A 72,089-nucleotide genomic window follows, 5' to 3' on the forward strand; every position below is an offset into this window, starting at 1 on the left:
AATTTTTTGGATTTTTTGTAGACCCAAAAAATATTGTTTTAATAGATCAAACATCTTATTAAAATGATCAAATTACGAGGTGACCCGATCATACCTCTTCAAAAGGATTGGTGGCGACTCATATTTTCATTTTTGTTTTCAAAAATAAAAGTTGACCCCTTTTACAAAAAAATAGTTTCGACATCCGACTCAGCCTGATACAGTTAATAGGGTTCCAATTCGCTTTTCAAGTACAACCAATATTCATTTCAATTCAAAAAAAATCATTATATTAAATATATATATAGATATCAATTCAATCCATTCAATCCACTTATATTCAATATAATGGCAAAATGTTAAATACTCACCTCAACAATCACCATATGCATTAAATAAAAAATACAACAATTAATAACTAAGTTCGGATTATAGAAATACAAATCGAAAATTCGAGCTATTTCTCGTTGACTTTATCTTTTCTCTTTTAGTCGAGGGTTCTAGTATGACTTTAGCTACGGAATTAAAACAATTAAAATTCATCAATACAACACAACACAATTCAATCTCATATTTAATATTTCAATTTTTACTCAATATTTGTCTAAATTCTAATTTAGTCCCTAAACCGAGACTAACTTTATTTCTTTACATTTAGTTCTTTATTTTTATACAAATTCCACTTTAGACTAAATTTAACTCCTTATTTCACTTAAATCCCTAAATTTTGAATTTTTCACAATTTAGTCCCTATTACTCAAAATTTACAATTTATTCTACAATTCAATCCTTTTTCATTTCTAACTTAAAAATCTATCAATTTAATCCCTAATACTAAAATTATTCAACATAGAAAATACTTAAAAACTCAATAATTTCTAAAATTTCGACATAAGTCGGGTAGTATTTAATACCGAAATTTTAAAAACACAAAAATTACAAGAAAAGGAACTAAATTGACTAACCAATTGAACTTGAAATTTTGAAACCCTAACCATGCTTTCTCCTTCTTTCCTTCCCTTTTTCTTTTATTTCATTTCTGTTGTTTCTTTTTCGTTTGTTCTTTCTATTTCTATTTCTTTGTTTATTTGTTATTATTATTATTATAATATAATATATATACTTAATACTTAAGTAAAATATATTATAATATATTTTAAATTTAATTTATTATTAATATATATAATTTTTACTCTTATGACACCTCTTTTAAGGATAATGACATAATTTCTTTTTTAGTCCTTTTAATTTTTCTTTAATCTATAATTTAACTTTCACCCTATATGCGATTTAGTTTTTTTTACCTAATTACTCTTAATTCAAGCAAATTCTCTTAACCAAGACCTAATTAACTACACAACTAGCTTCGTAAATATTTATTATATATTTACGTGTCTGATTTACGGGAATGGAGTCTCAGGAATACATTTTCCGACACCCCTGACTATCGTGTCATTACAAGAAGAAAGAAGAAAGAAACATAGTTTGAAGCTGGCCCTGAAAGAGCAATGACTAAAAGGATTTCTGAAATTATTTTTGAAGTGTAGAACTATGATTGTGTAATGTGATTTAGAAAAAAAAATATGTGAAATAAAATATAAAATTTTGAAATAAAAGTAGATTGAACCAAAAGGATAAAAACTCTAGCCTTCTCGTTTAGTTTTTAAATTGGGCACAAATTATAGATGTCTTTTCATTCGATGATCGACCATCTAAAGTGATTGAGGAACAAATCAAACCACTAATTCTTCCATAGTGGTAAATTAATTAGAAGAACATCCCCACAGTTAATTTTGTATAAAATTTATAAAAAAAATATTTTTTAAAAATAGAGAATTCTAAAAAATGTATAAAAATTAAAAAAATTATAAAATTATCAAATAAAGAAAATACTAAAAAGTAAACAATAAATAACTGTAAAAGAGAATTTTTTGGTACCTTATTTTAACTCTCACAAGGATTCTATTTATAAGCCCTTGTTATTGAATGCAATATACAAATAAATGAAGCTTACTTAAGTGCTTATTTAATACATACATTAAGCAACTTTTATATTCACTTTTATAAATGAATAGGGGGTTTATCTCATCAATGAATTGATTAGAATATGAACATCCACATTTATATATTTGTAATACTTTCCCTTGGATGTCCATTAGAGAAAAATGTCTCATTAAAAAATTTGTTAGGAAAAATCTTGTGAGATAAAAACCTAATTAAGGAAAAATAGTACACAATCTTCTATTGTAAGTGGCCTCGTTAAAAACCTTTACAAGAAAAATCCAATGGAACAAAACTTTGATTAAAGGAAAAGAGTACATATCTTGAATCCCCAGATAACACTGCCACTTAACATCTTTGAGTTAATACATTCCAATTTTGTATACCAGCTTTTCAAATGTTGCAGTTGGTAATGCATTGGTAAAAAAATATGCTAAATTTTCACTAGAACGAATGTGTTGAACTTCAATATCACATTTCTTCTCAAGATCATGAGTGAATAATAATTTTGGTAAAATATTTTTCATTCTATCTCCTTTTATGTATCCCCCTTGTAATTAAGTTATACATGATGCATTATCTGTTAGGAAATGTGCCCATATTGCAGTAAACATATAATTGTTTTGTATGTATTTGAACGATAAATAAATAAATTTCACATTTCACTATTATGTCTTTTGTATTTCTATCTTTCATATTTTGTATACATAGCAAAATTGTGACAAGAAAATATTAGCTCATTGATTGTCTAAGTTCAAATTGATGATATGTGGCATTGTAAGAACGTTTACATTGCAAGAAAGACAACTTATTTCAATAGATAATCTAAACGACTCCGCAATCCTGTAAAAGAATCAAAGTAAACATTTGATTCAAATACTGAGAAGGATTATTATGTCGTCTACAATTTCAATTAAGGAAATGACTAGTATTGGCTATCGAAGCAGTTGACTCCATGGGTAGAGAGATAAATGTATTCATTGGCAAAATGATACATTAGGCTGGACCCAAGATGAATTAATTCTGAATCCGTTTGTAAATTAATTCACTTATGAAATTATGGTGTGATTTACCTAAATCCTGAGTTAGTCACTGACCATGCATATGTTACTCATGTGCTTTAATATAAAAGGAGGCTTATGCTCTATAGATGGTCGAGCCAATAGCTGGTATGTTGGGTACCTAACTTGTGTATGTCATGGCTTTACTAGCAATAGTAAAATTCATAACTCAATTAAAAAGTTAACAATATCCTTTTATTGACATTGTATGAATTGATAAATATGGAACGTGACCACGGGTTGCTGGTTCTTGAACGAGAAATTTATCACGATCATTTGTTGACAGTGACCGTATTAATCATTAAGAAGACACAATAGTGACGATGAGATAAAATAAGATTGTATTGAGTGAACGAATTTAACTCAAAGGAATCAAAGATATCATATGAGGGTAACACACACATGATGAGGTCATTGGACAAAGCAGTTGGATGAATTACTTTTGTAAAGAGTATGCAATAATGAGTTTTCAATCATAGTACTTCTTGTAGACTAACTCCATGATTAAGTAATTGTGAATTATCAGAACGATGCTTTTGGACATAATTACAATTATTAGAGCCTAATTGTATATGTTTGATTGGTCCCTCTACTAGCTCAACAAAAGCTCGATCGGACTGCTTTTGAATCAAAAGAAATTTTTACAACTTTAGAAATAATTTAATTGAGTCGATATATTCGATGTGGAATTAAATTGGGTGGTCGTAAGAATTATTCAATTAGAGAATTTGATTAAAGAATTTTCTTAAAAAATTAGTTTGGAAAATCTAACAGCTTGTTTGGTTTGGTGTATTGGCTAAGCCAATACACCCTTAATCGGTGGGCCCCACGTAATACCTATCTAAGACGCCGTTTGGTTGAGCGTATTGCTAATACGCGTGTATCCCCTTACTTCCCTAATCGGTGAAAAGCACCGATTTCTATTCCCCCCCTTCTGCCCAGATTAGACGGCGCTACCCTAAACCCTCCCTCTTTTACCCCTAATCGATCCCCTCTGTTTCTCTTCCGTTTCCCACCTTCATCCGAATTGCTTCCTTGTTTCATTACTTTTTCCCAGTATTATTTTCTTGCCTTTTCTGCCGATTCGCTCCCCCGATTATTTTCTTTTCTATTTTAGCCGATTTGCTCACAGTTTCTGCCGATTTGCGTCATCGGTTAGTCTATGTTTCCCGATAGATTAATATCCTTTTCTATTGTAGATGAAAACCAATACTTTCGAGGTAAATATGATCTATTGTTTTTATCTAATCGGTTTCCCCTTTTACTTTTTTCAGGTTCTTCTTCATTGTGCCCCGATTTGCTAATAGGTTAGTTTTAGCCAATTTTATTCTGTTTGTATTGCATGTGCGATTGAAATGTGTTTTCTGTTGTTGGTTAGGCTTAAGAAATGCATGCCGTTCGAAGTTGTTCTCTCTTCTGTGCTAATATTCGATTTCTGTTTGTTCTGTTGTAATTTTCGAGTCCTTTTTTTATCTCCAAAACCGAATGAGATTTCTTCCAATGTTTGTTTGTTTAAGTGCCTGAACTGAGTAGCAAAAATAGGTAAGATCATTGAGTTCTTTTGGTCCTCTGAAAGTAGCAAAAATAGGTAAGATTTCTGCAGTTCGAGTTCTTTTGTTTTTTTGTTATGTTGTAATTTGGTCCTCTGAAAGTAGCAAAAATAGGTAAGATGAAAATATTAGATGATAACGAATGTTCAAAACAATTTACAATGTTAAGAATATTGAATTTCATGCTGGGTGCAGATCATAGAAACTAGAAGCTGTTACATGCAATTTGTATAGTCTGGCTTTGGATATATGTGTGAAGATACTGATACTGGTACTTCAATGTCTTTCATGTATTCCATTTTTTCTAAATAGTTAATTAGGATGAACAGAAATATGATTTTTTTAAGATATTAAACATTTTGGAATTTGAGGTTCTTGTTATTGATTGAATATGATGTTTGATATGAGTAAGAATTTCTATTTTCTTTTTGTGTTTTAATCTATGAATTTGGGCAAGATATGAATTTGAGTTATATGTATATAACTAATTTTTTGTAAATTAAGAATAAAATTTGATATTTTCAGACTTTGGTAAATAGAAAAGCAATGATGAGTTGGATTTTCCAATCAGTGTAATATGATTTTTTTTCTGCTAACCAAGCTATCTATATGTTTATGTTTAATTGTAGGTCCAAAGTTCTGAATTCTATAGTCAAACTTATAATGTTTCATCGGAACTTTTTAAAAAGCAATAATATTATTGCAAAATTCCTTACAACTACCTTTTATCAACTTGTTACAGTCATTAAGTTCTATTGTTGGTTTTTGAACTTATCAAAGTACATTGTGTTTGGATCATTTATTAAACATAATTATGTATTTTCTGCTAGTAATATCACAAGATAGATAATATCGAGATAGAACAGTTTTAACCTACGAGGTGGGTTAGCTTTGATACACATGGTCAGTTACATAGATATCAAATTTATTATGATTTCAATCTTGTAGGTAAGTTAAAGTACTTGTACATTATAAATTCATGTTTGAAGAGGTTATAGGCGATAAAGATTTTGTTGGTTTTTTCTGGACATTGTTTTGATAGTCTGCTGGAAAATGTTATTTTAGTTTGTTAGTGAGTAGAAGATGAAACTGTTGTGGAAGATGAAATGTTATTTTAGTCTGCTGGACCTTGTTCTTGATTTGTTAGTCAATAGAATTTGTTATTTTAGTTCTTTTGGACCTTGTCTGCTGGAAAATTTTGATTTGTTCTTGATTGGGACGAGTATAGGATTTGAAGAGCATGTGTTTTGAACATAGGCCATGATAATACAAAGGAAAAAGTCAGCCATTAAAATAAGCAAGTAATTACTTTCAGGTTCAATTAGCATTCAAAATAAGCTTTCCTCATTTGCTTTCAAAAAAATGCTGATATAATATTGCTAAAACTTGTAAAAGCAAGTAATTAATTTCATTAAAATACCTTTCCTTTTAATTACTTTTCATGCCCTTCATGATGTTTTAGGGTGAAAGTTTGTAATCTATTTACCAAAGCTAAATTATAATTATATCTTTCTTTATATGACATTTCACCGACCAAAGTAAGCTAATTTAATGCGATTAATTGCTCTCTTTTTATTATGGTTTACGTCACTATCTCTCAAACCATATTCATTTCGTTTACTTTTGTCTCTAATTTTTTTTACATTGGTATTTAAATTATTTATCGATTACTATTTTTAGTCAAATAATTTAACGAGTTTAAAAAATAAATACTCCATCCGATTATTATTTTTATTCATATTTAACAATCTTATTTGCTTATCTAGTTTATGACTTGTATAATATTTGTCATGAGAGCAATTTTAAGTTAAATTGTCACTTAATCCAATTTAACAAAGTAAAAGGATTAAATTTTTAAAATTATAAATAAATAAATTAAATTTTAAATGTGTAAAAAATATAGAGACGAAAGAATAATTAAACGAAAAATGGGGCTTGTGACCTAATCTATCAAAAAAAATTCTTCATGCGGCAAAGGTTGTTATTATTTAAAATAGTACAGGTAATTTATTATAAATTCGATGTTTAATTAAATTATAAATATTATGATACTAATAATGAGAACATTATTGATAACATAAATATAATTGTAATTATTATAATTTTTATCTTTAATATTAATAATTTGAAATTAATAATAAACATGAAACCTGTTTGTTAAGTATTAATGTTGATATAATTTTGTGGAGAGAATTATATTTTTATATTAATTAATAAAAATTATCATATATATTTAAAATATACGTAAAATTAAAAGATTATACATACACCAACAATGTTTTTTAGGGTAAATAACATTAAACCAACAATTATACATACACCAACAATGTTTTTTAGGGTAAATAACATTAAACCAACAAGTAATTTTAGGTCAATTATACATACACCAACAATTAATTTTAGGTCAATTATACATGCTTTATAATTTCTTTATTGTTTGGGTGATTCATAAAGAAATGAAATTAAAGTTGCAACGATATCATTTAGTATCAACTATTTTGCTTCGTGTGTTCTAAATTTGTATTGTTTATTTTTATTTGATAATGTGTAATTGCAACTTCAATTCATTGATAGTGTGTTATAATTTTAATATGTTGCAGTAATGGCTCGTCTGCCTTTAATTGCATAAAGTGTGAGGCGTAAAAGAATTGGTCTTGCTTTGGAATTATGGTTGGAAATCTGTAGAATTGCGATTTGGTTCTTGTTTAGAATGGGTGCCAGCCTTAGCCTACAGACTTATCAACCAAGGATTAGGTCCTATACCTTAGACTTTTATGCAAAACGGGATTATATGAAGAGGCTTGTATATGCTAGTGACGAGACTTGTATTGAAAAGTTAGGATGAATAGAACTGCCTTTTGTAAACTATGTGAGATGTTAGAATCGATAGGGGGATTGAAGTCGTCAAGGTTCATGCTTGTTGATGAGCAAGTAGCAATGTTTTTACATATCATCTCCCATCACCTGAAAAATCGAGTTATCAAGCATCACTTTAGAAGGTCCGGGGAAACTGTAAGCAGAGCATTTCATAGTGTTTTAGATGCTGTCATACGCTTACAAGATGTCTTATTTAAAAAGCCGGAGCCAATTACAGCCGACTCTTCTGACACAAGGTGGAAATGGTTTAAGGTAGTAGACTGAGCTTTATATATAGCTTGTACAACATGTAGTTGACTTAGATTTAAATTAGTATTCTAACACAAGGTTTTATATCATGTGATATAGAATTGCTTAGGTGCTCTTGATGGAACCCACATAAAGATTAGGGTGCCAATAGTTGATAAACCTAGATATCGAACCCGAAAAAGTGACATAGCAACAAATATGCTAGGTGTTTGTACACCTGAGATGCAATTTGTTTATGTTCTTCCTGGTTGGGAAGGTTCAGTTGCCGATGGACGGGTGCTCCGAGATGCCATTAGTAGAAGACATGGACTAAAAGTTCCTCATGGTACAGTGTATACTTAGAGGAATTTGAATTATTCATTAAGATCAAACTTTGTTTGCTGAATTAATCATTTTTTAGCCAATTTATTTTATAGGTTGTTATTATCTAGTTGATGCTAAATACACAAATTGTGAGGGATTTCTTGCACCATTTAGAGGACAGCGATATCATCTGAACGAGTGGCGACAGGGTTATCAGCCAAGTTCTCCGTAAGATTTTTTTAATATGAAACATGCCTCAGCACGTAATGTCATTGAAAGATGTTTTGGCTTATTAAAACTTAGATGGGGAATACTTAGGAGTCCATCGTTTTATCCTGTACGGGTGCACAATAGAATTATTATTGCATGTTGTTTGCTCCATAATTTTATTCGAACCCATATGAGTATTGATCCCATTGAAGCGGAGGTGGGAGAAGGATTACCTACTAATGTGGTGGATGACGATGAACCGAATATCACAAATATTCATCCATCGGATGCTTGGGGAACTTGGAGGATGGAACTAGCCAACCAAATGTTCGATGAATGGCAAGCATCTAGAAATTAGTTAGGTTTAGGGACAAATTCAGTTTGAATTAATTTGTTGATGTTATTTTATGTAACTAGTTTATGAAACTTTGGTGGTCTTTGATTAAAATTCTGTAATGTACTAAACTTTGCTGAATTATAATTTAATTATCTTTTCATTCAGCATGTGTTATAAATTTAAATTTAGTATTGAACTACCGATATAATATTATAAACTGTTCACCCAACAATTAAATGATATTCAAAATAGTAAATAATGTTATTTTTTTTTCTTAAGAACAATATGTCAGGTGTTCCACCAAGAGGGTGCTTCTTCTCAAGCTTCTCGAGGAAGCAAAAGAAAATGGGTTCCAGAGGAGGATGCAGCCTTGGTTTCTTGCATGGTGGATTTGCACAATGTAGGAACATTTAATGCTGATACCGGGTTCAAAGCCGGTTATTTGAACGAGCTAGAGAAAATGCTAGAAAAGGCTTTACCAAGGGCAATGTTGAAGGCGAAACCAAATATTGAATCTCGGATTAGGTGCCTAAAAAGGGAACGGCCAGTCGTTTACAACATGCTTAATGGCCAAAACAACAGTGGTTTTGGTTGGGACGAGCATAGGCAGCTCGTTGTTGCTGAAGATGCAGTTTGGGAATCATATGTAAAGGTAAAATGTATTTCAAGTATTTATTTGTTTTTTTTACAAAACTTATAACTTAAATGATTTCCTCATTTTTTTTAGAGTCACAAAGAAGCCTCTCAGTTCAGACATCGTTCTTTCCCTTACTACAACCAGCTTACTACGATATACGCAAGAGATCGGGCGACTGGGAAAGACGCTCAAACAGCTGCTGATGTTCTTGAAGAAATACATGCTGAGGATGAACATACTACAGATATGAATGAAGAGAGAAACACATTCTATGACTGCGAAGCTGAGGTCTCTTTAGACGACATGGATGTTTCTGGTACAGATCCGCGAGGAGATAGAGACTAAGGGGGTTCCTCATCTTCAAACAAGAGAAAGAAGAAATCTGATGCTCGTGATAATGTGTATTCTTCATTTGAGGAGGCTGCCACCTTGTTGGGGGAAAAAATCCAGGCTGTTGGAGATAAAATCAGTATGAGTATTGCCTCCGAGGTGGTAGTTCAACAGAAGTCAGAAGAAAAGATGGAAGAGAAAGCTTCAAATTTATATTCAGCCTTATGGTCAATTGAAGGTTTAACCGACAATCAGCGGTATGATGCTTTGAGTAAAATTCCCGATCATCCAACTCAAATGATCGTTTTCTTCAGTTTACCTTCTGTTGCCCGATTGGAATGGGTCAGAAGATTTCTTTCTCACCATTAAATATCAATGTTCAAACTTTTTGATGTTGTAAAACTATATAACATATGAATTATGATGTACAATTTCATTTTCATCTAACTTTTTCTTAGTATAAGTTAATTATGTTTATGCAGAATATAATTCTCAAATTATATTGATCTTAGTAAATTCATAAGAACATTTTATGAAATTATATTTAATAATAATTATTTTAAATTGTATTTAATCATATATTTTAATTAAAATATATTTAATATTAATTATAGTATCATATATTATGATTTGAATAAATTATATAAGAATATGAATTATTAAGAATTTCATTAAATTATATATTTTAATTAAAATATATTTAATAAAAATTATATTTAAATATGATTAAATTATTTATTACTGACAATAATAATCTTATTAAAATTTAAATAACAATAACAATAATCATTTACAAAAACAAATTTATGCTAATTATAAGAATTTTATTAAATTATATATTTTAATTAAAATATATTTAATAATAATTATGTTTAAATATGATTAAAATATTTATTACTGATAATAATAATCTTATTAAAATTTAAATAACAATAACAATAATCATTTACCAAAACAATTTTATGCTAAGGGTATTCTAGTCATTTTAGTTTTTTCCATTATGCTATTACACCTCTATTCCATTCAACCAAACACAAAATTACTATTATGCCTCTATTCCATTACATTCAACCAAACAGTGGATTAGCTATTACACCTTTAATCCAATACAGCGAACCAAACGCACCCTAAGTGATTTTTGAGAAAATTAAATTTGATGAAGCAAAATTAAATTAATCAAATTAATTAAAAATGATATGATATTTTTATAAATTAATTTTTAAGTCAGACAATTTGTCTAATGGGTAATTGAACTTAAAAATTGGACTTGATTGAGTCCGAGAGCCTAAAACCGAGATCAAGACCCAAAAATTGGTCGAACTAGGCTTGGTATGTGAAACTGAGCTGACAGTCCAACTAATGGCTGGATCGGACTGATCGGGCCGTCACTGGCCCGGACTGAACCGCCAGAAACCAAACTAGCTTGGGGTGCTAGCGATTGCAATGGCGTCATTTTAGTGGTCGAAAAATGGTTAGTGGTAGTGGGTCTTCAATGGTTGAGCAGTGAAAGAATTACACTCCTACTGGGACTCTACTAGAGAATTTGATTTTAAATTACCTATTCCAAAAATAATATTATTTTAATATATTTAATATTAAATTAAATTTAATACTTATCTTAATAGTATTTTATTAATTTAATATTAAACTGATTATCTTAATGTTAATATTAATTTAACATTTATCTTGTAAATAAGTATTTATTAATTTAATAAGATTTAATATTAAATTAATTTAACATTCATCCTATATGAATTAAAAAGGTACAATTTTGATTAAGTGTTTATTACTTTAGATATCACAACCTAATTCTTATTTTGATTTTTTTTAAACTCTGATTTTTTCCTAAATTTATTTTCCGCTGCATTTTTCAAACACAAATTTCTAACACCTGTGTCTATTATCCATTCAGTATCATTTTCCATCAGGTTGACCTCTGAGACCACAACGACGATCATCTTGTCTAGATCTTCAATCATATGTGCTAATGGTTTGTTCTCTTTCTGATTGTGACTCTTGGAGCAGTCAGAGCGCCGAAAGTATTGGTATGTTTTGTGTCCTGGCTTGCCGCATACATAGAAACTCACTGAATTGTTGGACTTTTAATTTTTTCCCAGTTTCTTGAAGTTAACAAGCTTCTTGGATTGAAGCTTGGTTTCTTCTTTGGATTCCCGATATTCTTAAACATGTTAAGTTTAAGACCAGAAGAAGATTCCATAAGGTTAGCCTTAAAAGATAATTCACTGGTAGTGACAAAATCCTTATCTTTAATACGATTGGCTTCTTCGATTTTCATGTGGCAGATTAGTTCCTCCAAGGACATGCCTTGTTTCTTATGCTTCAGAAGATTCTGGTAGTCGGTTTCATGCAGTCGTTTGAGTTTGGACAGGTCAGAGATGTATTTGTTAACGGTAAGAGACATTGTTTCTACAGTAGTAGGTACCATTTTTAAATTGTTGGATAATTACTACTACAAAATAAAGGCGTTAGCATTGACAAGTACAAATAATAAGGGAAAATTAGATAAATAATGTGTCTTGGAGAATCACTGCCTTAGAAGCGATTTCGCCTTGACCGGTGTAATCAGAAATGAACGTCGCCTCTAAGGTTAACACAATGCTTCCAAATTCATACACCCGAATGAGTAAGATAGACATAATTGGTATTGCTCTTCTTATGTTTATAGGAAATATGATCAAAAATACTTTTAAAGGTGGTTGAAAATTTTGGCTCAAAAAAACCACATTAGGATCAATTCCTAGGAAAATTTGGAGGGGTCATAGATAGTCTCGCTTACTAGACAGAACTTTCACTAATGTAATTTTTAGTAAAATAACAAAGAAGGATGAAGAAGATTAGAAGAGTGATAAAGGCTCTGATTTTTGTTGCTTGTAAAAAATGAGGGGAAATGAATCCTGTTTATAGGATTCTTAAATGTGTAAAGTGATCCAAAAAATTTAACAATCAGGTTCCAACGGCCATATTGCAACGGTCATATTCCAATGGCCATATTGTAACAGTAAGATTTCAATGACCATGTTTTTGCATTACCAACACTTGGGACATATCATTAGTAGAAAATGAGTAGCTATGGATTACAACAATATGAAATGTGTCCTTGAGTGGCCTAACCCGAAGACTGTTAAGGAACTTAGGGGATTCCTTGGGCTTGCTAGTTACAATAGGAGATTCATAGAGGGATATGGTCTTATTGTAAAACCATTAACTGACCTTCTAAAAATGTATGGGTGGAATTGAAACGAACAAGCCACTTTTGCATTTCAGTCCCTTAAAGAGGCTATCACCACGCACTGGTTTTAGCATCACCAAATTTCTCGGATGAATTAACCATTGAAATAGATGCATGTGGATTGGGAGTAGGAGCAGTATTATCACAACAGGGTTGGCCTTTGACTTTTTTTTAGCAAAGCTCTTTCACCAAGGCATCGGGCTCTTTCCATAAATGAAAAAGAGATGTTGGCAATCCTAATGAAAATCAAGAGGTGGAACTCATATTTGGTTGGTAGACATTTTAAAATTAAGACTCACTATCAAAGTTTAGAATTTTTACTGGATAAACATGCGGTGACCCCAATGCGACAAATGTAGGTTGGTAAAATGCTAGGGTATGATTATGATGTACGCTATAAAAAAGGATCTACAAACACAATGGTTGACTTAATCTCTTGAAGACCTATAGAAGAACAACCTCAACTTTTAGCTATTTCAGTCATCTCTATCACAATTTTACAAAAAATTCAAGCAACTCAGAAAGATGATGCAAAGCTACAACATAAAATTTCTAAATTGCTAAAACATCCGACTAAGGGTTTAAAATATACGTGGATGAATGATTAACTTAGAAGGAACGGAAAGTTGGTTGTGGGTCATGATTCTCAAATTCGAGAGGAATTAATTAGCTGCTTCTATGACAACCCTACTAGGGGCCATTTTGGTTCTGTGCTACAAACAGTCCGCTGTTGTTTACTGGAAGGAATGAGTAAAGACATCAGAAAATAGGCTAGATTGTAAGTATTTAGTGAAAAAAATCAATGGATGAAGGAAACTGAACACACTTTATTCAACAATCATTTAGAATTTATACAAAATAAAATCAAGAACCCACTAACTTTCTCCTAAACTTAAGCAACACACAAATAACTAATTCCTAAAAATAGGAACAAACTTTGACACAATCAACTTAACAAAAAAACACACGTGGACATGTTTCAGTCCTAAAGCATTTTATTAACACTCCTTCATGCTTTAGGAGCTGCAAATACCAAGTCTTGACCTCAGAAACTCAAACTTGCAAGTAGGCAATGGTTTGGTTAAAATGTCTGCAACTTGATTTTCTGTTTTGTAGTAGACAAGAATCACATCTCCATGTTTCTGTATTTCCTTTAGGAAGAATAGCTTGATATTAAAATGTTTAGTCTTCCCATGAAACACGGGATTATGAGAGATAGTAATAATAGCTTGGTTGTCAACAAGAATCTCTGTGCTTTCTTTCTGCTCCAGATCAAGATCAAGTAAAATTTTCCTCAGCCATAAAGCTTGATTAACAGTAACTGTTACAGCAATAAACTCTGCTTCAGCAGTAGATTGGGCTACACTTTCTTACTTCTTCGAGCTCCATCAGAAAACACCAGAGCCAAGAGTAAAACAGTAGCCTGAAGTGCTCCTCATATCATCAATGGAACCTCCCCAGTCACTGTCAGAAAAACCAACCAGCTTGAACTCCTTGCTCCTTATGAACTTAACACCAAAATCACTACTGCCTTTGACATATTGAATCACTCTTTAGGCAGCCTTGAGATGTAATTCACTTGCATAATGCATGAATCGGGACAAAATACTTATATCATTCAAAATATCAGGCCTTGTTGCTGTGAGATATATTAAGCAACCAATCAAACTCCTAAAATATCCTTCATCAACTTTGTTAGCACCGCCTTCTTTGCACAACTTCTCTTTCTGATTCATTGGAGTGCTTGTTGCCTTACACTCCTCCATCTGAAACTTTTTCAGTATTTCCTTTGCATACTTTTTCTGGCAGATGAAAACTTCACCTTGCCCTTGCTTGATCTCTATGCCAAGGAAGTAGGACATGAACACGAGATCTGTCATTTCAAACACCTTCATCATTTCCTGTTTGAAAATTTGAATATGATCTGTATTGTTTCCTGTAACCAGTAGGTCATCGACATATAGTGAAATAATAAGAATTTCTGTATCATTGTGCTTGACATACAAGGTTGTTTCTGATAGACTTTTCACAAATCCCAAGTTCAACAAATATTCATCAATTTTGCTATACCAAGCTCTTGGAGCTTGTTTTAAACCATAAAGGGTCTTCTTAAGAAGATAGACTTTATCTCCTTCACATTCCTTCCTAAATCCTTGGGGCTACTTAACATAAATTTCTTCTTGTAAGACACCATTTAAAAAAATTGATTTGACATCCAACTCGAACACTTTCCAACCTTTTTGTGTAGCTATTGCAAGCAGTAACCTGATTGTGTCCAATCTAGAAACAAGAGAAAAAGTGTTAGGGTAATCAACACCAAAGATTTGGGCATACCCTTTAACCACAAGCCTGGCTTTGTGCTTGTTGAGTGAGCCATCAATGTTAAGCTTGGTTTTAAATACACACTTAACTCTAATTACCTTCCTGCCTTGAGGTTTGTCCACAAGAATCCAAGTCTTGTTCTTTTCTATCATTGACAGCTCCTCCATTGTAGCTATCCACCTTTGATCCTTTTTTGCTTCTGCATAGTCGGCAGGTTCACACACAAAAATAGTACACATTTCATAAATATTTGAGAGCAACCTTATTCCTCTTACGGAAGTATCACCCACTGTTTCATTCTGCCAGTCATCTTCTTCTTCGATGTTTGAATCAGAAAACTTGAGTTTCAGCTCTGTCATGGTCTGACCCTTCTTTTCTACATCATCTCAGCTCCACTCTTCATCCTCCATAAAGTGAACATCCCTACTAACAATAATATTTCCAGTTTGTGGCTGAAAAATTTTATAGGCCTTGCTAACAATACTATAACCTATAAATATACCTGGTGAAGCTCTCCTATCAAGCTTGTCACGCTTGCTCTGTGGAACATGAGTGAAACACAAGCAACCAAATATTTTAAGGAATTTCAGAGATGGTTTGTAACCATACCATGCCTCATATGGTGTCTGTTCCTTCATCGCCTTTGTAGGAAGCCTATTTTGAAGAAACACAGTCGTATTTGCTGCCTTTGCCCAAAAATTCTTTGGCAAATTCTTCTTATGCAGCATGCATCTCGACATCTCCGTGATGCATCTACTTCTATTTTCACTAACTCTATTTTTGTTGAGGTGTGTAAGGGGTTGTAAGCTGATGCTCTATGCCTGAATCTTCACAAAACTTTTTAAATTCTGCCGAAATGTACTCCTTCCCATTGTCAGACTTTATACTCTAAATTTTGCAGCCACTTTCATTCTCAACTCTTGCCCTAAACTTCCAAAAAACTTGAGCTACTTCTGATTTAAATGTCAAGAAAAAAATCCAGCACATTCTGGTGAAGTCATCAATAAAGGCAATATAATAGCGACTATCTTTTAAAGAAGGTGTTCTTTGAGGGCTTGCAACATCTGTGTGGATGAGCTGCAATTTGTGAGTGGCTCTTTAGGTTGACTTCGAAAATAGCTTCCTATTTTACTTTCTAAACTGATACGCTTTGCAGCTTGAGATTGCATCACTAAGCTTGGGAGCATTAAGTGCCAACTCCTTTTCTCTTAGTTGTACTAGCCATTGATGATGATAGTGTCCAACTCTCTCGTGCCAAATCTGTGTGACATATTTTTTAAGAGGAAAAGTAGATTGCTCATCCTCTAAAAGATTGAGTGAAAAACTCTTTCCTTTGATTTTTACTTTGAAGATATCTTGATTAGTTGCATCCTTAATCAAGCAACATTCATCTTCAAAAGTAACTTTAAAGCTTTTTTTCAATAAGTTGACCTACACTCAATAGATTTTGGTCAATGTCAAGAACAAAGAGAACATCCTGTATATGTTTTGTACCTGTACAGCTTGCAATCGTAACAATCCCCTTTCTTTTGACTGAGATGTAATCCCCATTGTCAATTCTGACTTCGGTGATGTTAGTTGGCTTCAAATCTTTAAACAACTCATTGTCATGAGTCATATGGTTGGTACAACCGTTGTTAATCAGTCAGCTTTCATTTGATTCACTACCCACGAAGCATGTAGCCACAAACAGTTGATCCTCGTCCTCTTGATCAACAATCTTAGCCTCTTCACCTTGTTTTTGATTCTTGTTCCTGTAAATTACAGCTTCATGCGCCATTTGGTTACATTTGGTGCACTTGGCATCTAGTCTTCTCTAGCATTTGTAAGGAGGATGACCCTTTCTCTTGCAATGTTGACATTGAGAGTAGGATCCCTTCTTGACTCTTGCTTTGTTGTTGGCTGAAGATTCTCCAGTAGAATTTTGATTCTTCTTGAAAAACTTCTTTTTATTATTCCTTCCATTCTCATGATGCTTAGCTGGCTAGGTTTTTTTAACAGTACCTTCTTGCCTCATGGTTTTTCTTTGGTCCTATGCTTGCAAAGTATTGAGAATCTCTGCAAGAGTAATTTGAGTCAGATCCTTGGTTTTTTCCAAGGCTGAAATAGATGCCTTAAATTTTTCAGGCACTTTTACAAGATTTTTTCAACAATTCTGGAGTCCTTGAACTCAGAATCAAGTAATCTGATTCGGTTTGCAATGTCCAATAACCTATTAGAATACTCTTTAATTGATTCTATTTCTTTCATCTTTTGCAACTCGAATTCTCAAATCAAGTTTAGCACACACATTTATTTGATTCTTTCATCTCCTTCATACTCTGACTTGAGATAATTCCATATCTCATATGCTGACTTTAGAGTCATAATCCGAGTGAAGATAGTAGATGAGACTTCAGCGAACAAACAAGCCTTTGCCTTGGATTTCTTTGTCTTCTTCTCGTTCTGTAATTTGATCTATGCCATAGTAGGATTATTTGGGAGAGCAGGAATTTCATAATCCTCTTCCACTGCTTCCCAAATATCCAAAGCTTCTATATACGCCTTCATATGAACTGCTCAAACCTGGTAGTTGTCTCCATCAAACACCAGTGGAAAAATTGAAGAGAAACTGGAACTTGCTTCGACGTCTATGACACAGCAACCTCGTACACCCACTCACAGATCCCTTAAGAATACAACTCTGATACTAATTGTAAGTACTTTAGTGAAAAAACTCAATGGATGAAGGAAACTGAACACCCTTTATTCAACAATCATTCAGAATTTATATAAAATAAAATCAATAACCCACTAACTTTCTCCTAAACTTAAGTAACACACAAATAACTGGTTCCTAAAAATAGGAACAAACTTTGACACAATCAACTTAACAAAAAAAACACGTGGACATGTTTCAGTCTTAAAGTATTTTCTTAACATAGAGCTTGTCCAATTTGTCAAAAGCAAATATATTACAATGCTACTTATCCTCGAATGCTGTAAACTCTCCCAATCCCTGACAAAATTTAGACTGACATCAGCTTAGACTTTATAGAAGGTCTTCCTAAATCCAATGGGGCCTATGTTATACTGGTAGTTGTTGATAGGTTACCAAAGTACGCCTATTTTGCTACCTTAAAGATCTCTTTTACTGCCATTATAGTTTCCCAGCTATTTATGGATCAAATTGTAAAGCTCAATGGTCTTCCTAGTAGTATTGTTTTGGATAGAAACAAAATTTTTATGAGTGAATTCTGGAGGGAGCTATTCAAATGATTCAACACTACACTTAAGTTTTCCACTTCTTGCCACCCTTAAACGGATAGCTAGACAGAAGTGGTCAACATAAGTCTTGAGACTTATCTTCAGTGCATGACAGATGAGAAACTAAAAAACTAGAGCCTTTGGCTTCCTTTGGCTGAAAGGTGGTAAAATACATCACACTACTTATCCATCAACACCACTCCTATGAAGCGTATGTATGGCCAACCACCACCCTTACACCTACCTTACCTTCTAGGGAAATCAAAGGTTCATGTTGTGGATAGGAGTTTGTAGGCACGAGAAGTTGCCATTAAAATGCTGCAAATTTACCTCACAAGATCTCAAAATAGATTGTGGTCTTTAGCTAACAAAAGAAGATCTGATAGAGAGTTTAAAGTCGGAGATTGGGTTTATCTAAAGCTCCAACCTTACAGGTAATAATCCATAGTCAAACAACCATGTATGAAATTAACAGTTAAATACTTTGGTCCCTTCCTCATCTTGGAAAAAAATGGTAATGTTGCTTATAAATTGAACCTACCCTTGGCTCGAAAGTTCACTACATTTCATGTTTCTCAGCTCAAAAAAAATGTGAGAGCAGCCCTTACTCACCCCCAATTACCGTTGATGGCTAATGATGGCACCATCCCTCAGGAACCAATTACAATACAGGAGGATGATTAAAATACTTGACAAGAGAATGATTAGAAAGGGAGACCATGTAGCCACTGAAGTGCTAGTGTCACGGACTTAGAGTTTTCCCACGCGATCCGTGCGGCCTTAGGCAGTTTCTCTACTTAAAATGCCTAAGTCAGCCTAACTTGCAACAAAAAAGGATTCAACAGCAAAAACGCCCAAGTCAGCTTAACTCGCAACAATAAAGGATTCAATAGAATTCCCTTAAGATTTTCACGAAGAACAGCAGAAGAACGAAGTAAGAACGAGCCTTGAAAGATGAACAAAAGCAAGAACACTTGAGAGAAAAGTTTGAGTGAACACTCTCAAAATTCTTATTAACAACTGAATGCCTTACAATTAGCAAAGAGGTCTCACAGTACATCAATGGCTACAATTAAAAGCTGTATACAATTAGAACTCTAAGCTTACTTAACTAGCTATATACAACTGGAACTCTAAGATTTCATAATTATATCTTCTAGATCACTTCTCATTTTTACCAGGCTCTTGAGATGGGCTTTTAATCTCTCCAAGCAATGGGCCAGTTTGATTGGGCCAAGTGACCTCCCACAAATGCGATGGTTCGCACAAGTTTGTCATGGTGGCGTGCTCACATGCGCAACCTATGACATTCTCCCCCACTTGTTCTAGCGACGCCCTCGTCGCATCCTCCTGATGGAACTGATCAATCTTTCCTTGGAACTGCCACAATGCTTCGGCGGGTTCCCAACTTGCTTCGCTATCAGGAAGTCATTTCTATCGAACTAAGTACTCATGTCGTGGTCGGTGGTGCTTTTGTCTAATTACTCGATCTGCTTCAATATTTTCAACTTCACGATCATACGACACCTTTACCCCCATTGGTGCTCGTTCGGACTTGCCTCGATTCAGATCTTCTTGATCCCCATGAAATGGCTTAAGCATGCTTACATAGAAGACTGGATGTACTTTAAGTTTTGGTGGCAACTCCAGCTTGTAGGCCACCTTGCCCACTCTCTTCACAACTTTAAACGGCCCTTCATACCTTCGCACAAGACCCTTGTGCAAGCCAGTATATCGTAAAATCAAGTGTAGTTTAGCAAGGACTGAGCCACCCACTTGAAATTCTACATCCCTTCGGTTCTGATCGGCCCACTTCTTGTTACGCTTACTTACCTTATGTAAACAAGCTCTAGCCAAGTCATTCTTCTCTTGCCAATCTTTTGCGAATCGATAGGCTGCCGAATTTGGTCCTGTATAATGGGTCACAACAGCATTGGGTGTGAGTGGCTGTTGACCCGTCACTATTTCAAATGGACTTTGATTCGTGGCCCCACTTCGCTGCAAGTTGTATGAAAATTGGGCCACATCTAGCAACTTTGGCCAATCCCTTTGTGTGGCACTCACATAGTGTCGAATATATGTCTCCAACAGTGCATTTACTCGTTTAGTTTGCCCATCGGTTTGTGGATGCATGCTTGTGGAGAAGTTCAAATCTGAGCCCATTGACTTGAACAACTCCGTCTAGAACCGGCCAGTAAATCGCCCATCTCGATCGCTGATAATAGATAGTGGCACTCCCCAATATTTCACCACGTGTCTAAGGAACAACCGAGCTGCTTCCTTAGCAGGGCACTCTTTGGTCGTCGGAATAAAAGTCGCATACTTTGAAAACCTGTCCACCACAATAAGAATACTAGCAAACCCGTCAGACTTAGGCAAACCAATAATAAAATCCATGGATAAACTCTCCCATGGCCTTTCTGGAACTGGCAAGGGTTGAAGCAAGCCGGCTGGAGTCTTTAACTCAACCTTGTCTTGTTGGCACACTAGACAAGTTTTCACATAGGTTTCCACATCAGCACCCATGTGAGGCCAGTAATAACGATCTTCCAAAAGGGCCGAAGTGCGATGCATCCCTGGATAGCCTGCCCATTTTGAGTCATGACACTCATTCATGACTTCCTTATGAAGTTTCCCATAATGGGGCACATAGAGGCGGTGTCCATGAGTGTATAATAGCTCCTCATCAAGCCAAAATATTCTCGTTTTTCCCTCCTTGGCCAGCTCACTCAAATTTTTGGCCGTGGGATCACGGGACAATCCTTCTCGAATGCGTTCCAGCAAAGGACCCTCAGGTTGACTAATTACTGCAAATTCCATCTTGCGACTGAGTGCATCAGCCACAATGTTGGCACTTCCTGGTTTATATTCAATTGTAAAATCAAACTTCGCTAGTAAAACCTGCCAACAAGCCTGCTTGAGAGACAACTTTTTCTGGGTTAGGAAATAACTATTGGCAACATTATCGGTAAGGACCACAAACTTGGAACCCAATAGATAGTGTCTCCATGTGCGCAAGCAGTGTACTACCGCAGTCATCTCTTTCTCTTGGACCGTATATCTACGCTCCGTCTCATTAAGCTTTCGACTCTCGAAAGTAATTGGGTGCCCATCTTGCATCAGTACTCCCCCAATAGCATAATCTGATGCATCCGTGCGTACTTCATAAGGCTTTGTAAAATCTGGCAAGGCAAGTACAGGTTCCCTCGTCATTTCTTACTTCAATTGATTGAAGGCCTTCTCACATTCCGGATTCCAATCCCATACCTTCCCCTTTTTCAACATGTCTGTCAAGGGAGTGGCGATTCTGGAGTAGCCTTCGACAAAGCGTCGATAGTAATTTGCCAACCCAAGGAAAGATTTCAGCTCCGTTAACTTGGTTGGAGGCTCCCACTCTAAAATGGCTCAAACCTTGCTCTTGTCCATTCGGATCTTGCCACTTCCCACAATGTGGCCTAGGAATGACACCTCTTTTTGGGCAAGTGAGCATTTCTCCTCCTTGATGAACAGCTCATTTTCCCTCAAAGTTTGGAACACCTCCCTCAAGTGTCCTATGTGCTCTTCAAGCGACTTGCTATACACCATAATATCGTCAAGGTAAACAACCACAAAACGATCAAGAAAGGGTTGAAGTACCTTATTCATTAGGGTGCAGAATGTGGCTGGAGCATTCGTGAGCCCGAAAGGCATCACAAACTCATACGAACCGTACCGTGTTACACAAGCTGTCTTTGGTTCGTCCCCCTCGGCTATCCGAACTTGATGATACCCCGATCTCAAATCTAACTTGGTAAACCATCTTGCACTACCAAGCTGATCAAACAAATCTGCAATAAGAGGAATAGGGTACCTATTCTTCACAGTGATCTTGTTTAGAGCTTGATAATCGATGCACATTCTCAAGGACCCATCATGTTTCTTTTGGAACAACACTGGCGCACCATATGGGGATTTAGATGGTCTAATGGATCCTGCATCCAAAAGTTCCTTCAATTGTTTCCGTAACTCTTCTAATTCTGGCGGAGACATACGATAGGGGGCCCTTGCTGGCGGTACCACATTGGACACTAACTCGATTTTGTGGTCCACCTCCCTCTTGGGTGGCAAACTTTTCGGCAACTGAGCAGGCATTACATCTCGGAATGATTGCAACAATTGTCCCACTTCTTTCGGGGTCTCACTAACAGACTCAGCAGTCTCTTCGATCTTCAAGGTGGCTAAATATAATACTTCATTTCTCCGTACACCTTTAGCAAACTGAATTGCTGACAGTGTTTTTCCCTCAAAACTTCTCTTCCTTGTCACTTTCACCATGCATTGATGTTTCGCATCTGAAATCACCATGTAATTGCTCGAAGGGGCAATAAGAGCATTAACCTGATCAAGGAAGCTTAGTCCAACCACAAAGTCATAGTCATCCAATGGTATTACCTTAATGGATACCTTCCCCGACCAATTGCCGAGCTGAAGTTCCACTCCCTTTGTAACCCCATTGATTGGAACACTTTCTGAGTTCACTGTTTTGATCCGACCCACTTCATTATCTATCTTAAGGCCCAGTTTACAAGCAGCCTCCTCAGACATGAACAAATCAGAAGCGCCTGTGTCAACGAGAGCATTCAATTTTCTGCCAGCCACAATGATGTCTACAAACATCAAACCATGGCTCATTTTATCTTCGACACCCCCTAGTATTGAACCAAGATTGTTATCCTCCACGTCGGACTCCCCTTTTGCTTCCATAGCCGTGAGAGCGGCCTTCTTTGGGCAGTCCTTAATCATATGTGGACCATCACAGTGAAAGCAACTTATAGGCCCACTCTTTCTCTTGTCTCAAGGTTTCTTACCATTGCCGTTCCTAGTGGGCCTTTCTTTATCTCCCCCACTATTACTCTTTTGGTTAAATCTGGGCTTAGAAGAATTGGGACTATATTTCTTTCCACCAAATTCAGCAAGCGATTCTGCTACTGACATAGCCTTGGTGAGTTCTTGAACTCCTCGGCGTTGCAACTCTTGCTTCGCCCACGGTTTTAATCCATCCATGAAGGAAAAGAATGCCTCTTTCTCCCCCATATTTGAGATTTGGAGCATAAGCTCGCTAAACTCCTGCACATACTCCCTCACAGTGCCTTGTTGCGCAAGCCGACGCAACTTTACCCGAGCCTCATCCTTGGCATACTCTGGGTAAAACTGTGCTTTGAACTCACATCGAAACTCCTCCCATGTTTCGATTTCGGTCCCACCACGTCTTACATCGGTGGACCTACGACGCCACCACAACAAAGCAACGTCAAATAAATACATTGCAGTAGTAGTTACCTTAGTGACATCCTCCGTGATGCCTTTGGCACAGAAGTATTGCTCGATTCCCCACAAAAAGTTGTCCACATCTCTTGTGGACCTTGTTCCCTTGAACTCCTTGGGCTTAGGAACATCAATATTGGGCTTGGGTGCGACAGTCGCTAACCCACCATTGCCTAAAGCAACCTTGTAGATTATGAGTTCACCCTTGAGCTCCGCAATCTCTCCCTTCAAGGGTGCCACCATAGCCTCAATGGCATTATCTCTACCAGTCAACTGCTCCACATTATCAGTCACATACACTTTGAGCTGCTCCTGCATGGATTGCAATCCATCATGGAGCCTATCGTCGACATCATCAATCCTCTCCTTGATATCCCCCGCGGAATTTTTGAGAGTGATGACACGATCCTCTAAAGCTGACAATATGTCCCTCGAGCGACTAGCTTTCCTTGCCCTTCCACGGGTCTCCATTCCCTCAACTTCTTTCGACATCTTTCAGCGGTAGCTACGAACCTTAGCTCTGATACCAACTGTCATGGACTTAGAGTTTTCCCACGCGATCCGTGCGACCTTAGGCAGTTTCTCTGCTTAAAACGCCTAAGTCAGCCTAACTTGCAACAAAAAAGGATTCAACAGCAAAAACGCCCAAGTCAGCTTAACTCGCAACAATAAAGGATTCAATAGAATTCCCTTAAGATTTTCACGAAGAACAGCAGAAGAACGAAGTAAGAACGAGCCTTGAAAGATGAACAAAAGCAAGAACACTTGAGAGAAAAGTTTGAGTGAATACTCTCAAAATTCTTATTAACAACTGAATGCCTTACAATTAGCAAAGAGGTCTCTATTTATAGTTGAGCCTCACAGTACATCAATGGCTACAATTAAAAGCTGTATACAATTAGAACTCTAAGCTTACTTAACTAGCTATATACAACTGGAACTCTAAGATTCCATAATTATATCTTCTAGATCACTTCCCATTTTTACTAGGCTCTTGAGATGGGCTTTTAATCTCTCCAAGCAATGGGCCAGTTTGATTGGGCCAAGTGACCTCTCTCAAATGCGATGGTTCGCACAAGTTTGTCATGGTGGCGTGCTCGCATGCGCAACCCATGACACTAGTTCCATGGTTCAATTCTTTCCAACTTGGGAGCTATGGTAACAATATCTAGATTTTAATCCTTGAGACAAGGATTCTTCAACCAAGTGAGTATTGATGCAGAGAAATAAGTTTGATTGAATTAAAACTTTATATGTTATGGACTGGACTTATTTAGTAATAGGCTTAATATTGGTATTTTGTTTTTTTTGTTAGATGTTGATTTACTACAGACGTTGCAGAGGAGAAAATGATTTCTGTTATATAGAGGAATGAAATGTGAGAAGGGACATGAGTATTCTTCTCATCACAAATTTTGTTAATTTTCTCTTTTTTCTCTCACTCTTTATCTTCTTCTTTCCTAATTCTTCTACCTCTAAAATTACCTTGTATTATTTTGTCAATTTAAAGTCTGATTTGGTGTTTTGTTGTGAAAGGACTGAAAAATAAAAGAAAAAGGCATTGTTTAATTTTATTAAGGAAGACATAAAAAATAGAATAAGAAAGAAAAAAGATAATACTTGAATTCGAAATATTTTTAATTCTTTTAATATCTTTACATATATTATTATTTTTAATTTATTAAATTTCTAAATGACGACATGATAATTTTTATTCTTTTATAATTTTAAATAAAATCAAGATCAAATTAATAAAAAAATATAAATGTTGATGGCTAAATTTATTATTATACACTTAAAATTTCGTAAGTCGCTTAAAGATATCGATGACTAATTTGTAGCTTTTCTAGTTGATTGACCAAAACAAAATTTATACATACTTGGGGGAGTATTGATGTAATTTATCATTTTATGTAAAGCCCAAATAAAGAGTATAACAATAGTTAATATTAATATTATATAAATATTAAATATTACTAGGTTGTTGCTGATGCTAACTGAACTAAATGTTAGTTAATAACTTGATATGTAATTAAAGTAGCATTCTCAATTTGAAAGTAAACTGAAAGGACAAATTTTTAGTTAGCAGGTTTTATTTTTTATTTCAAATGCTAATTTTTTTTTGTTATCGAATTTATTTATTTTTAATTATGTAATATTAAAAGTTATATATAAGTTTTTTTTTTTTTTTATCTAAGCAATCTGGAATGCAATCCAAAATTTCGAATAATATTTTCAGTTTGTTAAGAGCCCCCCGCGATCTTGATCTTAGCAGAGAAACGAGTTCGTTGCCATTTCATTATTGCTAGCTAAATCGTACCGACGCCTTCTCGTAATCTTATTTGCCGGTGCATGGACGCTCCGTGGATCCATCTCTAGTGCACGATTTCTTTACAGATTCATAACTAATGGCTTCGTGGTTCAAAGTCGCCGAAGGTGTGACTTTGTTCCAATCTACATTTCATTTGTTGTTTTAATTTTTCATCTTTAAAACTTCAATTGAATTTGAACGTCTGATCTAAAGCTTTGAATCATTAAATCATAATGTCGTGGGATTAAACGTGAGTTTGGAATGGATTAGGTTTCTTAGTATAATTTTATTTGTTAACTTTTGAAATTACTTTGTATCTCCTGGTGATTAGCTGGGTATAAACTAAGAGCAAGAAGATTGTAGTTATTTTGTTATGAGATCCACATATGATTTCGTGTTAGGCAATTAACATAGTTTGAAGAAAATAGTGAAAAAGCGGTTAAGCTTACTCTAGTAATGTTGTTAAGACTGGCATGTTTATTTGTTCGAGGAAATTTAGAATTACTATCTGCAAGGGATTTGCTTTTATTAGATTTTGGATTGTTTAAAGGATTCTAGTTTTTCTTTATTATTGGCTACTCTTGGTAATGCCAATCCCAGGGATCTATTAAGGGTAAGCTAGAGTTCAATGGCTATTATTTGGTTAGCTTAAGCAAACATGTATTGGCAAAAGCTTTGCTGGATGAAATTGACATTGTGGTAGGAGTATTAAAATTATTATCGTTTTCTGCTTCTTTTTTGGTTGTTTCTTGTTATGAATACGAGTAAAAAACATATGTGGTTTGTTTGCCATTTTATCGTGGCCATTACACAGAGTTGAGAAAATTAGATAAGAAATTTTGATCTGTTGTATGGAATAAGTTGACCTGTATCTGAGAGCTTCAGATATTGTGAATGTTTGGGTTCTATATTAGGGGTAGGTTTTGTAGCTCTTGATATAGTTTTAAAATTTTTTCTAGGGGAAGTTATTTTGGATCCATGTTAGAGATTTTGAAATTTTCACTGTCACTTGGAAGTCTGAATATTCTCTGCTCCATAGAAAAATAATATTTCAAACAAAAACTATTGTGTTTTGTTTGAATCTTGAGGCCTGATCTAGAGAGCTGATATTAAAAAATAGCTGCATTGGTTGATTGGCAGTGGGTTACTCAATCCTTTTCATCTATTTGTTGCTGCATATTGGTTTTTCATAGATTGCTGTAATGTTTTTTCATCCTTTCTTTTATTTAAATATTCTGGATAAACGTGCCTATATAATGGTATGCAAAGGTTAAAATTCATATGATCTCAACCTTTAGCAATTTTGGAGAGTCTGTAAGTATCAAGTTCTTCTGCACCTTATTGTTTGATATCTTAATTGTTAATCTAGGCAATGCTGGCCACCCATCAGTGAAAATGGCAATCAGATTTCCTTTTTATTGATTCATGACAATTGAAGGTAACTTACTATTTTGGAACAGATTTATTTGAAGTTGTAGATCGAAGAGCAAAGCTGGTTGCTAGTGAACTGTCAGAAGAGCAATCATTTTCTCAGCCACAAGGTAAGGATTCCAAATCAAGGGGTTATTTGCATGCGTAAATCAATGTGAAAAATGTGGTTTGGAGTCTTTGCACTAGCAATTTCTTATTCATGGTTATATCAACAGTGTGTTTTTCCAATAGAGAGACTAAAGTTTTAAAAGTCTGTTTGTCTGTTATAATGCCTTAGTAGCAATACAAATGTCCATCTTCTATGGGGATCATTTGCTTAGAAAATCAACATATAGATATTCCTTTTAATATCATCCTAAGATTGATTTACAGCCAAGGTGGAAATTAAACTATAATATCAGCTTGAACTCTGAGGAGAAAAGTAAAATCTTAACTTCATATAAATTCTGTTTGAGTTTTATTATAATAACTAATAACGCTGCCTTCTTGTTTTCTGAATCACAATATCTGTTTTCTATCTCTCTCTGGCTCCTCTCATTCTTCTGTTTCTCAGACACACATGCACACGCACAAACACATATCTTCCCCCTTTTAATTGCAATGCTTCTAATGTGCAAGGTTCTTCAGTAGAAAAGACAAAGACAAGGAAAAAGGTATTAGAAACATACAAGCTTAAATTAGTTCTAAGTGTACTCATTTAAAGCAAATATGTTCATAAAAAAAAAATTTAATTGGTTGTTTTTCTTCTTTGCAGGCTCAGAAAAAACTTCCTACAACTAAATCTCCCAAAACTAGTGATGCTGTACGTGAAGAAACAAGTTCAGAAGTATTACAATCAGAGGTAACACTATATAAAGATAAGGGTACTCTTTCTTCTAAAAATGAGGGAAACCCTAGTGCTACATCTATGGTCCAAATAAGTAGCGAGTTGTATACCACCAGTGAGAAAGATAATCCTGGATTTCCTTCACCTGAGCCATTGGATACCAATGTGGTTAAACATGATACTGATCAGGAAGAAGTCTCTGCAATTGTTAGCAACACAGAAGCTTCTTTGTCAACTTCAAATGGCAAGCTTCTCAATGAGGATGCCTCTAATGTTCTTGTGGAGCACCCTTCTTCACCATTAGCTGCCAAAGATATTCAGGTTGCTAGTGAAGATCATTTAGCTGATGGTTGCCAAAATATTGAATCCCAAAATGCAGATGTTATTTCAAAGACCGACCAAGAGAGGTCACAACCTTTATTTGCTGATTCTCCTGTTAACATTGAAGCTCAATTAAAAGAAGATGATATTAAAGTTGGAACTCCTGTGAATCAGAAGAAGCCACGAGAACAAAATGCTGACACTCCTCCAGTTCAGGACCACCTTGAGGAGGTGACAAATATACTCGAACTGAAATTGTAGTTCATGTCCTCGAATCTTCTCAAGCCTCCAATATAAAAGCTTTATTCACTAGTTCTTTAGTTTTTGTTCAGGCTCAAGGATTGCTTAAAACCACCAATACCACAGGTCAATCGAAAGAGGCAAGACTGGCTCGGGTAAGCTCTCTGAATTTATTGGTTTTACTTTCTCAGAGATATTGGGACTAAGTTTTATTATTTGCTACTTTAGAAGAGATGAGTTCAGAATCTGTACTTAAGGGATGTGGCAGTAGGATGATAAATGACATAGTGTCTCCTAAGTAATTGCTCACAGATTAGACATTTTGCCGTTTCTACTCTCTTGCCGTTTTTTTTTTCTTCAATTTGGAATTTCTAACAAATTTTCTACACTGTTTCACAGGTTTGTGCTGGACTTTCATCTCGTCTTCAAGAATACAAATCTGAGAATGCACAGCTTGAGGAGCTTCTAATTGCTGAGGTACATCAATCTATCTTTTTTCTCCTTTTAGATATATTTTCAAGGTTTAGTCACACTTGCTCTGGATGCAATTTAAGGAGTATTGTTTTAATACTAAATTGCTCCGCTTACAGAGAGAGCTGAGTAAATCTTATGAGGCTCACATAAAAAAACTACAGAAAGATTTATCTTTATCTAAGAGTGAAGTAACAAAGGTAGAGGAAAATATGGTTGAGGCTTTGGCAGCAAAAAACTCTGAGATTGAGGTGCTTGTCAACTCTATGGATGCGCTTAAGAAACAAGCTGCTTTATCTGAAGGGAATCTAGCATCACTTCAGGTTTAACTCTAACCCCCTAGTTTTCCGAGCACTATCTTACATAAAATGTGGTCTCTGTTTAGTAGCTCATAGAATTGTGGCAATTTTTAAGTTGCATGAAATGAAATATATTTAGGGTCTTGAAATTCTTTGATTTAGTGGGTGGATTTATATGGTTTAGCTTAAAAGCCATACTTCTTATCACCCTGGATTCTGTATATCTAACTATTAATAGCTTTAGAAGCTAAATAGAAAGATATTGATCCTACCACATACTTATGTTAGCCATGCTTTTCTTCTGATAAAGAACCAAAGGATCAGCCCATTCATGAATTCCTGTTAGCCTATTAAGCAAATTGTAAAATGCATGTCTGCTTCTGTATTTCTCTCCTGCTTGCTAATTGCTCCTTTACTTGGCCTCTACATTAGACATTGTCTCTCTGTCAACTAGCAATCAGTATGTGCTCTCGACTTGTGCCATTTGATCATCAGAAGTTTGTTAATACTTTTTATCGTACACCATCAGGCAAGCATGGAGTCTGTTATGAGAAACAGGGAATTGACAGAGACAAGGATGCTGCAGGTAAACTAATTAGTCCTTTCTTGCTTGCACGTGCATGCGTATTCACACACAAAAAATGCATATAAGCAATTATATCATTATGATCTTGTTGATCTATTTGTTTGCTTCTCTGTTAGGCCCTACGTGAGGAGCTGGCTTCTGCAGAAAGGAGAGCAGAAGAAGAACGTGTAGCACATAATGCTACTAAAATGGTCCATATTTGGAACATCAATTTATATGCATTTTGTTGTTATCTTGCACTCAAATAATCTCTAATTTTTGGAACAGGCTGCAATGGAAAGGGAAGTGGAATTGGAACATCAAGCGGTTGAGGCATCCACGGCTCTAGCTAGGATCCAGGTAATGTAAGGATTCTTTGTTTCTGATTCATGGCAAATCATCACCTAATTTGCATGCGTAATATTATCGTTTTTCTTGATAATTGGGTAACCTAGTATTGCATATTCAAAAAAACTTTGAGTTGAATGTAATATTGGCCTTTCAGGATTAGTCTCTTCCTCATTCTTTTTTCAAGTGGATGTCAGTTGTTTCAAGTAAATGCCTTGATGTGGTAGAAACTTTACATTTAATATCTGTTTGGTGAACATCTGTCAACTTTGGATTTGTAAATATCATTATCCAGGATATTTCATTTGCAAACATATTTGCATTTTTAATTAAGAAGCATTTCTCTTTTGGCACTTGTAATCTTGGCAATGCAAGGTTGTTAAGACAAATATGTTTTTTTTTGTATTAGTTTGGAATTGTGCTACAGAAGTTGCCATATAATGGACAAATATGTTATTCAAATGGTTCATTGGATGTTTGCACTCTGCATTCTAGGATTCTGGTGTTTCTAAGATCTGTTACCTGGTATATCTTCAAAATCTTATTTACCACAACTCTTTCTCCAAGAAAACATGGAAACCAGTTTTTAATGATCTGCACGAGTTTCAAATAATGAAGTGACAAAAAAAGGGCAATTACATGAAATTTTTAATCAGGATAGTGGTTAACTAATCTCAAAGGCATTTCGACATCTCATTTTCAGCTTCATATTTACTAATATAGTAGTTTTATGTTGATTGTTGTCTTTAAGCTATCCTTCATTGTTGCTGCACTTGTTTACAATTGTGCTATTTACGAGGATACTGCAATTAGTTCCACCATTATGGTGTCATAGCTTAGTTTAATTTATTTTCAAATGGTTCATTGGATGTTTGCACTCTAAATTCTTGGATTCTGGTGTTTCTAAGATCTGTTACCCGGTAATATCTTCACAATCTTATTTACTTCAAATCTTTCTCCGAGAAAACATGGAAACCAGTTTTTAATGATCTGCACGAGTTTCAAATAATGAAGTGACAAAAAAAGGGCAATTACATGAAATTTTTAATCAGGATAGTGGTTAACTAATCTCAAAGGCATTTCGACATCTCATTTTCAGCTTCATATTTACTAATATAGTAGTTTTATGTTGATTGTTGTCTTTAAGCTATCCTTCATTGTTGCTGCACTTGTTTACAATTGTGCTATTTACGAGGATACTGCAATTAGTTCCACCATTATGGTGTCATAGCTTAGTTTAATTTATTTTCAAATGGTTCATTGGATGTTTGCACTCTAAATTCTTGGATTCTGGTGTTTCTAAGATCTGTTACCCGGTAATATCTTCACAATCTTATTTACTTCAACTCTTTCTCCGAGAAAACATGGAAACCAGTTTTTAATGATCTGCATGAGTTTCAAATACTGAAGTGACGAAAAAAGGGCAATTACATGAAATTTTTAATCAGGATAGTGGTTAACTAATCTCAAAGGCATTTCGACATCTCATTTTCAGCTTCATATTTACTAATATAGTAGTTTTATGTTGACTGTTGTCTTTAAGCTGTCCTTCATTGTTGCTGCACTTGTTTACAATTGCGCTATTTACGAGGATACTGCAATTAGTTTCACCATTATGGTGTCATAGCTTAGTTTAATTTATTTTCAAATGGTTCATTGGATGTTTGCACTCTGAATTCTTGGATTCTGGTGTTTCTAAGATCTGTTACCTGGTAATATCTTCACAATCTTATTTACCACAACTCTTTCTCTGAGAAAACATGGAAACCAGTTTTTAATGATCTGCACGAGTTTCAAATAATGAAGTGACAAAAAAAGGGCAATTACATGAAATTTTTAATCAGGATAGTGGTTAACTAATCTCAAAGGCATTTCGACATCTCATTTTCAGCTTCATATTTACTAATATAGTAGTTTTATGTTGATTGTTGTCTTTAAGCTATCCTTCATTGTTGCTGCACTTGTTTACAATTGTGCTATTTACGAGGATACTGCAATTAGTTCCACCATTATGGTGTCATAGCTTAGTTTAATTTATTTTCAAATGGTTCATTGGATGTTTGCACGCTAAATTCTTGGATTCTGGTGTTTCTAAGATCTGTTACCCGGTAATATCTTCACAATCTTATTTACTTCAAATCTTTCTCCGAGAAAACATGGAAACCAGTTTTTAATGATCTGCATGAGTTTCAAATACTGAAGTGACGAAAAAAGGGCAATTACATGAAATTTTTAATCAGGATAGTGGTTAACTAATCTCAAAGGCATTTCGACATCTCATTTTCAGCTTCATATTTACTAATATAGTAGTTTTATGTTGACTGTTGTCTTTAAGCTGTCCTTCATTGTTGCTGCACTTGTTTACAATTGCGCTATTTACGAGGATACTGCAATTAGTTCCACCATTATGGTGTCATAGCTTAGTTTAATTTATTTTCAAATGGTTCATTGGATGTTTGCACTCTGAATTCTTGGATTCTGGTGTTTCTAAGATCTGTTACCTGGTAATATCTTCACAATCTTATTTACCACAACTCTTTCTCTGAGAAAACATGGAAACCAGTTTTTAATGATCTGCACGAGTTTCAAATAATGAAGTGACAAAAAAAGGGCAATTACATGAAATTTTTAATCAGGATAGTGGTTAACTAATCTCAAAGGCATTTCGACATCTCATTTTCAGCTTCATATTTACTAATATAGTAGTTTTATGTTGATTGTTGTCTTTAAGCTATCCTTCATTGTTGCTGCACTTGTTTACAATTGTGCTATTTACGAGGATACTGCAATTAGTTCCACCATTATGGTGTCATAGCTTAGTTTAATTTATTTTCAAATGGTTCATTGGATGTTTGCACTCTAAATTCTTGGATTCTGGTGTTTCTAAGATCTGTTACCCGGTAATATCTTCACAATCTTATTTACTTCAAATCTTTCTCCGAGAAAACATGGAAACCAGTTTTTAATGATCTGCATGAGTTTCAAATACTGAAGTGACGAAAAAAGGGCAATTACATGAAATTTTTAATCAGGATAGTGGTTAACTAATCTCAAAGGCATTTCGACATCTCATTTTCTGCTTCATATTTACTAATATAGTAGTTTTATGTTGATTGTTGTCTCTAAGCTATCATTCATTGTTGCTGCACTTGTTTACAATTGCGCTATTTATGAGGATACTGCAATTAGTTCCACCATTATGGTGTCATAGCTTAGTTTAATTTATTTTCCATTAATTTTAAAAAAATAAAAAATAAAAAATCAACAGTCTGTCCTGTAGTTAATATGCCATTTAAAGTTTGGAGTTCAAAATACCGCTACTTTTTTAGCAAAGCTGGTGCCCTTTCCTTGTTCAGCACAGGTGTCCATTGATCATTTGGCCCTCTATATATTTCCAACAAGCATTGTAAATTGTTGCTTGTTTCGCTATCCAGAGGGTTGCAGATGAGAGGACAACAAAAGCTGCAGAGTTTGAGCAGAAGCTGGCACTTCTTGAGGTATATAAAACAAACTGATAACAATGCTTTATATGAAAGTTTACCTCTTTGACTGAGCAAAATATGAAGTGAAAAGCCTCTTAATATTTACCTGATATTATGTCAGGTTGAATGTGCATCTCTAAATCAAGAATTGCAAAATTTGGAAGCTCGAGCTCGTCGTGGACAAAAGAAGTCCCCAGAAGAGGCAAATCAAATGGTTCAGGTAGATATGTTGAGGATATAACTGTCTTAATTCTATCTTGGAAATGTCACTGGACCATTTCCATACAGCCAGAGCCTAGCATTAAAAAGCACCTACTTATGGGATATGCATAATGTTGTCTACTGGGACATGGATTCTATGTCATTAAGAACATTCTGAAGTTCAAAAGTTCAAAATCCATTTAACATCTACTTACAGGCATAATATGTGGCCTTTAGCTGTTGCATCAACTGTAGTAATTGAGAAAATGATGACTTAAAGATGGTTTTATTAGATGCAGGCATGGCAGGAGGAAGTAGAGCGTGCACGCAGAGGTCAAAGAGACGCTGAGAGCAAGCTCTCTTTGTTAGAGGCAAGTATCAAAAAAATGTTTTCCTCTTTTCTATATTGTAAAATTATAGTAAGATTATTCTGGTTTCTTTGCTGGCTGATTTTTGGATTTGTTTTCTTTGACCACTTTTCCTGTCTGCAGGCTGAACTGCAGAAAATGAGGGTTGAAATGGCTGCCATGAAGAGGGATGCTGAGCATTATTCTCGACAGGTAACAGTTCAAATTTATTCTTCTGTTTTTCTTACTTCAAACACATATATGGAGCCATTGTCATATGTTGTTGCCTACTCTCAGGAGCATATGGAGCTAGAGAAACGCTACCGTGAATTAACTGACCTTTTGGTAATAGAAACTGAGGTTTACTTTTTCACTTGTTCTTGTAAAACCTATTTGTTTGGGCTGACTTCTTGGGGATACACCATTATTCAGTACAACAAGCAAACGCAGTTAGAAACTATGGCTAGTGAAAAAGCTGCAGCCGAGTTCCAGTTGGAGAAGGAAATAAAGCGTCTTCAGGAAGCACAGGTTTAGTGATATCTCTGCTGCAGGACTGATTGTCTATGTCTTGTTAGAACTAATTATATTCAATATCATTGTTTTTTGCTTGTGATGTACTATTCCAATCAACAGGTTGAAGTAGAAAGAAGTAGAGTTCCTCGTCGGGCATCAATGTCCTGGGAGGAAGACACTGAAATCAAAGCACTTGAGTATGTTAAGCTTTTTGTTTTATTAGATTACAATCCTTAGATCCTTTATCTGCAAGTTTTAGCATCTTATTGAGAGTATTGGGATGTGATCTTTTTTAGCAAGTAAAAGAATATATGTTACCTTCCCTTTCAGACTGGTTTTCATTTGAGGAAACATGATTTGTTAAAATTGCTTATATTTGATTAATTTGAAGCTTATAAATTGTATGTTCTGCAGAACCATCAACTGTTGTAGGTGTTCTGTTGGGCTCAATTAGATCTCCTGATATGATTATTTACATACATCTTTCCTTTGGATGAAAGAATGAAATAGTATAGCTGATGTTAGCGCCATGTTTGGAATGAATTGGTTTCTTTGCAACTTAGACATTTACCTCCCAGTATTTAACATAGCCTATAAGGAAAGCATCATGGTGCACCCTTAAGTTCAATGAGATGAAAGTGTAATATTATGCAACCGTTATGACTAGAACTTCTAAATTCTCATTCTTTGGTAAGAAGGGAGAAAAGGGAAAAAAGAAAAGAAAAGAAATTCTTTCAGAGTGGAATCTGCAGGGCTGAATCATCCATTAACTGACCATATGCGCTCATTTTTGTTGATACCTTGGCTGTTGTTCTTGCATTGGTTTTTTTGGCTGTAGTGCCTTCAAATTAGAATACTCTGTGTAAATATTTAGGCTTTGACTCTTGTGATTGAGTTATTCATTTTGGCTTTAATATATGCTCTCCCTAGTACTGGTATGGAGTGTAAATAGATGTGAAGCGAAATTGAAAAGAGCTATTGCTACCTGTCCATCCTACATTCATATTGGCTCTCCTATCCCCTGCATGAATATATTTTTTTCCTCTTAATTTAATGACGAGGTTACTTTTGATATTTTCAAAATTGCAGGCCTCTTCCCTTGCATCACCGTCACATGGCTGTTGCAAGCATACAGGTATTCTCCCTCTTATATCCCGAAAACCAACTTATCATCCCCATTGTTTATTCTGACCCATGTTTCAACCTGCCTCATGCAGTTACAGAAGGTTGTGAAATTACTGGATTCAGTATCTGTTAGGGCCACAAGATTTCTTTGGCGATATCCAGCAGCTCGAATAATCTTGCTATGCTATCTTGTAAGAACAGTTTCACCTTCTCTTTGTAGAAATGTGTTATATATGGATTAAATTCTATAATAACAATGACAAAAATTATATGCAGGTATTTGTACATCTCTTCTTGATGTACTTGTTACATCGTCTTCAGGTATTGACTATCCGGCCTTTTGGAAAATTAACATATGAACAATTGATTGTTGGGATCCACTTATATTTCCAACTGTAAGTCAATATGCCTTATCACACATGCCTAATCATCGCATTAAATGTTGTTTATAGGAACAAGCGGACAATTTTGCTGCTAGGGAACTCGCGGAATCTATGGGTCTTAAAAACTCCAACTTACCCTAATTGGGGAATAAAATGCACCTTAGCTCCGACCAAGGGTTCTCCAACTATGTGGTTTACCATCTGCAAGGTTTGCTTATTCTTATTTTCTTTTGCAGGCATACATGGAATGATCCAAGAACACTTCGAGAATTAGGAAACTATAGAAGATGCACACACATCTAAAATCAGTCACTGGCATTTTTATATTGAGAACTACAACTAGCAAATTTAGATTTTGGTGTATTTCTGAAATCCAGATGCATCAAGCGGCCGCTAACTGCTAGCTGTTGATTTTCTGTCGACATACTACCAATTTTACATAAATTGGAAGTTCGTTTTGGAAATGGGGGTGGGAAAATCAGAAATGAGAAGCCAGCAAGCATGTTGTAGATCCAAAGTAAGTGGTTCGGCTGTGAATGATAATATTCTTTTGGTATACAGGTGACTTGGAAACGGTGACGTTTACTCGTTCTCTACATCATAAATGAATGTTTTTGAAGAGATATTGTATATAATATGGTATGATAACTAATATTAACATGGCTAATTAAATCTATGCATATATAATGTCACCTTCAGTTTACCTCATCGGTAATTGCTATAAAGAGTATATACGCAATACTATTTTTAAATCCTTCTACAAGTAGTCTCCTTTATTTATAGAAGTGTACCGTTGTAATTTGTAATCTGACCTTTATTTACAACTCAAATACTCATTTGGCCTCCTAAAACATATCCTAAATTGATTTTATGATATATTTTTTGTCTTAGCTTAATACTCAAGATTTTTTTTCTGGTATATATATATATTGATATTGTAGTAGTCTTAAAACAAGATGGCGTGATAGTCATTACTTGTGACTTGTGGCACCATCCTTTGAAAATAAAAAAATATTAAAAATATAAAAATTATAAAAAATAAAAAACTTTAAAATATTATATAAAATCTAAATCTAAATCTAAAATTAAAATTAAAATTAAAATTTTTATTAAATTTCACGCAATCTTCTAGAACAACCAAAATACCTAATATTTAAATAACTTACAATAAATTCTTCCACATTTATATTTTTAGTGATTCATCACCAAATCTCTTTTTCCAGATGATACCTCCTGCTCTTCAAAAGACATGAAGCAAATTTTGCCCAAGCCCTCATCATTGGAAGAGTTGCGATCACTCCAAGTAGCTACCATGGCTTTCTTTTTTCTCTTGCTTCTTCTTCAAAGGACAATCATACTTGTTGTGCCCCGACTTTTTGCAAATGTAGCAAACTATTTTCTTTCTTGAAGTCTCTTGCCTTTGTCCATTTTCATTAATCTTTTGAACTTCTTGACAAATATGATTATTTTTTCATTATCCTACTCCTCATCAGCATCATTGTTGCTTTCTTCTTGGATGGAGGACCATAAACCAAATTTATCATGCTCCAACTTCATCTCATAGGTGATGAGTGAACTTATGAGCTCATCTAAAGAAAGCTTATCCAAATCTTTGGATTCTTCAATAGTCGTCACTTTTGCTTCCCATTCTTTTGGTAGGCTATTGAGCAATTTCTTCATCATTTGTTTATTGGAATAAGCCTTCCCAAGTGCCTTCAAACCATTGATGATGTCGGTGAATCTATCGAACATTTATTTGATGCTCTCTCCCGACTTAATCTTGAAAAGCTCAAAGTCAAGTGTAAGAAAACTAATCTTGGATTCCTTGACTTGGTTTGTTCCTTCATGAATGGTGGCAAACTTGTTCCATATCTCTTTACACTTTGACATTAGGACACTCTCTTGTACTCATTAGGACTTAATGCACAAAAAAGAGTGCATGACCTTGGCATTTAATTGAGCCTTCTTCTTGTTATCATCTTCCCACTCATTTTCATCATTGGGCACCTTTAGATCACCATTTGAGATAATCCTCCACACATAAAAATCATTGGCTTGGATGAAAATTTTCATCCTTATCTTCCAATAAGAGTAGCTCTCTCCATTGAGGTAGGAAGCTCTCACAATGGATTGATCTTCACTTAATCTAGTTGAGCCGAAAGCTTGTGCCATCTTCAAACTCGGTACTTTTTCCTAGAGTCTCCTCCCCCGATGGTAAAACCTTTGATGGAGAGCTAACTCTAATACCAATTGTTACGCTTGAAAATACCAAGAGGGGGTGAATTGGTATCTTCAATATTTCTAAAAACTTTTCTAAATGAAAGAGAAAAAGAGTGGTTTGACTCCAATTCCCTACCTCCACTACCTTGGTATATCTCAACCAAGGATTTGCCAATTCACTATACTTGAATTGATACCTTTCAAGGAAAATGTATAACATTTACAATTCATCTCTTTTTCATAAGGTTGAGATAGAACCTTCCCCCTAGCTTTTGTGGCTAAATTATAACCCTCTAGCTTCTATAAGGCTCAACTATAACCTTCTATAAATCACTTTAAGGTTTTATACCTAAAAAACCTCAAGTAGCCTTTACAAGCAAAAATAAACGATGTAAACAAATGGAGACTTCTCAAAGGTGTGTGGTTACAAGTGTTAAGATCTCTCAAATAATGGAAATGAGAATGATAAAAAGATCTAACAATAAAGACCTAAGAGATATACAAGAGAAAATGAAGAAATAAAGAATTAGAGGTTTTTCTCTTGATTTTTAATCGCGCCATGGCGTACGAACGTCGAGTAGAGAATTAGCACAAAATATAATAATTTAAAAGCAACTTGATTGCAAGTGTGACAGGTCAGTTCTAATATTTATATGTGTTACAATAGAACACAAAGTATTCCAAGGATCGAACCCAAGGGATTGTCAAATTGGTAAATATGTTTACCAAATTAATTATGAGTTAAGCAATTACTAATCTAGTTGAGTCAGAAATTATTAGTAATACCAAATAAAATAATAGTTAAGCTAATTCTACATTAACAAATAAAAATACCAAACTAACTTTCTTCCTCTTTACTAGAAACAATGCAGATTGATTGAAATGATGGTCGCATGATTCATGGATTACTAACTAAGTTAACGAACCTATGATGATTATACTGTTTGCCACTCTTAGCTAGGAATCTCCTCTCGGTCTCATCCTAAACTAAAGGATACCACCTAAGCTCTCCTCTTGGTCTCACTTAGGCATATAGTTCTCCTTTTGGTTTCACTATTTGACACAAATGTATCAAAGTCCTACACGATAGTCTTTTCTCGATCTTATCTATCTAGATCTTCCACTAGAGGCATCAATTATAGTGCAATATGCAATTTAATATGCTTGAATAAACAATGAATCAATGCATAGATAATAACTTAGTTAAGTAACCTATTCATCAATCAACCAATAAAATGATTCAACACATGATTAAAATTAAATTCAACATAAGCATTTTAACAAACACATGGTGGACATAAAATATAAAAGTTAAGGGTTGAGAAAATGATCCTTAATAGATAAATATCCAATGAAGCATGAAAATTTAATCCATCTCCATCCACAAGGTTCCAGCAAAAATGAAGAAACAAAAATACTAGAATAAAAAAAAAGAAAAAGAAGAAAAGAAGAAAAGAGAAAAGAAAAAAAAAACCTAAACTAAGAAAATAAGAGAAAAAAAATTATCTAATGCCTAACCTAATTTTCTACACTAGCCTCCCACATAGTTGATATAAGTTGGTATTTATAGGCAAAAGGTATTTAACTTAACATTAACAATTATACCCTTAAATGAAAAGTGACTTTTGTTTGGACAAAAAATTGCCCTTACAGTTTTTTATCCATCAGGCTTCGGTGTCGTGACACCCAAGCTTTGGCGTCGCAACACCCTTGTCAATTGACTTTAAGGGTTGCTTGGGAGCTTCAATGTCATGACCATGATCTTCTGGTGTCGCGACTTGGCACTCAGCCGACTTAGCTTCCTTAGTTTTGTGTCTAGGCTCAAGGTTGCGAATTTGCTGACTTAGCATCGCGACCATGGAGGTAGGTGTCACGACATCACTCCCTTAATGTCGCGACTTCTAAGATAGACCTCTTGAATTGCACTTTGCTGAACTCCAACTCCTTGAGTGGTGATGGAAGGTTGGCGTCGCGACACCAAGACAATGGTGTCGCAACCTTGGCCACAGTGGAGGCTTTTCTTCACATTTTTGCTTCAACCACATTCCTGCACAAGCTCAATTCAACCATTAAACATCCAATGTCATAAATTTGTCAATTTGGATCTAAAAAGAGGTAAAATAAAAGAAAAACTATCATTAACACAAAAAACCTAAGAATTGATAAAAAAACATTAAAAAGACTCATAAATTGCTTGAAAACAAACTCATTAAGTACTCGAGAGAGCCTAATTTGACATACCAAATTATGACAAATTAATTTCTATGTTTGAATATTCATCTCTTACGTTTTGATGTGTTTTTAGCTTGTGTTTTCTTTTATCAATGAATGAGTTTGTGGAAGTTTATGACCGTTGGGGATGAATTTTATCCCTTAGAAGCATTCATTTCTGGCTTAAAAACACTTGTAGAGCTTTGGGGTGTGGTAGCTTTCTTCAAAAATTTGACTATTGAGCTACAAGTATTGCACCCTAGCTGGAAGGGTGTGTGGTACTTGGGTGGAAGGGTGCTATACCTTTTGGAAAATGGTGCTATACCTTTGTGCCATTTTGTACACTGACTTTTAGGTACCGCACCTTTTGGCTAAGGTGTTGTACCTAGCTTAAAAAAACTTAAAAATTCTTTAAAATTATTTTTTTAAGCCTTAAATTTGTTTGAAAATGTTTGATAAAAATTTCAACCATATTTTCATTAAATGACTTGGAAAATATAATAAATAAAATTTATCTTAAATGTTGTTATATCAAAATCTTGGGACATAAAAACTAACAAAAATCATAAAAGAAGAGTTAATTGCACTAGACATCCCAAACTATGATTCTCATTCTAAATTGGTTGCCAAACTTCAAAATATTCTAATTGCATCCTCAAACTATCGATGTTTTATTAGTCAAGTGATTTTATTATTAAAATTGTTAATTTAATTGTTAACTTACATGCCAAATCTTAGTGGCATAATTTAAAATAAAAATTTTAAAGAAAAGTAAAACGTTGTCGCATTACTTTTAAAGTTAAAAATAAAACAAAAAAGATAGAGTGAACGATAAATCTTTTGTAAAAGTTTTGAAAACATCCAAAACCAAAATTTTTACAATATATTTATTTTTAATTTCGCATTTGAAACTATACCACATAATATCTAACGTCTTGTTTAACAATTAAATTGATGATTTTAATAATGGAAGGATCTTATTGATATAATTTCAATAGTTAGAGAATGTAATTAGAATGTTTTAAGTTTGGGGACTAGTTTAGAATAAAAGTTGTAGTTTGGGGATGTCTAGTGGCATTAACTCATAAAAGAATGATGAGAAAGTAAGATTTTCAAAACAAGAATGGTGGTTAAACCGGTCAGACCATCAATTTTTGGTTCGACCAATCTGACCAATTTTCCAAATTCAATTAAATAAATTATTTAAAAATTTTAAAAATAGAAAAAAAAAACTTGATTCAATCAATTTTTGGCTTGATTTAAATATTTTTGAGTGGTTTGCGAGGATCAATCAATTTAATCTCTCTTTGAACTAATACCCTTATTGATTCTTAGTCCGACTGACCAATCCGATCAGGTTCAAACAAGCGAAAATGTGAATAATATAGAATGAAAATAATAATGCTTACAAAAAATTCAAACATAAAAATAAAAAGATGGGTAAATTACTTAGTTGGTCACTCAATTTTTAGGGTAATTTCATTTTGGGTGACCAAAATGAAATCCTTGCAATTTCGTCAATAAACTTTTAGGGCGCTTTCATTTTAGTCACCCAACTGTTCATCGCTAATGGTGGTTAACTATACACGCCGCATCATGTTCACACTTTTATTTTGGTCAACCAACTTCTAGGTCACCTTCATTTTGATCACAAAAAAAAAAGAAAAAGAAAATCTCATTTCAATATTGAAATTTTAAACTTCAAAACATAAAAATAAATTAAATAAGTTGTTGAAATTTTTTTATCCATTGGTAATGTTAAATGATTTATCACTACAATAATGAAATTAATTAAATTAATCTCTTTCTAAATTTTAAAACTTTATTTTATGTTTTCATATTATTCGTAATGAAATCAACTTGATAACTCATATTTAATAATTAGTTACGAAATTTAACTTTTTTTTATTTTATAATCTCAAATATTTCATATTAAGCTAAAAACAAATAAATACAATTTAACAATTTTAAAAGCATTATTCTAGTTTCTACCACTTATTATTGGTATACGAATGAAGCCAGTATGCTATGATGGATATAGTAAACTAGTGCTATGAAATGTGCTAAAAATCAGGAAGACAAGCTCGCTCCCACTCACCACCACCACCATCACCACATTAGTCCAAATCCGCCGCCTTTCCACTATTTAGAAATTGAAATTGACCTTACATCCAGATCCACCTTCTTTCAAATAGACATGAATTTACCATCTTCTTATCTGAAATCGTTACTCCTATTCTCAACATAACCTTTTATGTTTTTCAGAATTACTGTTAATATCCACACCATGGGGGTCTCTTCTTCCCGACCTTTTCGTGCATACTAACGGTTTTGTTTTTTTGATTTAAAGGGTAAGAAGCTTTCAAATATTTTTTAAAAAATTAATTAAAGTTTTTTCTACTCAATTGAGTATTTAAACTTTTAAAAATGCCTTCATGCTTAAAAAAAGAAAAAGAAATTAAACTCATGCCTTTTTCTTAATACTTAATTGGGTTCTTGAACTATCAAAATGTATAAAAAAAAGCCCTTTAATAATTAATTTTAACAGTTGACCATTAAAGTTAACTATCCTTAATTTTTTTTAGTTAAAGCTACCCCTTGTTACAACCACGACATGAAATGTGGCAAAAAAATTATAAAAAAATAAAAATTAATAAAATATAAAAAATTATAAAAATTATAAAAAATAAAAAAAAACATAAAAACATAAAAAAATTGTAAAATTTTATAAATATCATAAAAAAATTATAAAATGCATCAAAAAAGATATTTAACCATTAACTTTAACCTTAACCGTCAAAGTTAATAACCCCAATTTTTTTTAGTTAAAGTCATCACGTGTTGCAACACAACGTGATATGTGGCGAAAAATTTTAAAAAATAAAAATCAATAAAAATTATAGAAAAATTATAAAGTACTTTTTTTGGTACGATAATTTTTATAATTTTTTAAAAGAATTTTATATTTCTTCACATTTTTTTATAATTTTCTTATGATTTTATAAAATTTTATAATTGTTTTCTATATTTCTATATATTTTATAATACTTTACAATATTTTTACAATATTTATATTTTTCTAATTTTTTAATAAATTTTTAATATTTTTAATTAAAATTTAATAATTTTATAACTTTTATTGAAATTTCTTTTTTTATCCTTTTTTTCTCACATGTCACACCGTTGTTGTGGCACGTGGTGACTTTAATTGAAAAAAAAATTAAGGGCTGTTAACTTTAATGGTCAACTATTAAAATTAATGGTCTAAGAGCTTTTTTGATGCATTTTGGCAATTCAAATACCCAATTGAGTGAAAAAAAAAGTAGGAGCTTAATTGCTTTTTTTGAAAAAGTTTGAGGATCTTTAATGCATTTTGAAATTTCAAGTACCCAATTAAGTGCAAAAAAAAGGCAGGGGCTTAATTGCTTTTTTAAAAAAGTTTGAGGGCTTTTTACATCCTTAAGCCTTTTTTCTTTCTTTCTAAAACTGAAATGATTTCATTAGCTTTTTTAATCGGGTTTATTTGATAATTACAGGGTAATTAGATGAATGTGTACTTATTATGGTAGTAATTACATTATTTTATAATTAAAAAAATAATTTACAATTATATTGTAATTTCATTTATCATATTTGATGGTAAAAATTGTAATTGCATTACTATATAATTTTGAATTCTAAAAAAATATTAATTATTAAAAAAATTATCAATTATACTTGAGAAAAAAATTTTCTAAACAAGTAACAAAGCCTAAAATCAAACCATTGTATATAATAGTTAGCCGAAGAAAGTATTCGACAATATAATTACTAATAAAATTAAAAAGAAAAATAAATATCTTATACAATTGTATCTAATTCCTAAAACAATCCATATTTGTTGTGTTATTTATTCTCTAACACTATACATATACTCATTGTCATCATTAATTGATTATTGACGAAGTATAAATAATTAATAATAATTACTATGTAATTTAATAACTATTTAGATTTTTTAGATTTTTTAAAAAATTAATAAAATAAAATAAATATATATCTTAAATGGTTAAAATATGTCATAGGTCCTTGTACTCTTCCTAAATTTAGAATTTAGTCATTGTACTTTTATTTGTAGAAATTTAGTCCCTTTACTTTTCAGATTTCAAAATTTAGGTCCAATTATTACCACCATTAAGATTATTTTGTTAAATTTAGGTTCATTGGAATATCATTTTTTGAGTTACATTGCTACTAAGTGAGTACTTTTTTATATTTTAAAATGTCACACCAACAAATTTAACAAAAAAATGTTTAATAGAGTTAACAATTGACTTGAGTTTTCAAATTTGGCAAGTAGGGACTAAAATTTGAAAATAAAAGTATATGGATTAAATTCTAAATTTAGGAAGAGTAGAAGGACCTATGGTATATTTCAACCATATTGAATCAAAATACAATTATTATTGTATAAAAATAACTTTTTAACTTACAATACCGTCAAACCTATAATTGCTCTCATAGTTAGTGTAATGGAGTCTGAAATTACACTCAATTTAGTGGGACACACTAATTACAAATCCAAGATCAAATAGGTTTAATACCTGCTGTATTTCCAATAATATTAGTTTTGTGGCTTTGAGAAAATTTTAGTGTTTAATAATGTAAATTTCAATGGAAAAGCTAGTGTATAATACCAAAAAGAAAAGCTTAACTATAGTGCAATGGAAACTATTGGTTTTCTTGGTAAGGAAAAAAGGAATGATAGATCAAAATTTAGCAATCAAATGTGGCTTGCTATCTTTTCAATTCCAATACTATATTTACATATAGAGTATGACTTTAAATAGGCAAATTTTACCAATTATGTAACAGCTTGGTTTAGACCCTAGTCGGGACAGTGGTTTTGGGACCATAAATTCGAGTCAGAATAATATTTTAATATTATTTTCTATGTTTACAACATGATATGTGATAGGTGTGAAAAATTTCGTATGAAAATTTTATCGTTTGTGTGCTTAATTTGATAAAAGGACTAAATCGCATAAATTGTAAAAGTAGTATGCTATAAGTTAAGAGTGTCTAATTGCTATGGCTTATTAAATGAAAGGTCCTTATGATGATATTAGACCATGGATAGTGGGAATGGACATAAATGACCATCCATTATATGTTATTATATGTTTTTTATTAAAGGTTAATAATGTAAATTAGGTAATAAGTTATAAAAGATAAAATAAAGAATAAAATTTCTTTTATCATCATCTTCCACCACCGAATATAGAGAAAAGAAACAACCATTGAAGCTTAATTAAGTTTGATCCTTGCATGATTTATTAGGTATGTGTTTTGAGCTCGATTTTTGATAATTTTTACGTTTTTGAGATCGTTGCTTTGTGTTTTATCAAGCCCATACCTCAATTTTAGAATTTGATTATGATTTTGAAATGTGTCATTGATGATTTTGTAAGCTTTGTGATGATAGTTGATGAAATATGAAAGATATGTGATAGATAAATATGTTCTGTATTTGGATTTTTGATGAATTTAAGCATTATGGGTTAAATTGTGAAAATGAGAAATTGAGGGGTTAAGATGTGAAATAAATGAAGTATATGGGTTGCTAGGGGCTCAATAAATATTCGGCCAAGCATGAGTACAAAGAAATTATGTGTATTTTGTGTATTTATGAATTAGGGACTAAAATGTCCAAAGGTGAAAATATGAGTACTAATTTGAAAAAAATGTCTAACTATGTGTTTATGGATTTATGTGAATGAAATGTGAGATTGAATAAGTGAATTTAAATGCATATAGATCAAGAAAGGAGAAATTCAGATCTAGACAGAGGCAAGAACAAAGTGCTCGATTGATCGACTAATATCTCCGTTGCTACGTCCGAGGTAAGTTCGGATATAATGCATATGGTTTTAAATAATGTTTAGATGAGATGAAAGAAATAGAAATGAGATTTTGAAATTTAGTATGTGAAATGTGGATCGAATATATGCGACACTAAGTGTGCGAATATCAAATAGCTACGACTACCAAAAATGGCACTGAATGTGCGAGACTAAAGCAGCGTTTGGCTAAATAATTGGCACTAAGTGTGCGATACTAAGCCAAATTTTGGTTTAACGTAAAGGCATTAAGTGTGTGATATTTTATAGCTTTGGCGAATTTGTTGGCACTAAGTGTGCGATGTCCTCGAACGTTAAAAGATGATCGAACAAATTAATACATTGAACGTTGAAGTGGTAAATGTAATAGATAAGTACGAGATGGTACAGGTATGTACAAAACCTATGTGGTTGATGATATTGTGTATGAGGTAGAAGCAAGAGTATGAGAATGAATGAATATGGTTGAATAAGTTGGAATGAATAGAAATAAATATACTTGCATGTGAGCTAAAAGAAATGGTATGAAATGAGTAATAGTTATGAATGAGATTGAGTAGTGATATGGATTGAACTATGTGTTAGCAAATATGTTACATAGCATTTTAAATGATGAGTTAAATGTATTATATTATGAACTTACTAAGCTCTAAGCTTACTGTGTGAAGTTTTCTTTGTTTTACAGTGTTATAAAGCTAGCTCGGATCCGGGGATCGTCAACGACTCAATCACACTATCAAACATCTATTTTGGTACCTTTTTGAAATGTATATACTAAATTATGGCATGTATAGACTAGAGAACTTGGGATTTGTTTTGAGAGGTGTAAATCTTGCCATGTGATACGACATGATATTAATTGTGATTATGGTTGATTTGTTGGTTATTGAGTCAAGCACAACATGTGAATTGGTGTAGTTATTAATTAGTAAATGGAATATGATGGTATAAATTCTGTAATTGTGAACAAAAAAATGGCTTTTGTTTTTAAGGTAATGTGCGCAAAATAGGATAGCATTAAAAGTATATTCGGCTATGTTGTAAGGTTACTATGCCGCATATGTGAAGGCATATTAAGTAGTGTAATATGATTTGATTAGTTTTAATATGAACAAGTGCAGAAGTTGTAATCATATATGCTTGAATGTATTAATGTATGCGAGTGAAATTGTAATGTAACAAGCTTTCTTATAATTTGATAAGTCGTATGCCATGAGTGAGATGTATGTATGATTCGAATATGTTATGAAAAAAGTTTATATTAATTGATAAAATTTTTAGAGCATAATTCGTATATGTGAAAGAGTTAAATAAGCATGTTTTGATTTTGTTTAGTTGTGTGTTTAATATGACTGAATGTGATTTATACGATTAATTCGATGGTTACTCTTGAAATTAAAAATTTATTATAATGAGTTATTACAACTTTGTGCATGATTTGAATTGAATGATTGTATTAAGTTGTGTTTTTGATCGGTAATACCTCGTAACCCTAATCCGATGACGGTTACAGGTTAGGGGTGTTACAAATTGCAACTTGAAAAGTTGGCAAGTTTAGGTACATAAGATTTACTCATTGGTTGATTACTGTCTAATTAACACCGTTCAAATTATCCTATCAAAATAAAGATATATAAAATAATCTAACAACTTTTCTAAACAAGTTGACAACTTGTTAGCTTGTATGAAAAGCTTTGGGATAGTCTGCAGCAATAAACTTTAAATCCCAATCCACAAGACAATTTACGCCTTGTGTATCTACGTGTCTTATTCAAATTTGGACAGTCCACCATATAGCCTTATTCAAATTTGAACACCAATTTCATTTCTTAGCTTCTTAAACCTCACTTTTCCAATAGGCTTGGTCAGAATGTTCGCCGATTGACTCTCTGTGCTGCAATGAACTAGATTCACTTCATTGCTTTATTCGATTTCCTTCATAAAATGATACTTGATCTTGAAGTGTTTTGTCTTCCCATGAAAGACACGGTTCTTCACAATTGCAATTACGAATTGATTGTCACACAAAATTTGCGCTGCTTTATCCTGTACAAGATTCAAGTCACTTAGAATTTTTCTCAACCAAATTGCTTGGTTGATTACTGTTGCTACTGTAGCTACATCCTCCGCCTCAGTTGTGGATTGAGCAATAGTTTGATACTTCTTGGAACTCTAGGAGAACACGTCAGAACCAAGTGTGAAGAGATATTAGAAGTGCTTCACATATCATCCACTGATCCTGTCCAATCACTATCAATGTAGTCAACAAGCTTCAACATATCCACCTTCATGAACCGAACACCAAAGTTGGCGGTCCCTTTGACGTATCTCAACACCCTCTTAGCAGCATTAAAATGTGATATATTGCAATAGTGCAGGAACCTTGATAATATACCTACCACATATATAATATCTGGTCATATTTTTGTTAAATACAACGAGCAATCAATAAGACTTCTATAATTCTTCTCATCGACCTTATCAAAATCTCTATTACTACTAAGCTTTTCTTTAAGTGCTATAGGTGTGCTTGTTGATTTGCACCTTTCTAGGAAAAACCTTTCCAAGATCTTCAAGGCAAAGCTTTGTTGATTGATGAATATCGCTTTCTCAACTTGTTGTACTCCCATGCCGAGGAAATTCCTCATTTTGCCAAAGTCTGACATCTCAAACATTTTCTCTATCTACTGCTTGAATTCCTTAACCTAATCATCACAACTCTCGATTACAAGTAGGTCATCAACATAGAAAGATACTATTAATGCTGTGACATTTTTAACCTTTTTCACATAAAGAGTTGGCTCATCGAGGCTTTTCTCAAATCCCAAATTTTGTAAGTGATCATCAATTCTTGCATACCAGGTCTTGGAGCCTGTTTTAGCTTGTATAAGGCTTTCTTAAGCTTATACACCTTATCTTCATTTCCTTTGACAATAAAACTAAGAGGCTACTCCACATAAATTTCTTCTTGTAAGTAGCTATTTAAAAATGATAACTTGACATCTAGATGATGGATCTTCATCCTATTTGGGCTACTAAAGCTAATAGCAATCTGGAGCAAAAGTATCAAGCCTTGCTACTGGAGTAAAAGTCTCCAAGTAATCGACATTGAATTGCTAATTGAAACCCTTCACAACCAACCTTGCCTTCAACCTGTTGAGTGAACCATCAACATTGAGCTTGGTTCTGAACACCCATTTAACACCAATAACTTTTTTATGTGATGGCCTATCAACAAGATCCCACGTCTAGTTCTTGTGAATCATGTTCAGATTAGCTCCGATTGTATCCATATAGCCTTATATTGTTTTAGCCTCTTCGAAGCTTGCAGGTTCGAGAACTGCAATATCGACCCTTTGATAGATTTCAACAATTGGACGCGTGCCCCTAGCTAGTATGTCATTAAAGTCTTTTTCTTCAGTTTGATCATTAGTAGGCTGTAACACCTATTCAAGCTCTCTTTGTGGGAGAATCTCATCTTCAGGAGCATCCCATTTCCATGTATTCTCTTCATCAAACATAACATCCCTACTCACCACAATTTTCTTAGAGAAAGGGTCATAGATCTTGTACCCCTTTTTATTGCTACTGTATCCAAGGAATATCCCAAGCTGTAATCTTCTCTCGAGTTTGCTTCTTTTCACATGTGGAACATGAACAAAACAAATACAACCAAATACTTTTAAGTGAGACACTGAAGGTTTGTACCCGAACCAAGCTTCAAATGGAATCTTCTCATTCACAGCCTTGGTTGGCAATCTGTTCAATAGATAGACTGAAGTGTTTATTGCCTCAACCCAAAATTCATTTGGCAGCTTGCTTTCAAACAACAGACACCTCACCATGTCTATTACAGTCTTGTTTTTCCTCACACACATACTCCATTTTACTGGGAAATGTAAATATTGGTGAGCTGGTGATGGATCTCACCTTCTTTACAATATCTTTCAAACTTGTTTGAAGTGTACCCGATTCCATTATCAGACCTGACCATCTTCATTTGCTATCGATCTGATTTTCAACTTGTACTTTAAACTTCCAAAAACCTTCAGCTACGTTAGTTTTTTGTTTCAAAAACTAAACCCAACAATACCTCGTGCAATCATCAATAAATAGAATGAAGTATCCACTGTCATTCAAAGAAGGTGTCTTCATGGGTTCGCATACATCATATTGGACCAAATGTAGTTTTTCGTTGGCACGCCAGGCTTTATTTTCTAGAAATGGAAGCCTCGCATGCTTTCCAATTTGTTAGACTTTGCAGATGCCATCTTGCTATTCAATTTTGGTCATATTCTCAACTAAATTTGTCTTGCACATTTGATTAAGGGACTTATAGTTAACATGTTCCAATCTTTTGTGCCAAAGATTTATTTCATCAACTGAAGTGGTGTAGGCACTTGAGGTTACAAAGTTTCAGTTCAGCCTAAAGCTTTTTTCCTTCATTAAAACTGTCACAACTTTCATCTCAATGAATCGAATATGGTGCAACCACTATATTTAAAAATAACAGAGTATTTGTTTTCAAACAATTGACCAATGCGAAGGAGATTATGATTATTTTAGGCACTAAAAGAACATTTGAAATTACTATTGTACCTGATGGTGTATTGATCAACACATCACCTTTGCCCTTAGCTTGAATGAGTTCGTCATTTCCAATCCTTACTTTAGAAATGCAGCTTTTATCAATATTTCTGAAGATGCTTTCCTCTGAGGTTATATGGTTGGTACATCCACTACCAATCAACCAACCCTTTATGACTCTACTTCTTAATACAAAACATGAAGCTGCGAACATTTGCTTCTCTTGAGCGTGGTTCCAATTAGCAGTTTAGGACTGAGCATTTATTGCTATGGTCTTTGCTATTGTGTCTGCATTTTGTTCTTGCATACTTTCTATATGTGGCCAAGCTGCTTGCAAGCTCTGTACTGTATATCTGGTCTAAACCAACAATATTTCTCCAAATGAGTGGTCTTCTTGCAGTGAGAGCGTGGCAGATTCTTCTTTTTCCACTGTCTCTCATTGGCTTATCTTTCTTGTCTATCCATCCTTTCTTTTCTTTGTAATCTCGAGCATTCCCTGTTTCTAGCTTGAAAGGCTCCTTCAACATGCTCCTCTTGCATTATTGCTCTCCTCTGTTCTTGAGCATAAAGGGCATTTATCAACTCTAATAGAGAGATCGTGGATAGGTCTCTCAAGTCTTTAAAAGATGATATTTTTTACTCATACCTCTTTGAAAGTGTTATGATGACTTTCTCAACTACCCTACTATCAACAAACTGATCTCCAAGCAATTTGATGTTGTTTACAACAACCATGATTCTGTCAGAATACTGTTTGGCAGTCTCTGACTCCTTCATCTTCAAGTTCCTAAAATCCCTCTTCAAGTTGATAATATGTTATTGCCTTGTATTCTCTGTACCTTGAAACTCTTCTTTCCACTTATCCCAAGCTTACTTTGGAGTCTTGTAGGCCATGATCCTAGTGAAGATCATATTAGAAACACTATTATGAAGACATAGCATTGATTTAAACTTCTTAGAGCAATTATCACTATAATGCTTGGTCTGTGCTATTGTTGGATTGGCTTTCAACGGTGGTGGCTCGACATCCGCATTTACAACCTCCCATAAGTGTTAAGGTTGTAGGTAAGTCTTTACCTTAACTACCCAAATATGGTAGTTTTCATCGTTAAAAACTGGTGGTGGAGGAGGTGTAAAACTAGCTAAAGACATTTTTACAGTAACAAAGAAAAAAATGGCCCTAAAAAATGATTGGCTCTAGATACCAATTGTTGATTTTTCTTTGTAAGGAAGAGAGGAAAGACAAATCAAAATTTAGCAATCAAATGTGACTTGCTATATTTTCAATTCTAGTACCATATTTACATACAAAGTATGACTTTAAATAGGATAATTTTACCAACTACAACTTGACAAATTGGCAAGTCTAGGTACATGGGATTTATTCATTGGCTGATTTCAGTCTAATCAACATCGTTCAAATTATCCTATCAAAATAAAGATAAATAAAATAATCTAAAAACTTTTCTAACCAATTTGACAACTTGTTAGCTTGAATGAAAGCTTTGGGATGGTCCATAGTTAAACCTCGATTCCCAACCCGCAAGACAATTTACGCCTTGTGTATCTGTGAGTCTTATTCAAATTTGGATAGTCCGTCAAATAGTTTGTCAATGGCTGTCGACCAAATAGCTTGTTCGCCAGATAACTAGCACCAATGTTGTCTGTCAAATGTGCAAGTTGTTGTATGATTGGCCATCTCACAACAGAAACAACAAAGCAAAGTTTTCTTTTTTAAAGTTCTGGTGTAGATTATGTATAGTTGTAATATATCCAGCTGAGACTTTCTCATACTTAGAGAAAATATTGTAGTAGTAGTAGTAGTAGTAGTAGTAGTAGAGTTAGCTGAAGCAATATAGAGAAGGATGAATACCACGAAGGAGATAAACATTGGGGAATCAGTGCTTGACATGGACCCTAAATCCACTATTGGTGACGGTGTTGAAGATGTTAGTACAAAACTCCGGTAAGGAAAAAACTCGAACACACGATCGGAACTCGAAAAGAAAAAGAAGAAATAGGACAGGCTCCAAGGCGTGTATCAAGCCACTATCTTTAAGGTTATATTTGCCCCCACTTATCTTCAGTGTGCAAACGAGTTCCAAGCAAATTAACCTCGAGGATACAACGAAGCCAATGACTATTTGCGTTTTGCACTGACGAGAATAGTCCACTATGCACTGAGTAATGTATAACAAAAACTCAATTTCTACAAAGGATTTCTGCAGCAATACTTTATAGAATAATCTAATAATATTAGAAAATGAAGGAAGAGAAGAAATAATATTAGAATTTGTTGATCTGATTTCCAAATGAAATCCTATTCCTATTTATAGGAATTTTCATGTCTCTTCATAGAGACATCTTTCAATAGGTGTCTTTATGAATAAATAAATAATAATAATTATTCATTTAATTTTGTAACTATTCAAATAATATTTTTTGAATAGTTATAATTCTTTTTTAAAAAATCAAATGATATAACTTTTGACCAATGACCAAAAGTTTTATCTTTTGATTAATTACACCCATTCATTTATAGTTATTGGGATACTATAAATATTTGAAAATATTCCAACAATCTCCCCCCAATTTCAAAATATTTAGATTTTGATATTCTTGGAAATCAATTTGCATAAATAAAGGTGTCTTACGATTGAACCTTCACTTAGTGAAAACATGTTAAAGTTAATCGAAATTGTATGGTAGACTAAGCTTTGAACCAACTATTCCATTTGATTAACTGAACACATCTCACACAATGATTTCAACATCAGTCAATGCATAGTATCTAGGGACACTATTATAGCCATGTGTCTATGTCCTCTTTTCATGAGTGCTGTCAGAGCCAAGCCCTTAAGCTCCTAGAAGCGGCCACACTTCCACTCACATAGGTAGATCCCATCAAAAGTGTTCCCGTAATTATAACACTTTAACATATTTATGTTATGGGTCCATTAAGAGTACATTACTCATCCTTCCCTTATCATTACGGGTACCTAGCACTTTAATCTTAGGATGGATTTATTTATAGTGCTAACAGTCACATACTAATGATGTACTTTGTCTCATTGAACTCAAGACTTGACGTTATACCAAGCGTTGAGTCGAGTTTCCATCATGGGTGACTCTAATTAATAGGCTTGAGTCCCATCCCTTTTGAGGTCCTTTTTACTGCATCTCTAGCAAGACTTTTTGTCAAAGGATCTGCCAAATTTTCACTTGACCTCATATAATTAATAGTGATCACTCCATCAGAGATTAATTGTCGGACATAACTATGTCTTAATCCAATGTGTCTAGACTTTCTATTATATACTTGGCTATATGCCTTTGCTAGAGTAGCCTCACTATCACAACGGATAGAAATAGGTGAAATTGGCTTAAGCCATAAAGGTACATCATAAAGCAAATTTCTTAACCATTCTGCTTCTTTAGATGCAGCGGCTAATGCAATAAATTCTGCTGCCATGGTGGAATCAGTAATACATGTTTGTTTCTTGGAACCCCAAGAAATGACTCCTCCACCAAGAATGAAGATCCACCCACTAGTAGATGCATGATCTTCCAAACTTGTAATCCAACTAGCATCCGAATACCCTTCTAAAACTGGAGGATATCCATTATAACACAATCCATAGTTAATAGTTTTCTTTAAGTACCTAAGTACTCTATTTAAAGCTTGCCAATGCAAACTACTTGGATTATTTGTGTATCTACTCAATTTTCCAATAGCATATGCAATATCTGGTCTTGTACAAGTCATTATGTACATAAGACAACCAATTAGACTTGCATATTTCAATTGATCAATTTTCCTAGCAGCATTAGATACTAATTTTAATTGAGGATCCATGGGTGTAGATGCTGGTATACAGTTGAAAAGATCAAACTTTTTAAGCACATTTTCAATGTAATGTGATTGTGATAAAGCTATAGTGCTTTCATCTCGGGTTATTTTAATCCCAAGAATAACATCTGCTACACCCATATCCTTCATAGCAAAGTTGTTTGACAAGAATTTCTTTGTGTTTTCTATTTGTTCCAAATCCGTGCCAAAAATGAGCATGTCATCTACATATAAGCAAATTATAACACCCTTTCCATTATCAAATTTACTATATATGCACTTATCGGATTCATTTATTTTATAGCCATTAGCTAAAACAACCTTGTCAAACTTTTGGTGCCATTGTTTTGGTGCTTGTTTAAGCCCATATAAAGATTTAACAAGCTTACATACCTTATGCTCTTGTCCTAGAACAACAAATCCTTCCGGTTGCTCCATGTACACTTCCTCTTCCAATTCACCATTTAAAAATGCAGTTTTAACATCCATTTGGTGAACAACCAAATTATATATAGAGGTAAGTGATATTAATAGTCTAATTGTAGCAATTCTTGCTATTGGAGCATAGGTATCAAAGTAATCAATACATTGTCTTTGTCTAAAACCTTTTGCTACCAACCTTGCTTTAAATTTATCAATGGTTCCATCGACCTTCATTTTCTTTTTGAAGATCCATTTACAACCTATTGGTTTGGAACCTGGTGGAAGATCAACTAAGATCCAAGTTTGATTTCCCATTATTGAATCCATTTCATCATTTATTGCTTCTTTCCAAAAAGCAGAGTCTTGAGATTTCACTGCTTCTTCAAATGTAATAGGATCAGATTCGGTATTATAACAATAAGGTATCTTATTGCATATACTTTCACCTTTTCCTTCTACAAGAAACATAATGAAATCTGGTCCAAAATCTTTGACCTTTTTAATCCTCTTACTTCTTCTTAATTCTTGACAAGATTCATCATTATTATCAATTTGTTTCAATGGAATCTCATTCTCATTTGAAGAATGAATCAATTGTTGTGGTTGTAATTGTCTTGATATAGAATTAAATCTATTTTCATCAAAAATAGCATCTCTTGATTCAATAACTGTATTAATTGAAATTGAATCATTTGGTTCAATTACTATGAACCTATATGCCTTGCTATTATGTGCATAACCTATAAATATGCATTCTATTCCTCTTTCACCTAACTTTTTACGTTTAGGTGTTGGAACTTTTACAATAGCTCTACAACCCCAAACCTTTAAATAATTAAGGTTTGGTTTCCTTTTCTTCCATTTTTCATAGGGGGTTATTTTAGTTTCCTTATTAGGAACTCTATTCAATATATGACAAGCTGTTAGAACAGCTTCTCCCCAAAAACCCTGTCCAAGACCTGAATATGATAACATTGAATTTACCATTTCAATCAAGACTCTATTTTTCCTTTCAACTACACCATTTTGTTGTGGTGTGTAAGGGGCTGAAACTTGATGGACAATTCCAGTGAGTTCAAAATAACTTGGATTATAGTATTCTCCACCTCTATCCGATCTTAAGCACTTGATAAATGATTCACACTGAAGTTCAACTTCAGATTTATAAACTTTAAATTTATCAAGCGCTTTATCTTTTGAATGCAATAAATATACATAACAATATCTAGAACAATCATCAATAAAAGTAACAAAATATTTCTTTCCACCTAATGTAAGAGTATTATGCAAGTCACATAAATCACTTTGTATCAAATCAAGCAATTTTGTTTTCCTTTTAACCTTAGGGAAAGGATTTCTTGTAATTTTAGTCAACATACAGGTATTGCATTTTTCAATATTATTATTAAAAACAGGAATTAAATCTAATTTATACATGTCATTCAATTTTCTATAATTCAAATGACCTAATCTATAATGCCACAAACAAAATGATTCAACCATATAAGCAGAAATAGTATTTTATTCTTATTAATAATATTAAGTTTGAACATGCTTTCATACATATACCCTTTTCCCACAAAAATTCCTCCCTTAGACAAAATAAACTTATCTGCCTCAAAAACAAGTTTGAAACCAAACTTATTCAACAGACTTCCAGACACTAAATTTTTCCTAACTTCTGGTACATAATATACATCATTTAAGGTTAAAACCTTTCCAGAAGTGAATTGTAGTTCAACAGACCCTTTGCCTTTAATTGTTGCGGTGGAAGAATTTCCCATGTACAAGACATTGTCATTTTCACATTGTGTGAACTTTGTGAACATGCTTTTGTCTTTGCACACATGTTTGGTTGCTCCGGTATCAATCCACCATGTATTATCATCTTGTGCCATATTAATTTCAGATATCATTGCAACGAACTTTTCGTTATTATCAGCCTTAGAAGATGATTTCTTCTTTAAAAATCGACATTCATTCTTGAAATGTCCCGGCTTTCCACAATGATAGCATGAGCCCTTTTGTTTCTTTTTGAACTTAGGTGCTCTATCAGCCTGATTGAACTTTCTTTTGAATGGTTTAGTAGTCTGTACTTCCTCCGTAACATGTACTTTGGCATTTTCAGAATTTAGGTTCTGATCTTGTTTTCGATACTCTTCTTCAATACGAAGATGATTTGCCAAAGCCTCAAGAGATATTTCCTCTTTCTTATGTTTTAGAATTTAAAGTCTTTCCAAGATGGAGGAAGTTTGTCTATTATAGAGGATACCACAATCATTTCATCCATTTTCATATCATATTGCTTAAATTGATTCAGCATCTTTTCAATATCACGAAATTGTTCCATAACAGAACGACCATCAACCATTTGATAATTATTGAAACGACTGACAAGAAATTTCTTACTTGTAACATCTTCGGTCATGTATCTTGCCTCCAATTTGTCCCATAATTCTTTAGCGGTGACGTCGTTTTGGTAGGTGTCGAACAAACCATCAGATAAACCATTCAATATGTGGCCCATGCACATGTAATCAGCATTGTCCCATTTTTTTCTTTCTCGGGTTGCAGCAATAGATTCGTTTTCATTCTCTTCAAGTCTTGGAGTATCCAAAACATAAGCAATCTTCAAAGTTGATAACAAAAAGTGCATCTTTTTCTGCCATCGTCGAAAATTGCCACCATCAAAACGATCAAGTTTAACAAAGTTGGAAGCCAACTCCCTTAGTGTTCCACTTTCATGTGTTGTGGTAGTCATCATGAAATATAACCTTAAAATTGTTAGTACAAAACTCCGGTAAGGAAAAAACTCGAACACACGATCGGAACTCGAAAAGAAAAAGAAGAAATAGGACAGGCTCCAAGGCGTGTATCAAGCCACTATCTTTAAGGTTATATTCGCCCCCACTTATCTTCAGTGTGCAAACGAGTTCCAAGCAAATTAACCTCGAGGATACAACGAAGCCAATGACTATTTGCGTTTTGCACTGACGAGAATAGTCCACTATGCACTGAGTAATGTATAACAAAAACTCAATTTCTACAAAGGATTTCTGCAGCAATACTTTATAGAATAATCTAATAATATTAGAAAATGAAGGAAGAGAAGAAATAATATTAGAATTTGTTGATCTGATTTCCAAATGAAATCCCATTCCTATTTATAGGAATTTTCATGTCTCTTCATAGAGACGTCTTTCAATAGGTGTCTTTATGAATAAATAAATAATAATAATTATTCATTTAATTTTGTAACTATTCAAATAATATTTTTTGAATAGTTATAATTCTTTTTTAAAAAATCAAATGATATAACTTTTGACCAATGACCAAAAGTTTTATCTTTTGATTAATTACACCCATTCATTTATAGTTATTGGGATACTATAAATATTTGAAAATATTCCAACAGAAGATGTTTACGCTGAGGATTTTGGCACTGAAGACCACCTCGTCACCCTTTGGACTTACTCTGTAGCCAGGTCAAAACCTTTGCTTTCCGTTTTAGTGTGTTTTCACATGTTATCAAACAACATTTGATTTGATTTACTTAAAGTTTACTATTGTAATATAAATGTAATGATCATTAAAACAGTTAAGAAAAAAAGGGTTCTGAATTTTAAGTGATGGGTACTATGATTCTATGTTGCGGTGGATATTCATTGTTGAGGGATCCTCGCCATAACAAAGGGCTTGCATTTACTGAGACAGAGAGGGATTCTCACTACTTGCGTGGTTTACTCCCTCCTGCTGTAGTCACTCAACAACTTCAGGTTTAACTAATTGTAATACCTGTTTTATGTATGTGTGTTTTTAAAAAGGAATTTAAATTTAATGCTTGTGTAATTTTTGTAAAAACCAGGAGAAGAAACTGATGAATAGTATCAGGAACTATCAAGTTCCACTGCAAAAGTATATGGCCATGATGGAGCTTCAGGTCTCCCTTTGGCCTCTAATTATTCACTTCAGACTTCGAGCTGCATTTATTTTCTAATAATTGCAAATGAACCTTTGTTTTCATTGTTAACAGAAAAGAAATAAAAGACTATTTTACTAGCTTTTAATTGACAATGTTGAGGAGAAGTTTGAAAGAGAAGTATGTATGACTATGAATGATTCTTTTCCGTTATATAAATTAAAACCTTCTAGTGGATTGACTCTGATTCAACCTGCTAATATTGTGCAAGGGAAAAGTTCTTGATGCCTTGAAGAACTGGCCTGAAAGGAGCATTCAAGTTATTGTTGTGATTGCTGGTGAGCGTATTTTGGGGCTTGGGGATCTTGGTTGTTAGGTAAATTATGTTTAACACCATTTCTTTCAATTTTAGGCATTACTTAATTTGCAACTTTGGGATTATATGTATATTAATAAAGAATAGCTATTCTGGGTGTGATTCTGTTGGGAATTTAGGTGATGGGAATTCCAGCAAGGAAATTGTCTTTATACACAAAACTCGGAGGGGTTCGTCCTTCAGCATTAAGCATTTTCGATATGGCAATTTTCATGGTTTTCTTTATTGCTTAAGATCTTAAACTAAAAATTTTCACGGTCAAAGAAGTAGAAGTGAAGCTTGAATATTGATAGCAATTATAGTAAGGATGCCATAAATATAATAACTCTGAACCTCTTGACTATTATAATGGTTGATTGATTCTGCTTGATAGTGTTTGCCTGTGACCATTGATGTGGGGACAAATAATGAGGTATTGTTGAAGGATGAGTTCTACATTGGGCTTAGACAAAGAAGGGCAATTGGGTAGGTTGGTGGATTTTAGTAGCATAATTGCTAAGAACATAACTTATCTTACATTGAGGTTATTATTTTGACTACATTTCAGGAATATGCCAACTTGCTACAGAGTTCATGACCGCTGTCAAGAACTATGGTGAAAAAGTTCTTATACAGGTCTTCATGCCGAGAGTTCATTATTTTATTCGATTCAATATTTAATTTGCATTTTCCACCCATTTCTAAGTAGGGTAGATCCATGATTTTATTTCAAAGAGGGGCGGAATTTTTAAATTCGAAAGAACCTTTTTTTAATGTAAAAAAGTGACAATTCTTTTTGGATATTCTTTTTTCGTATCTAAGAAATCAATTTAATGTTTTTTAAAATCATGAACAATTTAATTGTAAAAAAAATTAAAAGAAAAAAATCACTCTATATAAAATTAGTATTTCTTTCCAATATGCAAAAAAGAATAACGAGTATTATACTAAAAATTTCATAAATATCATTATAATTCCAAAAATTAAATTAAAAAAATTTGACTTTAGTCATATTTCTCAATATTATGCTTCCTAAATTACACCTTTCGTTTTTTCATAAGATCGAACTCATCAATGATAGAATCTATTGAAAATTCTCGAGTTCTCTCTTTTTTGATGTATGCCTCTAAGTAAGTTGAAAGAAAATCATCCTCTATTTTGTTGCGAAGACTTGTCTTCACAATTTTCATGCTGAAAATGCTTATTCGATTGTTGCAGTAGACATGGGAAGAGTTAGTACAAGATAAATAATTTTATCAAGAAGAAGATAAATACTTGACTTATTTGTCTTAGCTAACACTTGGCACAACTCGGCAACTGTAGAAGCTTTTTGCAACTGTAACAACCTGTGTTTCAGTAGTGTCAGAAACAGTAGCTTCGGGGCCACAATTATGACAAGTGAGTTCATAAATATTATTTATTAATATTTACGAGTTAATTATAGTGTTTTATTAAATTTTAATCTGGTAAGTTTTGCTAATTGGTCAGTTCGCCAAAATCAAGTGGTTTTAGAAAATGAGGTATAAAGACTTTATTTCTATAAATTGAACCCATAAATATTATTAAATACTTATGGAGTGGTTATATAGGTAAATTAAAATTTGGTTTAAAAATTTTGGTGATTTAATAATTAATTAAGGAAAATTGACTACATCGTAACTATCGTAAAAATTAATCACTAATGATTTTAATTAGCTAAAAAGACTTAAAAGGTAATTATTAAGGTTTTAAGTGGAAATTTATCACATTTTTATGTTAGTGGCCGGTTAATACAAGGTTTGGTAAGAATTTATAATTTTTTTTAATTAAAATTAAGTTAAAATAATAATAAAACTATAATTATCATCTATTTTCATCGTTCCTTCTTTCTCAACCGAATGCATCAAAGAAGCTTGAGAAGCCATGGATTTTTCTTCAAACTCATTCGGCCTTATTGCATGGTAAGCAAATCAAGCCCGTTTTTCGTAAAATTTTTTTTATTTTTGAGACCGTTGTAGCTTAATCTAACTAGCTGGGGTACTAAATGGTTAAACTGTTAAAATTTTGAAATGTTTCTATTGATGGTTTTTGCTTGTAAATAGCTTGGTTATAAGCTTAGATTTGATTGTGGACTAAATTGTAAAGTAAAATTTGTTAGTTTTGAATTTAGGGACTAAAATAAAAATATTTTGAAATTACATGGAAATTTCTATAATTTTTGAATGTAGAGGGTGTAAATGAATAAGGATAAATTTGGCTAACATGTTTTGGGCTTAATTGAGATAAATGTATAAGTTTCGATTTTAGGGACTAAATTAAATAAAGGTAAAAGTTTAGGGTAATAATGTAAAATGTTATTAAAGGGTCAAATGCATGTGTTTGGATATTTTAAGGTATTTGAAATGGTTAATTGAGTTAAATTATTATATAGATAAAAAAACGAATCAATCGATTGATAAACGCGAAAAAAGGAAAAATTACCTAAAAGTCCTTGGTGTCGTATTCGTTGCCAATTTTGATTAGGTCAATTTCATATGAGACTTAATTTTTTAATGATAGTTTATTATTGTATTATATAATTGTTTGCATCGAAAGAACTATAGTGGAAAGTACAATTTATGTGGCTAATACGAATAGTTATATGATATGGAATGGTTATGAAATATTAATTGGTTTAAGTTACAAATATATGGTTATTTGATATGTGAATGGAATGATTAAGTATATGATTATTTGATATATGTACAAAAATATTCAAAAGAATGGAAAGATTAAATGCGTGATACAGGGCTCGTGTGAACTTAGTAAATAGCTAGGATACAAATGACATGTCATTAGGGTATTTTATAGTAGGTACTATGTATCAGTGGTGGATACCTTATCAATGGCTAAGATCCTTCACATATTGCGGATTCTTCACGGCCCGTGTGAGTAGCATCGTGTAACGGTTAATGTCCCGACTTACTAGATACCTTACCGATGGTTAAGGTTCTGCATGTAGTGTAGGTTCTTCACAGCTCATGTGAGCAACATCGTGTAATGGTTAATGTTTGATTCACAGCTCGTGTAAGCATTGTTATCTCGTGGATCTGAGGTATATTCACTATAGTTCTTCGGGGGATAAAAATGTAACAACCTGATTTTTAGTGGTGTCAAAAATAGTGGTTTCGAGATCACAAATCTGATGAGTGATCCTGAAAATATTATTTTTTATATTTATTAGTCAGGATAGTGTTATAAAAAAATTTTATTTGATAATTTATGTTATTTGAACGAATAATTAGGTTCAAGTGGTATATCTTTAAAGTTAAGTGGTTTTAAAAAAGGATGTCTTAATACCTTGTTTCTATAAACTGAACCCATACATATTTTATTAAATATTTACTGAGTGTTATGTGGATCATATTAAAAATTTGGTTAAGAAATTTTAACGTTTAAATATTAATTAAATGAAAAGGACTAATTTGTAAAGGTCGTAAAAGTTAATTTTCATTTATTTAAGGTGTTAAATTAATAATATTATAGGATTGGGGGGGTTTATTAGAAAGATTGACCTTGTTTCTATAATCTGAACTCATACATATTTTATTAAATATTTACTGAGTGTTATGTGGATCATATTAAAAATTTGGTTAAGAAATTTTAACGTTTAAATATTAATTAAATGAAAAGGACTAATTTACAAAAGTCGTAAAAGTTAATTTTCATTTATTTAAGGTGTTAAATTAATAATATTATAGGATTGGGGGGATTTATTAGGAAGATTGACCTTTGGTTGTTTAAATGGACGGTTATTGCATATATTTTATATTTAATATATGTTATTTTAATGGCAAAATGGTAATTTAGTAAAAAAAAGTAATATTAACTTATACAAAGAGTAAAACAATTGCTATCATCTTGTTCTTTTAACATATCTAGCCAAATAACCATTATTGAAGAAAAGAGGTTTGACCAAGCATTTCTCCTTGCATGGTTGTGAGTTTGAGGTTTGTTTTTACTGATTTTTTATATTTTTGAGCTCGTATTAGCTTAATCTAGCTAGCCCGGGGGCCAATTCGTAAAACTATTAAAATATTAGGGACTTACCATGAATGAGTTTGATGTGTTTGTGAATTTAGTTGATGAATTATTAAAGTTAGTAGCTAGATATAAGTGTTTTGATAAGTGATTTTTAGTGATTTTGAATGTTAGGGATTAAATTGTTTAAATAGAAAATTTTAAGGGAAATAGTGTGAATTGGTGAAAGATGTGAGAATTTTTTACCCCTAAGAAAATCGGCTAACACAGGTTCTCTTTTAAAATGGTAAAATTTCAAGTTACGGGATTAGGGACTAAATTGCACAAAAGTTAAAATATTATGGGTAATTTTATAATTTCATAATAAAGTGGGTTATAAGCTAGAAATAATGATATTAAGTTAATTGGATTATTAATTGAATGAAAATTTTTATTAGATTAAGAAACGAACCAAATGGATCTAAACCGGGGAAAAATTAAAGTGTCAAACTTCGTCAACTTCATTTTTACAACTGTTATTGTCAAGGTAAGGTTGTATCTTAATTAAATCAATTAGTTGTTGTTTCAGTTGTTTAATATATAATTTATTATATATGAATCGAGTTTGTTGGCTAGAAGGAAATTATTAAGACCATAGTTGAAAGACACTATGACACCATACCAGAAACAAGTAAGACCATAGCTGAAAGACATTATGACATCACGATTCTATCGAGTAAGACCATAGCTGAAAGACGTTATGGAATCACGATTCTAACGAGTAAGAACATAGTTGAAAGACGCTATGACATCATGAATCAAAAGAATAAGACCATAGTTAAAAGACATTATGGCAACACAACAGAAAATGAATAAGACCATGGTTGAAAGACACCATGGCACCCTCCGATCATTTGCGATTTAGGTAACACGTTTTAGGTGAGGTATATATCATAAGTATGAATATGGGTTGAACATTTGACTAATATAGTTTGATAATGAATGTTAATGCCTTGGTGTGATTATATGCTTCATATGTCTATAAATATGTTAACTCGTGATGTTATGGTGTGTTTAAGGAATTAAATGGTTATATGAGTATTTTCCAAGTATTCGATGTTATTTCATTTGATTCAACAAATGATTTAAGTTTTAATGAGTGGATGCATATATGAAAAGAACTGTGTTATGGAAACATGAAATGGAAATTTGTTGGTATAAGAATATGAAATGAAAATGGAACAAATTGAGTAATAGATTGAGGAATTATGTATTGAACTTCATATTGATATGTTTTATGTTTAATTGATTGGATATGCTCTTTAATGCACCTACTAACCTTGTGGTATATTATGAATTGGAAGGAAAAGTATGCATAATTTTAAATAAGCAATGTTTTAATGGTTTAATCATTTATGTTCGATAGTTAAGTTTCCTTACTAAGCACTGGTTGCTTACGTAGTTGTTTTCCCTTGTCTTATAGATTGTCGGAAAGCTCGATCGGTTGGAATCAAGTCAGAGTACATTCACACTATCCATCCTTTATTTCAGTAGAAGATTTGGATAATATTGATGTTGAGTTATAAATGGCATGAACTAGGAGCCCTTAAGTTATTTTGTTTATAATGATGTTGTTTATAAGTTAGTTTGGGTAAATTTTGTGGTTATAAATGTTTAGTATCTTTGGTGTATGTTTGAAACTTGATGTGTTTTTGGTGATTAGCTAAATACCTTTAGTGATTAGCTTGATATATGGTAAACATATGTGATGAAATGGAGGCTTTGATAATGTCTTGTAAATATTGAGTGTGGATTTGTTTGGACGTTTAAATTTTAGTACCAATGAGGGCATATTGGATAGGCAATTAGATAAAATGAGATGTGTGTTTTAGTAACTTTATTCATGCCTCTTTAAAGCAAATGGCTTGTGGGTTAATGTTATGAAAAAGAAATGGTTATTTGGTATGCTAGAAATACGCTAAATGGTTTATATTGAAATGTTAAAATGAAATATGGTTGATTGTGATTATGGTACCTATTGCTGGTAATTGGTTAAAACTTATTGGATGGTTGATTTGATATGTTTTGAGTGTGATGGAAATGTGTTTTGATCATATGAATGCTTGTAGAAATGGTGTGTCCTGGTGTGCAAGAATAGGGTTTGAAAGGGCTTGGTTTAGGGGCACTTTGTGCTGCATACGGTCTGGGACACAGGGTGTCACATGGCACACAGCCACCCCACATGGTCATGTGTCATATTAATTTTAGGTGCACGTTTCACACGGTCTAACACACGGCCTACGACACGGCCGTGTAACCCAAATCAGTGAGTTACTCAAGTAGACACACGGGTTGGGACATGGCCGTGTGTCCCTACTTCGAATGTTCACATGGTTTGGGCTATTTCACACGGCTTGGTCACACAACCATGTGACCCCTGTTTTGTAATTTTTCATGTTTTTCTCAAAATTTTTCGATTTGATTCAAAATGATTCCTGATTGTTTTCAAATTGTTTTTAGGGCCTTGAAGGTTCAATTTAAGGCCCAAATATGTATGTTTGCTATGATTGTAATGAGTTATTAGAAATAAATATTAAATTGTATTATTGATCTGTTTTGAAGATAAAGGTTCTGTTGTGTACATTAATGCTTCGTAACCCTAATTCGACGATAGAGATGGGTTAAGGGTGTTACAGAAAATAAATGTGATATGAAATGAAATTGTTTAAATAATGTGAATATTGAATCTGAAATAGATACATAAGAATTGAATGATTTAAATGTTGTACTTGTTGAACATTTTTTATATATATTAAATGGTATCATTGGAAATGTTATTTGATTCATGTGTGATATTCTCACCTGTTGTTATTAAATTGTGATACCAAGGAACTGTATAATAGTTAGTCCATTTAATTAAATACAAACTGAGGTAAATTATATTGTTTTAAGTTGTGATTGATAAATAAGAAAAAATGAATTGAGTTATAATTGGTCAATTGTGTTTTGGATCATATTAAAGATAAATGGTTGTATTATAAGATTGTGTAATCTAATGTATTAACCTCTGGAAGTGTTAAGTGATGTACTTGTGAATGTAATAGGATGCCAAAAGATATCCATACTTGTTACATTAGATTTTAATAATTTAATTGTAAACTTATCGATGTAGGTCAAATGAATTTCATACGAGCTTACTATAGAATTGTAATGCTTATTTTGTTTGCTTTTTTTATCTTTGAATAGGTTATTTTGCGGAACGCATCGGTCGAATAAACTTGGAGCTCGCACTATCTAGTCTTTGATTCGGTAGTCTTTATTTATTCTAGATTCAGTTATGTGACATGTATATAGGGTTGTATTTTTGTTTAAGTTATTTTGGATATTAATGATCTTGGTCTAATGATGTTGAATGATTTGTTATTATTATGAGAAATGAAGTGGCAAGTGAATAGCTTGCTTGAAATGTGATTTAGTCAAGCTAATGAATATGCACATGTAGATAGGTGTTAAGGTTTTATATGTATATATGCAAATTGTGTTTTGAAACGGTACATGTTTGTTCAAATGGTATTTTGGTTATGTTGGTAGGCTTGTGAATATGAGTATCTATGTATATATGTAATGTTTTGGTTTTATTCTATAAGTTACATTTTAATGAATTAAAAAATGTAAAGGTATGACATGTGTGTGCAATCGGTGTTGTATGTTTGAGCTTGTCTGCAATTGTAACACGCCAAACCCGATCCTTTAGAAATATCCAAGTATAACGTGTAACTACTCAAAAATCATCTTAACTTCAATACTGTTTTTGGTGAAAGCTTTGTAAAACTTTAGTGTTTGTATTAAACCATTAACAGATTAAAAGTAATAACATATAAGCTATGTGGCGTATAAGTTTAAGTATGATATTTTCATCAAATAAGGCATAATACTTTAATTCCAATCCATGAAACTTCATAGAGATTTCGCTAAAAGCATAATCTAATCATCAGATATTTGTGTACATATCCTTCTCAAAATACATTTAGGTGTCACCCCCATTAGTAATGCATAATATAAAATAAAGTAGTCATCTTACAATAGCAGCAACACTCTTGCGTAATCCTTCAAATAAGTCTTCCTTTAGTCAGCAAGCCTGAGAAGGAAAAAGTAATTGAGTAAGTTCATAAGAACTTAGTGAGTTCTAATGAGATCATAAAAAATGATGCTATTTGTACAATTGAATCTTTCGAAGGGTTTGCACATTTTCACGGAATATGCCTAATGGCATATACAAAACTCAAACAGACTCAGCACGCCTACTTACTTATAACATGGGCTTATACTATACGCCAACTTAACATAACTCAGACAATCCATTTTCATGCCGGCCATGTACCCAGATTTTAGAGTCAAATACATATGGTCTCATTCATATACATTCTCCCCCTTAACTCCTCATATCATTTTCATTCAGTAAAGCTTATTTTATCATGATCTTTTAATCCGGTTTGCAATATATCTTCTCTACTAGAGGCTACACAAACACATCTCCTCATCTCTATTTCCACATATCAGTTCAGATTAGAGGCAGATGGTAGTGGCTTAAACATGAGATGGGACTTATTGAAAGCTGGTATATCCATGTACAAATATATATTGAAAGTGGGTGTTAAATAGGGATATTAACTCTATAACGGCGGAAAACTATGAGAAGGGACTTATTTACCCACCATTCTCTAATATAAGGAAAATATTAGCTAATATAGCTGTTAACGTGGCCACTAAGGTATATGAACATGGTGAGTTCCACTTTCTAGTAGATTAAATTATCACTATTTAGTCTCTTAAAAACATGACATTATTTACTATAATTTTTTTATTTTATAAGTTTGGCAACACATCTGCCTCTTCCTACAAATCTTGTTAAGTATGCTGAGAGTTGCAAGTATTCTCCTGTCTATCGATGTTGCAGGTATAATGTCTAAGATTTTCCTCAACACTTCATTTGGAATGAAAACTCATCCTTTGTGTTAGAGTTTTGTGACCCGAATTTTAAGAGATTGCTCACAAGTCAAGTTAAACAAAATATATTTTCTTTCTAAAAGATTTAGTATTATTTTTATAATATATTTGACATTAATTAGAATTAGGTCTTTTCAATCTATAAATAGATGTAGTTGAAACTCCTCTTGTATCATTTGAGTTTGACATTAGTGAATTTTCTTCTTCTCTATCCGTGGTTTTTTCCCGAAAAGGTTTTCACATAAAATCTGTGTCTTATTTTTCTTTCTTTTTCTTCACGATCTTTCTACATTTCCATTATCAATGTTTAGTTTTTAACAAATTGGTATTAGAGTGTGTTCTATTTTTCTTTCTTTTTCTTTGTGTTCTTTCTACATTGCCATTATCGACGTTTAGTTTTTAACAAATTGGTATCAGATTTTTTTCGGTTTGCTTGTTTCGATCACAATAATTGTGACAATGAAGTATGATATTCCGCTGTTGGATTGCAACATTAGATTCTTGTTGTGGCAAATAAAGATGTAGGCAATTCTTGCACAAATGGATTTGGAGGATACCCTAATAGAGGTAGATAAGATGTCTTCGACATTGATGGAGGAAGAGAAGAAGCATAAAGATCGAAAGGCTTTAATGCAATTACATCTGCATCTTTCGAATGAAATTCTACAAGAAATGATAAAGGAGAAGACTACCACTGCATTATGGACAAAGTTGCAGTATGCATGTCGAAAAACCTAACTAGCAAGTTGCATATAAAGTACCACATTTATGCTCATCCTTTGGAGGAAGGTGTGTCTGAGCACGAACACTTAACTGTGTTTAAAGAAATTCTCTCAGACCTAGGGGCCATTGAGGTTCAGTACGATAAAGAAGATTTAGGGTTAATTTTACTTTGTCCGTTGCCTTTGTCTTATTCAACCTTTAGAGATACGATTTTTTATAGCCGCAAATCTCTCACAGTTGATGAATTTTATACTTCCTTAACATCATATGACAATATGAAACATCTTGCGTTTGGATCCGACTTTCAGGGAGAAGGTACTTTTGTTCGTGGGAGATAAGAATGAAATACTAATGATAATCGTGGAAGGACACATGAACAAAATCCTCGCGATAAATCTAAGGGTAGATCGAGATCTTTAAACAGAGGTAAGGCTTGTAAATTCTACAAAAAGAAAGGGCACATTAAGTTAAAGTGCTATAAGTTGCAAAATAAGATCAAAAAGGAAGGTGACAAATTAAAAGGGAAAATAACCAGAACAATTCGATAAAGCTAATGTTGTAGAAAACTATAGCAACGGTGAACTCTTAGTTGCTTCTGCCAACAACCCTAAAGTGAGCGAGGAGTGTATCTTTGATTCTGGTTGCATTTTCCATATGAGTCCCAATTGGGATTGGTTTACAACATATGAAATAGTGTTAGAAGGTTTTGTTTTGATGGGAAATAATGCTTAATGTAAAATCGCATGTATTGGCATGATCAAAATTAAGATGTGCGATGGAGTCGTTAGAACACTTAGTGACATACGACATGTACCAGAATTGAAGAGGAATTTGATTTTTTTGAGTACTCTTGATTTAAAGGGGAACAATTACGTAGCTGAAAATGGGGTTCTGAAGATTAACAAGGGTTCTCTTGTTGTGCTGAAAGGGTAGAGAAAGACTACCAAGTTATATGTTTTGCAAGGTTCAACTTTTATTGTTGATGCAACTATCAATTACTCTTCCTTGTCAGATGATGACGTTACTAGGCTTTGGCATATACGTCTAGGACATATGAGGGAGAACGATATGACAGAATTGAAAAACGAGGAATTCTTGATGGACAAGACATTAGTAAACTGAAGTTCTATGAGTACTGTATTTTTAGGAAGCAAAAGAGAGTTTGATTCACTAGAGGAATCCATAACATGAAGGAAACACTGGATTATACTCATTATGATCTTTGAGGACCATTTAGAGTGCCTTCGATGGGTGGCACTAATTATATGCTAACGATCATTGATGATTTTTCCAGAAAAGTTTAGGCATTCTTCTTGAAGCAAAAAAGTGATGTGTTTTCCATGTTTAAGGCTTAAAAAACTATGATTGAGAAGCAGACAAGAAAACAAATAAAACACCTCCACACAGTTAATGACTTGGAATTTTATTCTAATGAATTTAATGAATTGTACAAATCGGAAGGGATCATGAGACATTTGATAGTTCATCATACTCCACAGTAAAACAACATTATAGAACGGATGAATAGAACAATCATGGAAAAAATTCAATGTATGCTGTCAAATGCTTGTTTACCGAAGTTGTTTGGGGCTAAAGCGGCCTCTATTGCATGTTTTTTAATTAACCGGTCTCCATTCATTGCCATTGAGAAAAAGACTCCACAAGAAGTATGGTCTAATAATCCTGTTAATTATTCCGATTTGAAGATTTTTGGGTGTCCTGTGTATGCTAATGTTGACAATGAGAAATTGGAACCTAGATTTTTTTTAATTTGTTTTTATTGGGTATAGGGCTTGTGTTAAAGGATATAAATTATGGTGTCCTAAAAATAGAAAAGTTGTGATTAGCAAAGATGTTATTTTTGATGAAACTGCTATGCTGCCTAACTTATCTCTTGAAGACTTCTCCAATAAAGACCAGCAAAGTCCAAGCACACATGTGAAGCAGGTGGAGCTACAGATTGATCTAGAACCTACAAAAGAGTCTACTCCTCATTTTAGTACTGAAACTCAGAGTAGAGTTGCTTATTCACCATAATATTCTATTTCCAAGAACAGACCTAGAAGAGAAATTAAACATCTAAAGAGGTACGCCTAGGCTGATCTAGTTTCTTATGCTTTAAAAGTGACTGAAGATATATATGAAAATTAAGAGCCATCTACTTATTTTGAGGCAGTTAGCTGTGAAGATTCAATAAAGTGGATGTTTACCATACAAGAAGAGATGGAATCGCTCCATAAGAACAGATGGAATCACTCCATAAGAACAGAACATGAGATCTAGTCAAGCTTGTTAAGGGTAAAAAGGTTGTTCATTGTAAATGAGTGTTTAAGAAGAAAAAATGGGCCTTAGGAATTGAAAAACCCAGATATAAAACAAGGCTAGTTGTAAAAGGTTACAGTCAAATTCCAGGTGTAG

At 33.2% G+C, this 72,089-nt stretch overlaps 1 protein-coding gene and 1 pseudogene across 10 annotated transcripts; both read left to right on the forward strand.

Annotated features, from left to right (window-relative positions):
* The first annotated feature begins 25,720 nt into the window (after positions 1 to 25,720).
* On the forward strand, positions 25,721 to 37,985 carry LOC107901176 (golgin candidate 1). Of its 10 annotated transcripts, none has more exons than XR_005914691.1 (23): positions 25,837 to 26,092; positions 27,428 to 27,508; positions 28,017 to 28,051; positions 28,153 to 28,776; positions 28,878 to 28,940; positions 29,185 to 29,262; positions 29,376 to 29,579; positions 30,085 to 30,141; positions 30,258 to 30,332; positions 30,409 to 30,480; positions 33,903 to 33,965; positions 34,072 to 34,170; positions 34,445 to 34,522; positions 34,643 to 34,711; positions 34,796 to 34,843; positions 34,931 to 35,026; positions 35,132 to 35,208; positions 36,101 to 36,146; positions 36,229 to 36,327; positions 36,413 to 36,457; positions 36,589 to 36,727; positions 36,897 to 37,036; positions 37,743 to 37,981. XR_005914691.1 is itself a non-coding variant. In XM_041095685.1 (22 exons), exons 1-22 carry the CDS (start codon positions 26,065 to 26,067, stop codon positions 36,658 to 36,660), a joined length of 1,935 nt encoding a protein of 644 aa, XP_040951619.1. In that variant the 5' UTR covers positions 25,837 to 26,064; the 3' UTR covers positions 36,661 to 37,268. The 10 variants fall into 10 exon arrangements, 5 of the variants coding, with proteins under 5 accessions (XP_016682563.2, XP_040951619.1, XP_016682564.2 ...); XR_005914693.1 differs by lacking the exon at positions 37,743 to 37,981 and having other exon boundaries at positions 28,026 to 28,051; positions 28,153 to 28,239; positions 28,414 to 28,776; positions 36,897 to 37,268; XR_005914690.1 differs by having other exon boundaries at positions 36,589 to 37,036; positions 37,743 to 37,985.
* A 15,296-nt stretch (positions 37,986 to 53,281) lies between these two features.
* Positions 53,282 to 59,984, forward strand: LOC121218376 (NADP-dependent malic enzyme-like; annotated as a pseudogene).
* Positions 59,985 to 72,089: the final 12,105 nt, after the last annotated feature.

Source organism: Gossypium hirsutum, chromosome D06 (genome assembly GCF_007990345.1).
Source record: "Gossypium hirsutum isolate 1008001.06 chromosome D06, Gossypium_hirsutum_v2.1, whole genome shotgun sequence".
Taxonomy (NCBI): Eukaryota; Viridiplantae; Streptophyta; class Magnoliopsida; order Malvales; family Malvaceae; genus Gossypium; species Gossypium hirsutum.

Coding starts and splice junctions, on each gene's coding strand:
- LOC107901176 (XM_016827074.2), top strand. CDS start 26,065: ATGGCTTCGTGGTTCAAAGTCGCCGAAG. Junction 35,209..36,100: donor ACTGAAATCAAAGCACTTGA/GTATGTTAAGCT, acceptor TCAAAATTGCAG/GCCTCTTCCCTTGCATCACC. Junction 36,458..36,588: donor ACTTGTTACATCGTCTTCAG/GTATTGACTATC, acceptor TGTTGTTTATAG/GAACAAGCGGACAATTTTGC.